The 72,089-nt window shown below is 38.9% G+C and overlaps 3 protein-coding genes across 10 annotated transcripts; 2 read left to right on the top strand and 1 right to left on the bottom strand.

The window, feature by feature from the left end:
- The first annotated feature begins 4,063 nt into the window (after positions 1-4,063).
- LOC142170456 (uncharacterized) lies at positions 4,064-6,719 on the top strand. Its single transcript, XM_075232371.1, has 7 exons — positions 4,064-4,393; positions 4,523-4,900; positions 4,946-5,260; positions 5,375-5,776; positions 5,894-6,122; positions 6,390-6,600; positions 6,713-6,719. The coding sequence occupies exons 1-7, from the start codon at positions 4,064-4,066 to the stop codon at positions 6,717-6,719; spliced, it is 1,872 nt and encodes a 623-aa protein (XP_075088472.1).
- A 14,446-nt stretch (positions 6,720-21,165) lies between these two features.
- Positions 21,166-29,995, top strand: LOC107807001 (uncharacterized). 8 transcript variants are annotated; one of them, XM_075233444.1, is made up of 9 exons: positions 22,370-22,527; positions 22,636-23,048; positions 23,164-23,263; positions 23,359-23,415; positions 25,117-25,231; positions 27,884-27,963; positions 28,779-28,840; positions 28,932-29,028; positions 29,531-29,995. In XM_075233444.1, exons 2-9 carry the CDS (start codon positions 22,693-22,695, stop codon positions 29,585-29,587), a joined length of 924 nt encoding a protein of 307 aa, XP_075089545.1. In that variant the 5' UTR covers positions 22,370-22,527; positions 22,636-22,692; the 3' UTR covers positions 29,588-29,995. The 8 variants fall into 8 exon arrangements, 5 of the variants coding, with proteins under 5 accessions (XP_016486764.1, XP_016486762.1, XP_075089545.1 ...); XM_075233443.1 differs by having other exon boundaries at positions 27,881-27,963; XM_016631275.2 differs by having other exon boundaries at positions 27,881-27,963; positions 29,513-29,995.
- A 3,878-nt stretch (positions 29,996-33,873) lies between these two features.
- On the bottom strand, positions 33,874-49,238 carry LOC107807000 (protein SHORT ROOT IN SALT MEDIUM 1). Its single transcript, XM_075233442.1, has 21 exons — positions 48,913-49,238; positions 47,002-47,202; positions 45,821-46,150; positions 45,138-45,238; positions 44,222-44,941; positions 44,080-44,119; positions 43,406-43,498; positions 43,278-43,333; positions 42,869-42,986; positions 41,776-41,987; positions 41,638-41,701; positions 39,169-39,342; positions 37,536-37,563; positions 36,334-37,427; positions 36,158-36,232; positions 35,919-35,993; positions 35,480-35,827; positions 34,515-34,694; positions 34,393-34,434; positions 34,222-34,284; positions 33,874-34,143 (listed from the first exon to the last, which is right to left on the bottom strand). Exons 1-21 carry the CDS (start codon positions 48,982-48,984, stop codon positions 34,057-34,059), a joined length of 4,173 nt encoding a protein of 1,390 aa, XP_075089543.1. The 5' UTR covers positions 48,985-49,238; the 3' UTR covers positions 33,874-34,056.
- Between the last annotated feature and the right edge of the window lie 22,851 nt (positions 49,239-72,089).

Here is a 72,089-nt window from a genome sequence, read left to right as displayed (position 1 = left end):
CAGGAGGTTTGTTGATGGCCTCACGTACCAGCTTCGGATTCTCATGACTAGGGAGAGGGTGACAGGTGCTACCTTCGAGGAGGTTGTTAATATCGCCCGTGAGATTGAGACGATTCGCCGGTAGGAGCGAGAGGAGAGGGAGGACAAGAGGCCTTGGGGATCTGGTAGCTTTAGCAGTGCTCCTTCGGGGGGTCAGTCCTAGCAGGGCAGAGGCTGTTCTTTCAGGCCGGCCCATTCAGCTCGCCCAGGTTACTGTAAAGCATCATCGGGTCATGGTTTTCATAGTTCTCATTAGGGTCACTCATCACTTAGTGCCCTCCCAGCCCAGAGTTCGTCCCCTGCTCCATCAGTCCAGAGTTCTTCCATGTCAGGTCCTTCTACTGGTCATTCTGGTGCCAGGGGTTCCCTTCAGTCCCCATCTCCACCACCGGGGAGTTGTTATGAGTATGGAGAGTTTGGGCATATGAGGAGGCAGTGTCCTCGTCTTCGTGATGGTCAGTCTCAGCAGAGGGATCAGCCCTCGACTTCTGCTCTAGTTACCTCACCACCCGCCCAACCAACTAGGGGTGGAGGTTAGTCAGCCAGGGGCCGCCTTAGAGGGGGAGGTCGATCAGGTGGTGGTTAGGCCCATTTCTATGCTCTTTCGGGTAGACCCGACGCTATGGCTTCAGATGTTGTCATTATAGGTATTGTTTCAATCTGCCACAGAGATGCCTCTGTATTATTTGATCCTGGTTCCACTTTTTCTTATGTGTCATCATACTTTGCTCGTTATTTGGGTATGCCCCATGAGTTTTTGCCTTACCTATTCATGTATCTACCCCGATGGGCGATTCTATTGTTGTAGACCATATGTACCGGTCGTGTGTAGTGACTATTGGGGGTTTGGAAACCCGAGTGAATCTATTATTATTGAGCATGGTGGATTTTAATGTCATTTTGGGCATGGATTGGTTATTTCCGTGTCGTGCTATTTTGGACTGTCATGCTAAGATAGTCACATTGGCTATACCGGGTGTGCCACGAATCGAGTGGCGAGGTGTGACTGATTATGTTCCTAGTAGAGTGATCTCATTCTTGAAAACCCAGTGTATGGTTGGGAAGGGTTGTATTTCATATCTTTGTGAGGGATGTCGGAGCTGAGACTCCCAGTATTGATTCTGTTCCAGTTGTGAGGGATTTTCTAGATGTGTTTCCTGCAGACCTATCGGGCATGCCACCGGATAGGGATATTGATTTTGGTAATGATATGGTGCCGGGAACTCAACCCATTTCTACTCCGTCGTATCGTATGGCACCAGCGGAGTTGAAAGAATTAAAAGAACAGCTTCAGAAACTTCTTGATAAAGGGTTCATTTGGCCTAGTGTGTCACCTTAGGGTGTGCCGGTTCTGTTTGTGAAGAAGAAGGATGGCACAATGAGAATGTGCATTGATTATAGACAATTGAACAAAGTAACAATTAAGAACAAGTATTCTTTGCCTCGCATTGATGATCTATTCGATCAGCTTCAGGGAGCGAGGGTGTTCTCCAAGATCGATCTCCGTTTAGGTTATCACCAGTTGAAGATCAGTGATTCGGATATTCTTAAGACGGCTTTCAAGACCCGATATGGTCATTATGAGTTCTTAGTGATGTCTTTTGGGCTGACCAATGCCCCAGCAGCGTTCATGCATTTGATGAACAGCGTGTTCCGGCCTTATCTTAATTCATTTGTCATAGTCTTCATTGATGATATTTTGGTGTATTCGCATAGCCAAGAGGAGCACACGGAGCATTTGAGAGTTGTGTTGCAGAGATTGAGAGAGGAGAATCTTTATGCAAAATTCTCCAAGTGTGAGTTTTGGCTTAGTTCAGTGGCTTTGTTGGGGCACGTGGTGTCCAACGAGGGTATCCAGGTTGATCCGAAGAAGATAGGGGCAATTCAGAGTTGGCCCAGACCATCCTCAGCTATAGATATTCGTAGCTTTCTTGGTTTGGCAGGCTATTATCGCCAGTTTGTTCAAGGATTCTCATTTATCGCATCGCCCTTGAACAGGTTGACTCAGACGGGTGCTTTATTTGTATGGTCGGACGAGTGTGAGGAGAGCTTTCGGAAGCTCAAAACAGCTTTGACCACAGCTCCAGTATTGGTTTTTCCATCAGCTTTAGGTTTATACACCGTGTATTGTGATGTTTCGAGAGATGGGATTGGTTGTGTGTTGATGCAGGAGGGTAAAGTTATTGCTTATGCTTCTCGTCAGTTGAAGCCCCATGAAAAGAACTACTCTGTTCATGATTTGGAGTTGGCTGCCATAGTTCTTGCATTGAAGATTTGGAGACATTACTTGTATGGTGTGTCTTGTGAGGTATTTACTTATCATCACAGTCTTCAGTATTTGTTCAAGCAAAAGGATCTTAATTTGAGGCAGCGGAGATGGTTGGAGTTGCTTAAAGATTAAGATATCACTATATTGTATCATTCAGGAAAGGCCAGTGTGGTGGCTGATAATAGGTGAATTTAACTATAATTAGACCCTAAATAACCACCTTCTTGTATAGTTTGGATGATAAAAGTGATAACAAAATGCTCTTATTAGTGTTTTTCATGCTTTGCAGGTTATATATGACCAGAGAAGGCTATGGAGTACTTTTGAGATCAAATATGGAGAAAAAGTGGCCGATCGTAAAATTCCATCAAGTAAACCACGCGAAACAGCTCAAGTCAGAACTGAAAGAGTACTTCCGCGGTTCCACCGCGACCGCGGCAGAACCGCGGTAGAAGATCCCTGCAGACAAAGTGAGAATCAGAGAGCATGTTTGGCCGCGGTTTGACCGCGACCGCGGCAGAACCGCGGCGGAGGCGGAGAACTTCAGGGACTAAAGTGCAAAACACGGGATTTTTAGCCCAAAACTCTATTTTAAACACTAGACTCCGCCCAAGAGAGGCATGTATTGTTTTAGAGAGTACTTTGGCAAGAAGAACAAGTGTGAGAGATCACCCAAAACATCTTGGTTTCTTCTTCTCTTTATTTTTCTTGCAATTTTAATCATGAATATTTTCATAGTTTATTTACCCATAGTTATGAGTAGCTAAATCCTTTGTCTAAGGTTTTGATGGAACCTATTGGGGGATGAACTTCTTGTTTATGTGAATACAAATTGCTAGTTTCAATCTTTATTTGTTCAACTTTGTGCATGTTGTAGTTAATTGACAGGATCCTCAATTAGTTGTGCCTATTTAGTGTGCATAACTCGGGAGAGAGTGAATATTTAGGTTATTGTTGAACAACACAACTCCCAAAGTATAAGAGGTATCTATAACTACGGGTTTAAAGGCGGGATTAGGGATAACGAAGCCTTGAGTGCAATCTAAAGTGAACCGTGTTAATTAGAGCTAGCTAGTGTATCTCGGGAGAGTGCATTGAGTATATTACTGTGATTACTCGGGAGAGATTTATGGTAAGATGAGCATTTATGATTGATAGAGAGGTGTTGGTCAATTTGTATGAAGCATAAACAGAAGGGATTCTATCAATAAGGGAAGTCATTACCTTAGCATTTTCTCATTATTATTTACAACCTTAGCATCCTTAGTTTACAGCTGTTTATTTACTTGCAATTTTAGTTATTGAAGACACCATCAACTGTGATTCAAACGTTTGGGGAAATTGGTTCTCAAGAGTTTAGTGGGTCTAAAGATAGTGATTGATAAGTTAACTCTCTGTGGATTCGACTCTAGGCAGAATACTTAGGTTATATTTGCAACGTCCGCATTGTCCTTTTTATAAGGTATAGTTGGGCGTGATCAAATTTTGGCGTTGTTTCCGGGGACTTAACGAAATTATCAATTACCATTGATAGAAATACAAAAATTCTTAGTGTAGTCAGTTTTCTCTACACCAAATTTTTGATTGAAATTTTTGACGGTTGTTGACGTGGTTGCACAGGTGTATGCCTAGAAACTCTACGAGGACTGGAGAACTACTTGAAGGACTCTGAAACCCTGAGAAACATTCCGGATATCGAACCGTGCCAACAAAAGACGTCAACAACCTCATCAAACACACAAACTCGAAATTGACATGGGTGACGTAGACAACGTCAACGGAAACGTCAGAAATATGGCACCTCCTATGCCTGAGGCTGCACTATATGATTGGGCACAACCTACAGCTGACAATCTGGCTACTGCCATTGTTGTGCCCGCGATACAAGCTGAATCATTCCAGATCACGAACAACATATTGCACTTGCTGCAAAACAAGGGACTATTTTTTGGGACACCAGCCGAAGATCCTCAGCAGCACTTGAAGAACTTCCTGTCGATTTGCAAAACTCAAAGGCAACCCAAAGTAACTCCGGAAGCAATCAGGCTATTATTATTTCCATTCTCGGTGACAGGAGTTGCTCAGGTCTGGCTAAACTCACTCCCCATAAACTCTATAGAAACTTGGGATGAGTTAGTCAAGCAATTTCACATCAAGTTCCACCCGCCCAACAAAATAGCTCAACAAATTGATGAGATCGTGAGCTTTAAACAGAAACCAATGGAGACACTGCATGAGACATGGAGCCGGTTTAAAGGAATGTTGGTTATATGTCCACACCATGGTATTCCAGATCAGATGTTGGGACAACGGTTTTACATGGGACTGTCAGATAGCATGAAGAACATTGTAGATGCCTCAGCTGGTGGGGCATTTTTGAGCAAAACTTGGAGAGAAGGTCAGAGTCTACTTGACAAAATGGCTCAGAATTCGGGGTGGACGACGAGGAATGCACCTATCACTCCAGTGGTGCACTCAGTGCCTTTTAACCCATCAAATTCCATGGCTGAAAATGTGGCGACCCTCTTGACACAGATGAGCATACTCACCAAAAAGGTGGAGGAATCAGGGCAGAAACAGCAAGTGCACATTGTAGATACTACCAATGGAAGCTTGTGCACATCTTGCATTAGTCAGCCAGTTGGTAATCCTTGGAATGCAGAACATGATCATCATCATCAGCACCCTAAAGACATGAACTATGTGTCAAACTATGGAGGCCAGAAACAGGGCAACCAGAACTGGGGTCAGCAAACTCAGCAACCATACAAACCACCTCAGCCACAGTACAACGCTGGAAGCATGGGAGGTATGGGACCTCCCAACAATATGGCACCTTATACAAGGACACAGGGGTACAACAATCAGCAGCAAGGGTATCCCCCACCTCAGCAACAGCATGGTGGAAGTCAAGAAGATGGGTTCACTAGACTTGAAGCAATGATGCAGCAGGTTATTGTGTCCAATGCAAAAATAAATGAAAGAGTAGATGCACATGACGCAGTAATCAAAAATATTGAAGTGCAATTGGGCCAAATTTCAATGTCTCTGAACAATCGCCCTCAGGGGACATTACCTGCAGACACCCAAATTAATCCAAAAGATCAGGGCCCAAAGCAGCTGATGGCGGTGAGTCTCCGTAATGGCAGGGATCTAGATGTAGAACAAGAGAGAGCTCGAGAAAATATACAGGCTGAGACATTCATTCCAATGCCCATTGAGCTGGATGAGTCTACGATACTGACAGAGGTGACAATCCAACCTGCTCAGGAAGAAAAGAACATTCAGCAGGAGACCGAGAAAGTAGCTGAGCCAGTTGAAGAGCCAGTAGTTAAAATAGTAGCTGATAAAGAGAAGTCCCAAGTGATTGGGACGAAGAGACCTCCTGCACCCTTTCTACAGAGGCTGGCCAAGCATCAAAAGGAGGAGCAGTATAAAAGGTTCTTTGAAATGCTCAAACAAATCCAGGTAAATATTCCATTGATTGAAGCTTTAAAGGAGATGCCTGGGTATGCAAAAATGATGAAGGACTTGATGTCCCAAAAATTTGATTTTCAAGACTTGGCTACGATTACACTTACTCAGACCTGTAGTGCAGTGGTGATGAGACCTATTGCTGAAAAGTTGTCTGATCCAGGTAGCTTTACAATTCCATGCACTATTGGGAATTTCGCCTTTGCTAAGGCGCTCTGTGATTTAGGGGCCAGCATTAATCTTATGCCCCTGGCTATCTATAAGAGGTTGGGCATTGGTAGAGCTAGACCCACCTCCATGTTGTTGTACCTGGCCGACAGGACTGTGAAGCGTCCATTCGGTATCCTTGATGATGTGCTTATTCAGGTGGGGAAATTTGTGTTCCCTACAGATTTTGTGATCTTGGATTGCAAAGTGGATGAAGAGATTCCTATAATCTTAGGAAGACCATTCTTGGCCACGGGGAGAGCTCTGATTGACTGTGAGACTGGGGAGCTCAAAATGAGACTCAATGATGAGGAAATAACATTCAATGTGCAGAAATCTATGAGGCGACCAAGCGAGTTCGCCAATTGCTCTCTTATTGATGTCGTGGATGTAATTGTAGAGTCCGATGATGAGGTGTTGACAATTGAGGACCCCTTGGCTGCATGTTTGATGAACTTAGATGAAGTGAATGGTGAGGATTTAGCAAAATGGGTGTTGGCATTGGAAGGTAGAGGGTTCTGGGAGAGAAATCTAGAGTTTGAGCCCTTGCACTTAGAAAAGAGAGAAACTCCTCTAGCTAAGCCATCCATTGAAGAACCACCAAAGCTGGAGTTAAAGCCATTGCCAGCCCACCTCAGGTATGAATTTTTGGGACCTGACTCCACATTACCTGTTATTATCTCATCTAGTTTGTTAGATGTACAGATTCAAAAACTTTTATAGGTACTAAAGGAGTGCAAAACTGCCATAGGGTGGACCATGGCAGACATCAGGGGGATCAGCCCCGCCTACTGCATGCACAAGATTCTGCTGGAAGAGGGGCACAAACCTTCCAGGGAACATCAGAGGAGGCTGAACCCCAACATGAAGGAAGTGGTGAAGAAGGAGGTGATAAAGTGGTTGGATGCGGGAATTATTTTCCCAATCTCTGACAGCAGCTGGGTGAGCCCAGTGCAATGTGTTCCTAAAAAGGGTGGCATGACGGTTGTGACAAATGACAACAATGGATTGATCTCAACAAGAACCATCACAGGCTGGAGAATTTGTATGGACTATCAAAAGTTGAATCTAGCCACCCGGAAAGACCACTTCCCACTTCCCTTCATTGATCAGATGTTGGACAGATTGGCAGGGAGGTCACACTTCTGTTTTCTAGATGGGTACTCAGGGTACAATCAGATCTCCATTGCACCGGAGGACAGAGAGAAGACCTCGTTCACATGCCCGTATGGCATTTATGCCTTTAGACGGATGCCCTTTGGCCTATGCAACGCACCTGCCACATTCCAACGGTGCATGATGGCCATATTCACTAACATGGTTGAGGACATAATGGAGGTGTTCATGGATGACTTCTCAGTGGTGGGGAATTCATTTGATGAGTGCCTGATAAATTTGACGCGTGTGCTGAAACGGTGCATCAAGACTAACTTGGTTCTGAACTGGGAGAAGTGCCATTTCATGGTACAAGAAGGCATAGTCTTGGGGCACCGGGTGCCAAGCAAGGGGATAGAGGTGGATCGCGCGAAAGTTGATGTAATAGCAAAGCTGACTCCACCAACTTCAGTCAAAGCCATCAGAAGCTTCCTTGGACATGTCGGTTTTTACCGGAGGTTCATAAAAGACTTCTCCAAAATTGCCAACCCTCTCTGTAAGTTGTTAGAAAAAGATCACCCATTTTTGTTTTCTGATGATTGCAGAGTAGCATTTGAGGAGTTGAAAAAGAGACTGGTCACAACACCCATCATTGTTGCCCCCAACTGGGAGCAACCATTCGAACTAATGTGTGATGCCAGTGACTATGCTGTGGGAGCAGTGCTGGGCCAGCAGAAAGACAAACTGATGCACCCAATCTACTATGCTAGTAGAACGCTGAGTAGAGCCCAGTTGAACTACACTGTGACTGAAAAGGAGATGTTGGTTGTAGTGTTCGCGTTTGACAAGTTCCGATCCTACCTGATAGGGTCCAAGGTAATTGTATATACTGACCATGCAGCTCTCAGATACTTAATAGAAAAGAAAGAATCTAAGCCACGCCTGATTCGTTGGGTGTTGCTATTGCAAGAGTTCGATCTTGAGATTCGTGACCGTAAGGGCACTGAGAATCAAGTCGTTGATCATCTATCACGACTTGAGGGAGCTGAAAATGTAGTTGAGGTTAAGGAAATACTGGAAACTTTTCCAGACGAGCAGCTGCTCGCCACCACTTATCAGGAAGCACCATGGTATGCAGACTTTGCTAATTACCTGGCCAGTGGTATAGTTCCTCACGACCTTTCATCGGTCCAAAGGAAAATATTTTTTCGTGAAAGCCGCCAGTATTACTGGGATGAACCTTATTTATTTAGAATATGCCTTGATAATATGATCCGGAGATGCGTCCCAGAGATAGAGCAATTTTTTGTTTTGTAGGCTTGTCACGCATCGGCGTATGGTGGACACTTTGGAGGGGTTAGGACAACGGCAAAGGTGCTAGAGGCTGGATTCTTCTGGCCGACAGTGTTTAAAGATGCGCACCTATGGGTGAAGGGCTGCAATGAATGTCAGCGGACCGAGAACATTTCCCGACGCCACGAGATGCCCATGAACCCAATTCAAGAGGTGGAAGTGTTTGACGTCTGGGTGATTGACTTCATGGGTCCCTTCGTCAGCTCCTATGGCAATAAGTACATTATTGTTGCTGTAGACTATGTGTCCAAATGGGTGGAAGCTACGGCGTTACCCACCAATGATGCAAAAGTGGTGGTGGGATTTCTAAAAGAAGAACATATTCACCCGCTTTGGGATACCACGAGCAATTATCAGTGATGAAGGCACTTATTTCTGTAACAGAGCCTTTGAAAAGTTACTTGCTAAGTACGATGTGTGCCACAAGGTGGCTACTCCTTACCACCCGCAAATTAGTGAATAGGTTGAAGTGTTCAACAGATAAATCAAGAGTGTGTTAACCAAAACTGTGAACGCCACAAGAATTGATTGGGCGAGGAAGCTAGATGATGCACTCTGGGATTATAGAACTGCCTTCAAAACTCCAATTGGTATGTCACCATACAAGTTGGTGTTTGGGAAGGCCTGCCACCTGCCGGTGGAACTTGAACATAAAGCGTGGTGGGCATTGAAATAGCTGAACTTAGACATGGAAGCTGCGGGCACGTCAAGAGTCACTGAATTGCATGAGCTCGAGGAGTTCAGATATCTTGCTTTTGAGAGCACAAAATTGTACAAGGAGAGAATGAAGAGGATGCACGACCAGAACATTGTTGAGAGAAATTTCAAACCCGGGGACATGGTATTGCTATACAACTCAAGACTACGTCTGTTCCCAGGTAAACTTAAGTCACTATGGTCTGGACCATTTCGAGTAGTTGAAGTTTTCCCTTTAGGAGCTGTTGAGATTGCCACAGAGAATGACTTTCGTACATTCAGAGTCAATGGTCAAAGATTAAAGCCATATGTGGGCATGAGCGAGAAAAAGGAAGTGTCTGAGCTGCACCTGACTGAACCACAGAGGTCGAGCGAGCCTTAAATGCGCTCATCATGTGTCGTGCCGCGACGTTAAATCAGGCGCTGCGTGGGAGGCAACCCACGAAATTGTTGTAAGTGTAACACATTATATGGAAAAAAAATCAAAAAAATCAAACAACTGCCCAGACCGCGGTTCCACCGCGACCGCGGTCAAACTGCAGTCAGAGACCCCCTCTGAACTTCGTCTACCGCGGTTTGACCGCGACCGCGGCAGAATCGCGGTGGGAACCCCTCTCTGAACTTCATCTACCGCGGTTTGACCGCGACCGCGGCAGAACCACGGCAGACCCCGTCGGGCCCAGGTATGCAGAATTTTTTTTTAATTCACCCCCCCCCCCCCTTCTAATTCACCTAACCCTGCACCCACCCCAAAACAATTATTCCCCCTCCCTATTCAGAAACAGAATGCCCCCCACCCCAAAATAAAACCCAAATCCTCTCTTCTCTTTCTCTCTCAAATCCCTCCCTCACTCCCAAAAATAAAAAAAACCGCCATTGTTATCTTCTCCACACCTCCTCTCACCACTACCCACCCCTTCCAACCTTCATCAAGTAAGTGTTCTCTTCTTTTTTATTCTATTTCTTCCTCTAATTAGTGTAATTTAGTCTAAACTAGTTTAGTTAAACCTTAGGTAGTAATAGTGTAGATTTTCTTTCAATTTTTGCTTCTTCAATGTTTTTATTGTTGTATTTGCTTCTTGTGGATTTGTTTGGTGCTAATATGATTGGGTATTTCTTATACTTCGATTGTGGAGGTTGTTTAGATGATTTGGAGGCCTAGAAATAATTTTTGCGGTGTAGTTTGTTGGAGGGCCCTTTTTGGCCGAAATTTTGGGGCTTGTGATGCTATTTTGAGGCATTTTGTGCATATCCTAGGTTGTTGTGGTGTTGTATTTGATGAATGGTGGTGTTATATTTAACATGAATCACTTGAGGGAGTAAGTGTGGGGTGTTGTATGCCAGAATTTGTAAGAAAGTTGTGGGGCCATTGTGGAGGTTGTAACCTGGAACACCTCACTAGTTGGGGGTTTGGCATAGTGTATGAATGGAATAAATGGGGGATATTATTTGGTGCCATCGGGTGGTGAAGTCTGAGTAACCATCCGGCTGGCACGTGTAGGATATATTTGATGGTTCTCTTGTATTCTTTGCAGGTCATATGGCTCGTAAGAAGCAAAAGAGATTGGCAGGCACGTCCCAACAGCCTACATATGATGCCTCAAGGTTCGAATCAGAATTGGAAGAGGACGACTTTCATGCCAAGGCCTCAAAGAGCTTCATCCCTGAGATTCCGATTGACAGGGCAGCCCTCCGTGCAGAAAAGGAGGAGATGTATGAGGAAATCTGGCGGAGGGAAATGGAGTTCTAATTTGATGAACCTGAAACGGTGAACAGGATGCTTGTAAGAGAGTTCTACGCGAACTGCCCATTACATACGTTGCGGGAGGTGACTGTGCAGGGCAAATGGGTAGATGCCTCAGTTGAAACTATTCAACAGGTGTTGCGGCTGCCCCGGTTTACTGGTGACGTCGACTATTACTAGGACGCACCAGGAGTCACTTGGGATATTATGACTGATGCACTCTGCGCAGGGGGGCAACCAATCTGGATACGTGACCATATCAACCTGCACTCCAATTCATTCACCCATTTGGCTAAGTGTTGGCTCACTATCATTTGCAGCCGGTTCTTGCCCTCAGGCAACATGACTGACGTGAACTTCCAAAGAGCCCTCTTGACGTGGTGCTTCATCACAAAGAAAGATTTTGATGCGGCAAGACTTATTGGTGATGAAATGATCATACGGTCCCCGATGAGGTCAAAGGGATTCTACTTCCCCTCCCTAGTGACTACATTGTGCCTGCTGAAGAATGTCCCCACCAATCCTACTGATGGAGAGTTGCCCCCTAAAGAAGCTTTCAAAGCTTCGGGTATCAGAGTGGGAGGGGTGCATGCACCACCATTCAGATCGATGATGAGGATGATGACCCGGTTCCTATGGCACCATCTAGGAGATCCTATGACAGTGCTAGACCCTCTCGGCACCCCCATGCTGGGGCAGGCTTATCCAGATCACAGTCCACCCAGCCTATGTTGCGTACTATGGAGGAAGAGGTCGGGGATCTTCGCACCTCGGTGGAGGGCCTACACACGCGTATGGATGCCATGTCTCAGCGGCAGGCTAGGTCTGAGAGCCGGTTTATGTCCTGGTTCCGTGCTTTGGGGAGAGCTTGCCATGTGGACCCCAGCACCGTCTCCGACTCTGATTGAGGCTCAGGGAAGTCTTATTACCCTTCTACTCGTTATTTTTGATATGACATGGGGACATGCCATAATTTTTAAGTGTGGGTTGGGAGACTTGCTCGGGTAATGTATTGTAGTGTATATAGACATGGTGTATGTTGTGGTATTTGATTGGTGTTGTTGTGTATAGTTGATTGTACTCACATTAGAAGTAACTGACTTGGCCCAACGACGGACACTTGTCGACAGGTCTCTTGAGGGTCAAAGTCGGATTAAAAAAAATGTAGAGGACTCTTCCTGAGGACGGACCACTTGGACAGTACTCTTGAGGGAAGTAGTCCATGTAGTTTCTTTATTTTATTTTATTTTTTCTTTTTTAGGTAGTGTAGTAATTTTCCCTTGGTTTTCTTTTGACCACGGTTCTTTTCCAAGGGCTTTTCTTGAACCGTGTTAGGTAGATTTTTTGTTTGTAGTTTTAGGACCAAAATGGGTGAAGGCTAGAATGCAACCCTTGATGTACACACCTGAGAATAACAAAAACGAACATGAGGGTGCGACGTCTAGGCTCGTTTGTAGACTCGTAAATCTATGCCTTAATTTTGCACATCCTGTCTTGCTCGAACGCTCGTATGAGTGTGTTGATAAACTGATTCGGAATGAGTTACATGCCAAGTGTGTGTGAGCTATTACTTGTATTATGTGCTTGCATGTGATACCTAGAACTTGCCCTGTGTGTTTGCAAAGCGAAATAGAAGTTGTTTGGTTTTAGAGATGGTTGAGGCATTTCTTTGTGTAGCCTGTATATTTGTGAATCATCCTGTATATATTGCCATAGTTAACCCCTTTGAGCCTGAAGCCTGTTATTTGATAACCCTATAATGACCTATATCCCTGTGTTTGAATAGTTTGATTGTTTGAACCTGTACCTCCTAGAAGCACTTGAATTACTAAAGAACATACAAAAGTCAAAGTGTGGGGTGGTAAGGAAGTAGGAAAAAGGGGAATCAGGAAAGAAATACTTGAATGGTGCAATGGATTTGTAAAGGAAAGAAAAAAAAACAGTTGCACCTAAAGAAAAGTGGGGGTCACCTATGAACTAAAATGTGGAAGAACGAGTGGGCTGAACATGGAAATTGAAATAAAAAGAAGTGTGTATTAAAAGTACTTAGGGAGGCTAGTCACTATATCTAAATATATCCTACCCGTCCCTTAGCCTACATTACAACCAAATAAAGACCTCTTGATCTTTGACTGAATAGTTCGATTAGTAGAGTACTACACTAGAGGCAAGCTTATGGTGAGTCTGTGTGGCATGTGAATGTTCTTTGCTGAGAGTGAGTGAATTCTGCCTATCTTTGGTTCCTTGTTGCTTGAATTTAATGTGTGTGGAACTTCTCTCAGAATTATGATGTGAGGGTATGCGACTCAGGAAGAAAAAGTGAGTTTTCACCTCTATTAAAGTAACTAGAGTGAGTATGAGTGTGTCATGGTGTTAGAGTCTTCATCTGAGGCGTGACTGTTGCACTGCTTAGGTTGTTCCTTCATAATGGCGGGTGTGGCATAAAAAAATTGGGTAATGCATCGAACGATTAGGCCTAGAAGTGTGGTTTAACTTGCTCGAGGACGAGCAAAGGTTTAAGTGTGGGGTGTTGATAATAGGTGAATTTAACTATAATTAGGCCCTAAATAACCACCTTCTTGTATAGTTTGGATGATAAAAGTGATAACAAAATGCTCTTATTAGTGTTTTTCATGCTTTGCAGGTTATATATGACCAGAGAAGGCTATGGAGTACTTTTGGGATCAAATATGGAGAAAAAGAGGCCGATCGTAAAATTCCGTCAAGTAAACCACGCGAAACAGCTCAAGTCAGAACTGAAAGAGTACTATCGCGGTTCCACCGCAACCGCGGCAGAACCGCGGTAGAAGATCCGTGCAGACAAAGTGAGAATCAGAGAGCATGTTTGGTCGCGGCAGAACCGCGGCGGAGGCGGAGAACTTCAGGGACTAAAGTGCAAAATATGGGATTTTTAGCCCAAAACCCTATTTTAAACACTAGACTCCGCCCAAGAGAGGCATGTATTATTTTAGAGAGTACTTTGGCAAGAAGAACAAGTGTGAGAGATCACCCAAAACATCTTGGTTTCTTCTTCTCTTTATTTTTCTTGCAATTTTAATCATGAATATTTTCATAGTTTATTTACCCATAGTTATGAGTAGCTAAATCCTTTGTCTAAGGTTTTGATGGAACCTATTGGGGGATGAACTTCTTGTTTATGTGAATACAAATTGCTAATTTCAATCTTTATTTGTTCAACTTTGTGCATGTTGTAGTTAATTGACAGGATCCTCAATTAGTTGTGCCTATTTAGTGTGCATAACTCAGGAGAGAGTGCATATTTAGGTTATTGTTGAACAACAACACTCCCAAAGTATAAGAGGGATCTATAACTACGGGTTTAAAGGCGGGATTAGGGATAACGAAGTCTTGAGTGCAATCTAAAGTGAACCGTGTTAATTAGAGCTAGCTAGTGTATCTCGGGAGAGTGCATTGAGTATATTAATGTGATTACTCGGGAGAGATTTACGGTAAGATGAGCATTCATGGTTGATAGAGAGGTGTTGGTCAATTTGTATGAAGCATAAACAGAAGGGATTTCATCAATAGGGGAAGTCATTACCTTAGCATTTTCTCATTATTGTTTACAACCTTAGCATCCTTAGTTTACAGCTGTTTATTTACTTGCAATTTTAGTTATTGAAGACACCATCAACTGTGATTCAAACGTTTGGGGAAATTGGTTCTCAAGAGTTTAGTGGGTCTAAAGATAGTGATTGATAGGTTAACTCTCTGTGGATTCGACTCTAGGCAGAATACTCAAGTTATATTTGCATCGTCCGCATTATCCTTTTTATAAGGCATAGTTGGGCGTGATCAGTGGCCGATGCATTGAGCCGAAAGGCAGTGAGTATGGGGAGTTTGGCATATATTCCAGTTGGGGAGAGACCTCTTGCAGTTGATGTTCTAGCCTTGGCCAATCAGTTCGTGAGATTAGATATTTTGGAGCCCAGTCGGGTATTGGCTTGTGTGGTTTTTCGGTCTTCCTTATATGATCGCATCAGAGAGCACCAGTATGATGATCCGCATTTGCTCATCCTTAAGGACAGAGTTCAACATGATGATGCCAGAGATGCGACCATCAGTGATGATGGGGTGTTAAGGATGTAGGGCTGGATTTGTATGCCCAATGTGGATGGGCTTCGGGAGTTGATTCTGGAGGAGGCCCATAGCTCGTGGTATTCCATTCATCCGGGTGCCACGAAGATGAATCAGGATTTGAGACAACACTATTGGTGGAGACGAATGAAGAAAGACATTGTGGGATTTGTAGCTCGGTGTCTCAATTGTCAGCAGGTGAAATATAAGCATTAGAGACCGAGTGGCTTGCTTCAGCAGATGGTTATTCCCGAATGGAAGTGGGAGAGGATCACTATGGACTTTGTTGTTAGACTTCCACGGACTTTGAAGAAGTTCGATGCTATTTGGGTGATTGTGGATCGGCTGACCAAGTCCGCGCACTTCATTCCGGTGTGTACCACCTATTCTTCAGAGCGGTTGGCAGGGATCTATATCCGGGAGATTATTCGTTTGCATGGTGTCCCAATTTCCATTATTTCAGATAGGGGTACTCAGTTTACTTCGCAGTTTTGGAGGTCTGTGTAGCGAGAGTTGGGTACTTAGGTTGAGTTGAGCACAGCTTTTCACCCTCAGACGGACGGGCAGTCCGAGCGCACTATTCAGATATTGGAGGACATGTTGTGTGCCTGTGTCATTGATTTTGGAGGGTCATGGGATCAGTTTCTACCGCTTGCAGAGTTTGCCTATAACAACAGCTACCAGTCGAGTATTCAGATAGCTCCATATGAGGCTTTGTATAAGAGGCGGTGTAGATCTCCGGTTGGTTAGTTTGAGCCCGGTGAGGCTAGGCTATTGGGGACTGATTTGGTGCAGGATTCTTTCGAGAAAATGAAGGTGATTCAGGAGAGGCTTCGTACAGCGAAGTCGAGGCAAAAGAGTTATGCTGATAGGAAGGTTCGAGAGGTGTCCTACATGGTTGGCGAGAAGGTTCTGTTAAAGGTTTCACCCATGAAGGGTGTTATGAGATTCGGGAATAAAGGGAAATTGAGTCCTCGGTTCATTGGGTCTTTTGAGGTGCTTCGGAGGATTGGGGAGGTGACTTATGAGCTTGCTTTGCCACCCAGCTTGTCGAGTGTGCACCCGGTATTTCATATTTTGCTCCGGAAGTAAATTGGGGATCCGTCTCATGTTCTGGATTTCAGCACGGTTCAGTTGGATGATGATTTGACCTATGATGTGGAGCCAGTAGCTATTTTGGGTCAGCAGGTTCGAAAGTTGAGGTCAAAGGATATAGTTTCAATGAAAGTGCAGTGGAGAGGTCAGCCCATGGAGACTGAGCGGGAGATGCGGAGCAGATATCCTCACCTATTTGGGGCTTCAGTTATGTCTCTTGACTCGTTCGAGGATGAACGTTTGTTTAAGTTGGGGAGGATGTGATGACCCGGTCAGTCGTCTCATGAGTTACCGCTCCGTTTTTCCCATTTCTACTTCTTTATGCTTCGTTATCCGTGTTTTGTGGTATCGAGTTGGTCGGATCGAATCCGGAAGGATTTTGGTAAGGTATGAGATACTTAGTCTCTTTTAAGGAAGTTTGAGTTGGAAAAGTCAACCGGATGTTGGCTCGTGTGTTAGAGGGCCCGGATGCGAGTTTCGATGGTTCGGTTAGCTTCGGGGGGTGATTTGTGTCTTAGGAGCGCGATCGAAATGAATTTTGGAGGTCCCTAGTAGATTTAGGCTTGAATTGGCGAAGTTGATAATTTGGTGATTTTCGGTTGGTAGGAGAGATTTTTATATAGGGGTCGGAATGGAATTCCGAGAGTTGCAGTAGTCCAGTTGTGTCATTTGAGATGTGTGTGCAAAATTTCAGGTCATTCGGACGTGGTTTGGTTGGGTTTTTTATCGAAAACGTCATTTGGAAGATTTTAGAAAGTTTGGCTTGAATCCGATGTATTTTGGATGATTTAATATTGTTGAAGGTGTTTTGATGATTGGAACAAGTTTGAATAAGGTATTGGAATATGTTTGTGCTTTTGGTTGAGGTCTTGTGGGCCTCGGGATGATTTCGGGTGGTTAACAGGGAAGTTGAGATATATTGCAGCTACTGAACTTTGCTGCTTCTGGTGTTTTCGTACCTGCTGTTTGGGGACCGCAGGTGCGGCGCCACACATGCGGAAGGGGAGCCGCAGAAGCAGATTTGAGAGGAAGAGGCAGGAACCGCAGATGCGGTAATTGAACCGCACTTGCGGAGTCGCAGGTGCGTAGATTGGATCGCAGATGCGGAATTGGTCCGCTAAGTGATTTCCGCAGAAGCGGAGGATAGACCGCATATACGGTACCGTAGAAGCGAGCTTTTGACCGCAGATGCGGGTATCCCTGGGCAGAATGTATATATGTCTTCCTTCGCGATTTTTGAAGGGTTTCACCATTTTTAAACACGGATTCGGGAGCTTTGGGCGATTTTGAAGAGAGAAATCAAGGAGACTTCGTTAAGGTAAGGATTTTGGACCTAAAACACATTTCTATGGTAGTATTTTATGGATTAAGGTTGTAATTAAAGGAATTAAAGGGCTAAAAATGGAGGATTAGGGCTTGAGTTTAAGAGGCCTTTGAAGGAGGATTTGAGGGGTCATTTGGACTCTGATTTTAGTGTTCTTGATATGCATAGACTCGTGGGGACGAGGAATCTATTGATGTAAAAATTTCTGAATTTAGAGACGTGGACCCGGGGATCGGGTTTTGGTAATTTCGGGATTTTTGGTATTTTTCGATTGTTTTCGCTTGGGCTTCGTTCCCTTAGCATATTATGACGTCGTGATTCTAATTTTGGATAGATTCGACGCGCGTGGAGTCCAATTCTAGGGGCAAAGGCATCGTGGAGTCGTATTTTCACCGGTTTGAGGTAAGTAACCATTGTAAATCTGGAACTGAGGGTACAAAACCTCGGTATTCGACTTGTTTTGATAAACGCGGTGACACATATTCAAGGTGACGAGCGTATGGGCGTGCATCGATAGGGATTGTAACTTGGTCCGTCCCGTTGTGACTATTAAGTTGCGTATTTGATTTGGAAATATTATGTTATCCCATATCTTGGATATTTATATTGTATTATGGGTTGTATGCCATGTTTGTGGCCTTGTGCCGACCTGTAGCAACCCTTAGGGACATTTTGACTATTTTCACTTTACTTGCTAGAAGTATATCCTCAATCTTGTTTTACCCGTTTAAATGATTAAAACTGATTTTATCACTCTACTCCTAATTGTGAGGACTGTTTGGGCTGAGTTCCCTAATCTCTATTGATAAGCCCGAGAAGCTGTGAGGTTAATGACTGAGAGAGGTTGAGAACCTGATTGTGAGGATATTTGTATATATGTGAGTTATGGATTGGGCTGCACTCCGCAGCAATACTTATATGGATCGGGTTGCACGCCGTAACGATATACATATTGGATCGGGCTGCGTGCCGCAATGATATGACGATTGGGCTGTAGGAGCCCCTCCGGAGTCTGCACACCCCCAGTGAGCGTAGTCGACTATTATATGTGGAACGGGCTGCACGCCACAACGGTTACTATGATTTCTACTATTTTGAGATACTAATGAGCCGAATGCTGAAAGTGAGTACTGTGATGAGAGTTAAGTCACGAGTGACTGAGAGGCTGCCCGAGGGTCCATATTCTGAGTGATTCCCTCCCCGAGAGGCCTTGTTGTGATGTTTTCACTGATTTCACTCTGCTTTTAAATAAGCCTCTGTTTGATAAGCCGCTAAGTATTTGATTTCAAATGCTTAAACTGGAAACGTGATTTTATAACGAAAATGGATATTAAACGGTAAAGATGACCTGATATTCTGTTGATTATTCAGCTAAACTGCCCGTCACTACTTTCAGTCCTTATTTACTCTAGTTACTTACTGATTTGGCGTACTCACGTTACTCCCTGCACCTTGTATGAAGATCCAGGTGCCCGAGCGGCCGAGTGAGGGTTTTCAGCTGTTCAGTAATTGACGGAGACTTCGAGGTAGCTGCATGGCATCCGCAGCCCTGTTCTCTCCCTCTTATCTTATTATTTTTCCGCATTTCCTAGACTATTGATGTATTAGGTATTCAGACTTATATTAGAGGCTCTAGACTCGTGACACCAGATTGTTGGGGCTGTGTAGTTTATTGTTATTTTGACTTTCTGCATATCGTTGTTGCCTTAACGCTTATAATGAATTTGATATCTAAAACTTGCGTTAGAAAATGGCTTAATGTTATTAGAAAGAGGGTTGTGGTTATTGATTAGTTGGCTTGCCTAGTAATGTGATAGGCGCCATCACGACCGGTATTTGGGGTCGTGACATCCGTATAGCAAGAGTGAATCACGTATTATACAACTAAAGCTGAAATCCTTAATAATATGTGCTAACCGCGTAGTTTTATGATGATAAGCATTTTTTATCATGATTGTGTATGTTTTGTGATAAATGGACAAAAGTGTATGATTTTGAGTGTATTTTCATCTCATTTGTCGTAGGAGTTGCGGGAAATTACATGATATTTAAAGTGAATTATCATCATTACTTGCTTCTTATTTGTAGGCATGAGCTTGAATGATAATGGAGCAAAAGATATCAAATTATTGCAAAAAGGAGAAAATTAAAGACTGGGAGCTCGTTTATTCTCGTGTGTGGCACGAAAACGGACACGAAAAGGGAGAAAAGTGAAGGCACAAAAACAGCGAAGCGAAGCAAAGGCACGGATTGCTTCGCGGAACGGAAGAATTTCAAAAGCTAAATTCGCATTGGGATAAAATCATAATATAATTAATCCTGAAATTAATTATTCCGAATTTCAATTCCGACCATGCGTACAAGTCATAATACCTGAAGTGAAGCTACTTATGGCCTCGAACCGTTGAATGACGCACTAGAGCTCAAAATGACCGGTCGAGTCATTAGAATTATTGCCTGTAATAACAAATTTTTGAGATTATTTATTTACTTATAATATTAACTATTAAGTAAATTTGTTCATGTCCTTATTCATAATTTGATGCTTAAAGCTCTTTCTAAAAAGCTTGGTCAAATACAAATTATTGCTCAAAAGTACTTTTCAGAGTGATTAGCCAAACGCAAACTGCTTCTCTTCAAAAGTATTTTTTTCAAAAGCACTTCTCAAAATAAGCTGATTTCTTGAGCTTGGCCAAACAGGCTAATAGTTTGATTCTGTGTTGTTTATCACCCCATCATTAGGGAATCAACAAATTTACCCCTAGTATTCCATAAGCCCATTATGTTAAAGCATAATTGTCATCGTCGCTATTGGATATACAATTCTCTTTCTTCTTGTATCACTGAATTGATTTATTGATAATGATTTAACTGCATTGCGACTGCATATAAACCGTGAAGTTAATTTCCTATGAGTTTTAATTTATTTATTGAAATTGTGTAAGAAACATACAAGTTTTGTGTTTTGTACTTGGCTCAATCAGAACCTAATTGTGACATGTGATGACAGACTGTGTTTAAGAGTGAAATGAAGGATATTTTTGGGGAGGATGATCCGTATAGCAAGAGGTGAATCACGTATTATAAATCTGAAATTGAAATCCTTAATAATATGTGTTAACCGCGCCACATATTTAAGGTAGTTTGACAATGATAAGCATTTGTTGTCGTGATTGTATATGTTTTGTTAGAAAGTTATTAATAATTTTTGAAATACTAGTTCTATTGCTATTTTTTTACATGACTAGGAAATTTTTTTAATATCTAATTAAGGACGAAGAGATTTTAACTATTTCACCGCATGATGATTCATCATTTGAGGTACAAATTTATAGCACTTATTTCACTTGCCTAAATAACCTAAGTGCTAATCTAAGTCATTTTCATATTAAACATGTTAGTCCTATTACATTATAGTATAAAATTACTACTAAGGGCTCATTTGGTACAAGGGATAATTAATTTGAAGATCAAATTTAAAATAAGTGTATCTCATATTTGGTTGGGATAAAATCATAATATAACTAATCATGAAATTAATTATTCCGAAATTGTAATAATTCTTCGCTATAGGAGGATAATCATGAGTCCGCACAACAAAGTGAAATAGGGAAAAGTCACAAAAAAGAAATTGTCAACAATTATTGCATCACCTGCTTATTGGGACTCGCACTTTCTGCTGCTGTTATTCAAGATCTGTGGCCACAATAGAACAAAACCAAAAAAGTATCATCCAATTATTTATTTTGCACACTTCCCATTGCTCATCTTATTCTTATACCTTATTGGTGGAGAGCCAGCTACAAACAGTAGAAGCATAGTAGTAAGCAACCGAGGTTTATGTCTACACCACTTTGCTTATTTTACTACTAGGTGGTTGATATTAAATTAAAAAACTAAGGTAAAAAAGCATTGTTTCAAAAGTATGGAGATTATTGAGGGAGAGCATATAGTTTATTAGAGTTTACCTACATTAGTTTCCGTTGGTGAAGTTTTATTGGCTTATGAGTTATGATTTTTATACCAGATTGTGTCAAACTTACGAAAAATGAGTCTTGACGTAACTGGTAAAGTTGTTGTCATGTGATCAGAAGATCACATGTACGAGTCGTGGAAACAATTCTTGCTAAAATGCAGGGTAAGACTGCATACAATAGACTCTTGTACACCACGCAGAGCGGAAGCTTAATACACCGAACTACTCTTATGTATGTATAGTTAAATGAGAAAAATTTATGTGTAATTAAATACATGTAATTATATCTATTGGTTTGACGTTAATACTGAATGATAATAAGTAAATACATTATACATTTAGATCATTTATTAGGTAATTACAAATAAGTAGTAATAATTGGTAATAAATAAAAATGGTAAATAACCTATCTCAAGTTTAAAATTCTCATATAGTGTAATTTTTTTTTTAAAATATTAGTGTATATAATTAGTAGAGTCGTAAATATTCCTTAATCAGGAGTTTTAATTTGAACCATGTAAAATTATAATTTCGTAAGGACCGCTTTACCCTCTAAGTGTTATTTAACGGTGTAGATCTAGAGCCCGTTTGGACATACAATTTTTTTCCCTTTTTTTCAAAAAAAATTCACCCTTTTCCGAAATCAGCGTTTGTTCATAAAATTTCAAAATTTCACTTGAAGATGTATTTTGAAATTTTTTAAAATTTTGAAAAACTCCAAAAGGCTGTTTTTCAAAATTTTCAATCAAATCACTCATAAAACTTAAAAAACAATCCAAACTGAAATTTATGTCCAAACACAACTCTATATTTCAAATATCATTTTAACTTATCTTAAAATCCATGAGTAAAACCAGTGGTCTTGATCTTATTTTTAATTTTTTTTTTAAAAGAAAAGCTAGACTAGATAAATAAAAACTTCAACAAGGTATCTTCTTTTTCCTTTCTGTCTGTTCTCTTACTGTGTACATATATACCATTTCTTGATTCTTTGAGGTTGGGGTTTTATGCTTCAGCAAGTGGCTGAGCTCAGTAATGGGTAAACTTGTGAAGCAATGTAATTTAATCAACAAAGATACAAATTCCCAAGTGGGGTCCATTTCTTGAAGTTGATTTTTCACCTTAGTGAAGGAATCTTGGTCAAATGATTCATCTTGGTACTGTATAATCTTGTTTATTGCAACCCTTTTACTGTATTGGAATAAAGTTTGGATTTTTATTTGGGATTTTGAAGCTCTGATTTTAGTTTTGCTTTTCTTTAGTAGCTTTGTGTGGATTCAAGGAGTTTAGATAAATATCTTGGAAATATCTTTATTCAAGAAATGGCTGCAGATGATTATCACCAGCAGCAAGCTTTATCATTTCAATCAGGGGCAATTAGCAACACATCATCCCAAATGATTTTGATGAGTGATTATTATAGTCAGTTTGGGATGAATAATTTTAGTGTAAATAATAGTGGTGTAGGACATGTAGGTGGAGGGATGTTATTTTCAGGGAATCCAACAATGGTAACCAGCAACAATAACACTAGCATCAATAGTCCAAGAATTAGTCAGTATGGAGGTTGTTCAGGTTCTTTTCTTATAGATTCAGTGCCGGGGCTTAAGCACGACTCGGGGCTAGCAGCTGAGTGGACGGTCGAGGAACAGTACAAGCTCGATAAAGGACTTATCAAGTAGGTAGTTTATTCCCGGTCTCTGAATGAATATAGATGCTTTGATGTTTGTGTCTATCTGATGTTTGTGACAAAATTATATATATTAACCTTAAAAAGTTTTTCTTGATGATAGGTTTGCTAACGAACCCCGGATACTGAAATATATTAAGATTGCAGCCACACTCCGGGATAAAACTGTACGTGATGTTGCAATGAGATGTAGGTGGATAACGGTGAGGTTCTGAATCTGTTATTATTTGTGATGAATTCTTCTCTTTTCATTTGTCTTAAATATTTCTTACTTATGTTTTTAGTGATTGTTTGTCAGAGAAAGCGAAGGAAACAGGAAAACTATAGTTTGGGAAAGAAATTGAAAGATAGGAAGGTATGCCATCCTCTACTTTACTTCTTTTCATCCTTTTCGTCCCTTCCCTTTATCTTGTATGGTATTATGAATTACATTGATTTGCTTATGATCAGACATAGTGAGTGGAGTATTTTGTTTATCCAGTTTCTTGAATATGGGAGTTTTTAAAAACTGTTGATTGTAACTTTTATGTTTGCAGTTTTTTAGTCATGGTAGTTTGAAGAAACATTCATGCCGTCACATGTAATTTTACTGTTCTGACCAAGTACTACAGCTTATTACCTACGTGCCATCTTTATTTCCAGCTAAGGGAGAAAGGAAGTTTGACAACATTAGGAGAGAATTTTATATGAAGGAGATAAAAAGGATAAATACTTTTCATAGCAACGAAATGGAGCAAAGTAGCGAAGATAGGGGGTTTAGGGATAAAAGTTTGATAGTGCGTACAAGGGTTTGTTATATTACTTGTTGTGGAAATATTGCTGGTTCCGTTGACCTTTACAAACAGGTGATCCCGGTTAAATATGCAAAAGCTGATCCTTGGTGCACTAACCAGTAATATTCACACGGAGTTGTATTGTGACACATTCGTTTCAAGCACTTGTGTTACAGTAAGTTTTGGAAGAAGCTAAAGTTGTGGCATTGTACATGGATATAATAGTATCATCTTAAATGTGAATTTACACAATTGTTTAGTTTCTCCAGGAATACTAATGCTGCCATTGCACAGTACAAAACAGATGGTGGCTGGCGCGGTGGCGGAGCCAGGACTTTTACCAAGGGGATTCAAAATACAAAAAAATTAATATTCCGAAAAGTCAAGGGGATTCAATCTCTACTATATATACATAAAAAATATTTTGACCTTGTATATATAATTGCGAACCCACAAACATCAAATCCTGGCTTCGCCTCTGGGACCACTCACTGCAAGATAGGGCATAAAGTTCTTTCTTCATCAAACATCTCCTAGATTCGTTGGCCTTGGAAGATTATCTGGAGGAAGAAAACACCTCTTAAAGTGGTTAGGTTTGTTGGATTGTCACATTTGATGCTTGTTTGACAATCAAATCTGCAAAAGAGGAGATTTTAGCGTGTAATAGGTGTAATATATGAGTTGTATAGTGAAGATACAACCCATCTGTTGCTACACAGTGTAGTGGCAAGGCAGCTATGGAGTTGTTCCAGCTTGCCCTTTTTTTGGTGATTTCCCAGTATGGAAACCAGAGGTGTTTGAAGACAAAGCTGAATTAGTTGATAAACTTTAATACAAATGCTTGTGCTTTTTTGGCGTTTTGGTGTAACTTGTTAAATGCACATGAATTGAGTATTCTTATAGGTTTTCATCTCCTCTGGATGTTAACGGGGAGCAACTCTTTGCAACTATACAGTTTCACGACCTACTCTCTGCTGGCTTTTAATGAATAATTTTGTTTAAGATGTAATCCACTAGATATGTATCTTTTTGAAATGTTGCATCTGCTGCAGGAAAATTTCTGAACAGCGATATTTCAGATCACTAATGAACTCTATCTTTAAAAAACACTTTCTGAAGGTTCATGTAATCTTCCCTAGTTTCAGTATGTCATGGCATTTAATCATTGATCATCTCTTTATGCATGTCTATTGGTATGTTTCTATCTGCATGCGTGTTTCTTTACTCATTTTTTTATCACATTGATTGAGAGAAAACACATTACACATTTAATGCTTCTTCAGGATAAATCAGCGGAAATGTCCTCAAAGAGTAGTGCATCTGCTTCACTTTTGAGCTTGACGCCATATTCTCTCCCCATAAATCATCATAACCATGCTGATGTTTTGTCAACTGGAGGTTAGTCTCATATGTTCATCAATAGGAACCTATTCTTTTTTGCCAAAAGAACAAAGTTGTAATATGATACTCATTTTCTGATTATGTCTTAAGTAAACGAACTTGCATCCATTATCTCATAACAGATGATTTCTTACCTAATGCAAGCAAGTAATGTTTCTGGTTGACGGTATATGTCTTATTCATTCTGGTATTGGATGAACAGCATTCTGCAACCGTGAGAGTTTATGAGTATCATTTTAATATGCTTCTTTTCTATTGTGTGATGAAATCCAAGAACAGTTTATTTAGTTAGTTGCTTAGCTTTAACTAAGGAAAGACAATCAAACGAATACCAATTGTACCCTGTAGGAAAGTGATTAGGACGTTATTTTTTGTTAATATGTTGGAGATCGGCAGCAAGAGAAAATATTAACTCTTAATACAATATGCCTGTTGCGTACTTGATAAACATCACTTTTATGTGTAATTACAAATAAACAAAAAAATTCCATTGTGTTTTTTTGGCCCCTTTATTTGAATACAAGAAGCGCCCAAGTACCATAAGCTTATGGCTATGACCCCTTTGGTGCCTTTTGTTAAAAATAACATTAAATAAATTCCATTGTGTTTCTTTGGCCCCTTTATTTTCAGATTTTTATACTCCAGACATCCCATACATCAACTCAGAAGTCCCAAGTCCCACCCATACCCCATCGTGCAACCATATAAATCAACTTTTTTTTTTGATAACCCATATACATCAACTTAACACCGGAATAATATTAAATACGGATCAAGTGGATCTTTGAGCTCTTTCTTCCATCCATCATACTTCCCTGGGGTTGACACCATGCTCAAGTCTACTGCTCAATTTCTTGCTTTGATTTCTTTATGCTTCGATGCTGTGATCTTCTTTTGTGTCCACTATCAATAGTGTCACTCCGTGTCCAGCTGTCCAACAAATCTTGAGTTCTTCCTGCTGGTTTATTGCCTCTCGTGCCTTTTTGCGATCTTATTTTGTGTCCCTTATCCACTGTATCTTAAAGCTTTTGCGGCTGAGATCATCTTTTGTGGACTCAGCTGTCCCACAAATCTTCAGTACACCAGGCTGGTTTATTGTATACATCCCTTGTTTCAAGTTAATTGTTATCACATCTTTCTTAATCACGTTAGCGTTTATTTGTGAGAACTTTTCGTTTCGAATAAGTTCTCTTAAGGAAGTCTTTTTTCAAGATTTCTTTTCCCTTGTGCACTTTCTTTGATGTCTTCTATAAGAAGATATGCCACGAGCTTTGCACTATTGAAGGTTCTGTATGAAAGCTGCTTGCGTAGCTTTTTCACAGGTCCTTTTCGTCTTTTGGAGGTTCTAGAAAAATCCTTTTTACCTTCTTTTTTTTTTGTTTTGAAAAATTGTATGGGATGCTGAAATTTGCTTAGTTGCTAGAAGGTTCTTGTCATGATCAAGGCCCAACTGGCAAGGTATTTTCCGCTTTGGCCGACTGCTCTAGGAGTCTAGGTCACCTCAAGGCTTTCGGGACTCCTTAAAATGTCCTCTTGGGCTTTAACCCGAAAGACACCTCGACAGTTGATCCTGAACTCGCTCTTATATGATGCGTAACTTTCTCTCCCATTCTAATGTGGGATTTTCTAAGGTAAGTTACATAGGAAGTTCAATGGCCAACAGTCCTTTGGCTGTTACACTCACTCCACCCCTTTAGGGACTCAACGTCCTTGTTAGTTCGCCCCACCACCGTACTCAGGAAGCTGTCAACTCGGATACCTGTCACGACCCAGACCCAATTGTCAAGGTATTGTCTGCTTTGGCCTACTCTAGGCCACCTCAAGGGTTTTGGGCCTCACGGGTTTGTCTTTTTGAGTTAAACATCGACAGTTGAATCCTAAACTCACCCTTATATGGCCTCTAACTTTCCCCTCTCATTCCAATGTGGTTTGCCTAAAGTAAGTTTCACAACGAACTCCCTTTTGTTCAACCGCCAGTGGTCCATGGGTTGTTACACTCCTCAAATACGCTGTTCGCTATTGCCTAATTTTCTTGCATAATTCATTCATCACTTTCTTGATGAAGTGAAGGAGATGACAAAAGGTTTTCTTGTCTGTTTTCATTTGAATTGGGAAGGAAGGTTTTAAATAAGAAAAATTGGGATCTCACAAGTTGACTTAACAAGTGTTTAAGTGTGGGCTGCACAACTTCCCTTGTAACCTAACTTAGCGAAACATGGTTTTATAAAAGGATATATAGAGGAGTGGAAGTGTGATATTTTACTTGTTTTGGAGAAAGGAGCCCTATGTTTATAAGTTTCATAAGGTTTTAATTGACAGGATTTCGCAATTAATCCGGAGCTATTTGACAAATTTATGTACATAAGCACCTAAAGATGCAGAGTAGTGCAATGCCTTAAGGTTCTTCCCAGATTACCAACGCATGTTGCTTGACCAATTTATATGCAAGCACTACAAGATGTCATTTATTATGATTTGGTAGAAGTCTTGCTAAAACTACCAATTAATCTTTTTCTCTGCTAATTTATCAAAAACAATGATTATCTACTGTGCTACTCTCTATATCCTTCTGTGCTTTTGGTTTTGCATCTTGCATTGTTTAGTGCGGCATTGGCTCTAATTGTATAAATGGTTTTTTGGTTTTAGCAGCACTACTTGGAACGAGGCGTCTATTGGAAGAAAATAATCAGGCCCTCAATAAAATTTCAGCTAACTTCTCAACGTTCAAGGTATTAATCTCAACCTCTTGTTTATAGAGAACTTATCATAAAGGTTTTATACACTTACGAAATAGCCTCTTTTCCCCTATTTCCTTTGGATGCACTGACGAGGTTCCTATTGGTATAGAAGATTGGGTATCTTTGATAAAAAAATCATGTCCTTTTGTAAGGTTTTCTACTTTTTGGTATACTTCTTGTATATGGGCGCACATTTGCTCTTCTTTTAATGAAATTTATTATTTTTTCTAAAAAAACAGTTCAACATAACAGATAATTGGAGGAGAAACAGAATAACCAAATATGAATTTGCTGTTGAAGGACTTCGGATAGGTTTCTCGGAATGTCAGTGACTTTCTGATATTTTACTAGAGGTGATATTAATAGTGATAGTCCATCAAGGAAAAAAAGAAAAGTTGGGCTCCTTAATACTGGCAAGAAAAGAGCTCGGACAGACACTGAATGACACATTTATTGGCTGAATGTTATTACCATATCCTATGTTTGTCAGTATCCATTGTTCTGAAATTCTAGATCTGAATGATACTGGTCATAAAAAGAACAGGTGCCATTGCCATCTTTAGGCCTTTCCTTTGTTAGCTTTGATAGTCCTAGTGTTAGTTCAAACAGAATGGTGATACCATTGAAATAATAGACCTAAGTAGAAAACTAATGTGGGAATTGGATGAGGTGTCTATAATCCCGTAAAAGTAAAAATAAAGAAACTGGAATCATTTGTTACCTTTTCATGTTTTTTCTTTTTTGTTTCTGTTGTGACTTTGGAAATTTTCTATACTGATATCTGATGTCAATATGTAAATGAGCAGTTGCAGGACAACATTGATCTCTTTTTCCAGACGAAGAACAATTTAAGTGCGATTTTAAATGAGTAATCCAACTATCCTTTCTATTAATCGCCATGCTGAATTTTAGTTGTCCTGCAATTTTCATATAATATTACCATTGTTATGCCATTTCAGCATGGGAAATATGCCCGGGATTATGAGCCAAATGCTACCACTTCCGGTCTTCTTGAATGAGGAGCTTGCTAGTAGTCTTTTGCCCAGTCCAGCTCAGGTAATCTCACTTCTTGCACGCTCTTTAGGCGCAAGGTTCTATTCTTATGCCATATAACTATAGTTAACTCCAGAGCTTGATTGAATCGCTTTTTCTGCAAATTCCACCATATTATTAGAATTGCCCCGTTATAAATATAACTAAAAAGAACTTCTGTACGATCATATCATAATTCCACCATATTAGAATTACCCCGTTATAAATATAACTAAAAAGAACTTCTGTACGATCATATCATATTTGCCAGGCGTTCAGCTACAGTGGGGGAGCTAGAGAGCAAGGTGTGGGTTCGGCTGAGCCCTGTAACCAAGCTCTGTATTTTCCTTAAGAAATTCATTTAAAATATAAAACTTATTAATTTAGAAACCAGTAACTTAAAAAGGTTCGAATCCTCCACCCATAAGCTTCAATTCGTAGCTCCGCCTCTGATCATTTACGTTACTCCTGAAACAAAATTTATTCCAACGTGTCATGATTCTGACAGATTCCTCTGTTTTCCCAGCCCATGATGTTTGGCTGCAGAAGTGGAATCAAGTTGAAACAGGAGCCAGCGTGTTGATAGAGGATGCTCGGTGCTCAGTTTGGGTTATTGGCGTAAAGTACAGAATTTTAGTGTAAATGTATAAAAGGCTGGCTGTACTTACAGGACCTGGCCGATGATAAGAACGTTCATCAAAATTCTTTTTTCGGAAGCTGAATATCTGAACAAAAAGCACCAGGAAATAATAGCCTCGCTATCATTCCATATCAAGGCGAAGTCTGTATCAGATAATGCAGTTAGAAGCTTAAGATCATGTTTCAACTTTCCGCGTTGTAAATTCAATGGACAAATATAATTTTTGGAATCATCCTTTAGTTTTGTAATGTGTTAACTGTCTCTTGCCTTGTTTTTTTTAATTTGTTGTAAAAGACAAATTATTGAGTATTGGATTGAAATGAACTCAAGTATAGCAGAATGGAACCACAAGACTCTTTCAATAGATAGCAAAGTTGTGTTCAGAAATTCCTCAACTTGTACAACAAAACTCCCTGCCTTTCGTTTTTTGTACAAATTATCCTCTAGTTTCTGTCTTTTTGGTTGGGTTTGTCTTTGTCTGTTAAATTGTGAGTTGTGTTTATCCTTTTTCCCTTGCCCCTTCAATTATACAGGTCATGAGCTGTACATAGATGAAAAACAAAAACCATAAAAATATTCTTGATGATAATTCTATTTCATACTCCCTCCATCCGAATTTATATGGCACTCTTTTCTTTTTACAACAACGACCCAGTGTATTCCCACAAGTGAGATCTGGGGAGGGTGAGATGTACTCAGCCTTACCCCTACCCTGGACGGGCAGAGAAGTTGTTTCCAAAAAGAATTTTCACATTTTATTTATAAAATAGTTTATCATTAGAATTCCTATTTTATCCCAAATGAATTGAGTTATAACCACACAAATATCTATGGTTTGTCTTGGACCACAAGTTTTAGAAGTCTTTCTTTCTTAAACTCGATACCTAATCAAACACCGTCACATAAATTGGGACGGAGAAAGTATACAGGTCATGAGCTGTACATAGATGAAAAACAAAGACCATAAAATTTTTCTCGAAGATAATACTATTTCATAGTAAAATAAGTACTTGTGGTGTAGAAGGTAAACAACCACAATTCTTTTCCTCACCACACAAATCATTTATAGTTACCATTCTCCAAAAACTGCTGTCTATATAAACTCTCATCAACTCTCAGTCTTCATTCACCAAAACTCAAAATACCACTTAGAACTGTTCTAAATCAACAATGGCTCATCACTCCCTTTACCTTCTCTTCCTCGTCGCCTTAGCATCAATCAGCAGTCTTGCAGTTCAAGCAGAGGCTCGCCGTCTTCTGGATGCACCTTTGCCTGATCTCCCCATTGGCCTCCCGAAACCCGAGCTACCAGCATTGCCACAGCCTGGATTGCCTACATTGCCTACATTGCCTATGCCAAAGCTGCCATTGCCACAACTTCCAATGCCTCAGCTGCCAACTTTGCCAAAGCCGGATTTGCCAGTACCTATGCCAAAGCTGCCACTCCCAGAGTTGCCAGTGCCATTACCACCTCTGCCTAGCCCTTAAGTGGCTAAAGTTCCCTCAGTGCAAGAATTTATGCTGCATGCTTATCCAGAATGACTCGTTTGTATTGACTGTTATTGCTTGTATTTGTTGACTTCTTGTTATTTTAATGTCGTTTAAACTTTTGTTTGTAATTCTCCAGTTGGTCGATTATTTGTGGCAGTTAACATTCTAAATTCCTTCCCTTAACGATTGCTCAACTCCATACTAAATATTATTATTTCTTTCTGGTGGCCACCATTGGCGTGGCGGCCGCTGATTGTTGGTGCTAATATCTGTAATTTATTACTAACTGATTGCCCCATCAGCTGCTAGCACGACCGTAAAGTTAAAATTTGTATTTAACATACAAAATGTATGTATATAAAAAAAAAATTATACATATTTCCGACTATTATTTTGAGAGCGGCTATACGGTATCATTTTCCCTAAAGTTAAAAGTAAGAGAAGTTTTTTTACAAACGACAACGGAATTTCCCTGACGTGACAAATTTATTAGAAACTCTGTATATAGGTGATTTATATAGTTGCTCCTAACTAGTCTGGACTTGAAGCATGGTTGTTTTCTAACTCGATTCATAGGGAGAGAGATAAAACATCTTACGAATTTGTCGACTGAGAATAGCTAATGACCCTAAGTTATCTTCTCTATTTTTTATTTTTTTTGTAGCCTCCAGAGACAACTGGACCTGGGTGTCAATGGTTCGGTTCGACCTATTATTTTATAAATTTGTACCATAATAATTTTTCGGTTATTCCATTTTGTATGACTAAAATTAGACTTTTCAAAACCGTCCCAACCATCTCGGTTTCTCTTCGGTATCGGTACGGTTCGGTTAGTTTTTCTGTATTTTTTAAAAACGTTATGCAAGAGTTGCTAGTCGAAGTTTCGTAGCGTAAAACAAATTAAGCAAAGACTAGAGAAATATAAATCATACGAGTGGAAAGATACTAATCAAGTTGGGACTCAAGAACAAAGCTTATTAGAAGATTAGTATCTAATAAGAGAAATCTAAATCATATGGGAGGAAAGATATCTAATACCTTGTGGCTTGCTACTGAAGTGAAGACCATTGGAATACCTAGTGGTTTGCTACTCAAGATGTTTTAACTAATTTTGTTTTTATATGAATAGTAGAATAGATTTGAAAGTTGAGACTTTGGATATTAATTATTTGGTCAGTTGTAGTCGTTTCATAATCCAAGACCCAAGAAAAAAAAATTCATATATAAATTTATTGAGTATGGTTCGGTATTTTTTCAGTTTATTTTTATAAAACTAAAAATCCACCCTATTATTCGGTACGGTTATAAGTTTATATAAAAATTTGTAATTTTGTTTTAAAAACCCAATAATCGGTACGGTTCCGTTCGGTCGGTTTACCTCCACCCACGACCGTTAGGTCCTGGGTTCGAGTTACACTAGAGGTGTGGAAACACTATAGATCCTCCTAAATAGGGAGGGAATAAAAAATAAATAAAAAATAAAATAAAAGATCCATCGACACCCTTACCTCAAGCCTATTTTCACCGTGATACAAACTCCAAGTTAAAATGTACACCCGGATTTTAGTAATAGTCATGATAATTATATAATCAACGTGCCTAAAGCATGACTTCAAAGTTACTGCTACTATCAGCACCTATCCCATACTATCATCTTTCGCAAAGCTCTCCTTTCCTTAGAGTGAGTTGGTTTTGAACGAAAGCAGGCTTCATCCTGACTTTCATCGGGGACAGGTACGGAATCTGGGTCGGTCGATACGATGAACGGGAAATCAAAAAATCACATATCCCATCAACTAGCAGTGGCAAAATGGAATAAAAAACAATTATTCATATTATTCACTAAAAAATGGATTGGATAATTTATTTTTTTTAAATGAATCAAATATAAATAAAATCCATATTATCCCCAAAAAAAGGATAATCAATTAATGACCAATGGTTCTAACTTTTACATTTGCAAAGATTCAAATTGTGAGTTCCCTAAATTTGAAAAGCTAGGAATTCTCTCTAATGTAATCATATTCAAAAAGCAATGAATAATATGACTATTCATATTATCCACCATTTAACCCATTTTCTATCCATATTAAATATAACTCGAGTTTGATAATTTATCCGTTTTTGCATTATCCATTGTCAACCGGCCTGTTTACAAGCCGTACCATCAACCAAATGTGTAATCTATCTCAACCTAGTAAGGATTAGGGCCAAACAAGCATAGGAAGCACCAGTTTTAGCTCTGTACGACTTAAACGACATGTACTCCTCCATTGGGAAGCAATAACTTTGAAGTCATACTCTCCTGCAGTTGGGCTCCTCCGCTGTATGATTGGAACCTGGAACTTCTTGGGATTTGAATGCCTCATTCCCACTTGTCCTAAACTTCGATCATGAAACGAAAGAGTTCTACGGTTTCCCCAACTACGTGCCTGCGTACACCCTCGTAGAACCAAAAAATCATTTCGAAGACCAAGAGAATGAACCCTCGGAATAGGGAAAGAAGAGTGATGTCCTCGTGGAGGAATACTATCACATACAGATTCTACTGCTACTATCTGCCCTGTGCAGCAACTGATGGCTGCACACCTTTTGGCAAGAACCAGTGACCTGTAAATACTTAAAGCTTGAGAATAACATAGCACATTGTCTGGCGTACACTACCAGATACGTAGTTGTCATATCGGAGAGTCAAATCGTCACACTAATTGAGGACCATAGGCCCCTAAGAAAAATACTCCCACAAGATTTAAATATTTTATAACTGGTCTGCTTCCAAAAAATTTAACTCAACATCCACTGCGCTTAATGCAAGTCTATATTAAGGCAGAGTTTGTTCACCATAAAAGAATTCATTTAAAAGGCAGACTAAATATAACAAATGAAGGATAATAACCCACTAGCTAATCCTGCGATAAACTTCACAAGTCCATGTTGATCAACTTGGGGTAGAGAATACGGTCATCTCTCCCAGTGTTGCTCTCCAAAAGTGCACTTTGCACGAGTTCCTGGGCAACATGTGTTATTGTCAGCAAATATGCAAAGTAGCCACGGAAAGGTACTATGAATATACAAAATAAACCAACCTTGACATCCCTGTGAGAAAGGAATTTCCCCAAGTTGTGGATGATTAATCTCAAATCTTCAACCTAAGAAAGGCATACTTGATTGAGTTTCCTACGCAACGAGAGAGAGAGAGAGAGAGAGAGAGAGGGGGGGGGAGGGAGGGGGGGGCAAGGACAAGCTAGTTGGCTTACCCTAACATATCCTGCCCGGTTACGGTCAAAAAACCTGAAAGCCTGTTCCAGAGCAAGAAAACATCATTAAGAGAACATAAAAACAGTGAAAAGAAATTACCAGAAAGTAACCAGTAACTTACTTGCAACAGTTCTTTGTTAACCTCACCCTGAGTAGTTCTAGTAATTTTCTCTTCTTTTGTTGTCTCTGCTTTGCTGCCTGATTTAAGATTTGGCTTTTTCTCACAAGCTCCTTCATCCTTGCCACTGCCATGCAGTTCATCTCTGGTATCAGCTTCACTTCGCGTTTCCTCGGCATTTTCCTACAATCAGAAACATCCAAGATTACAGTAATGTACATGACATTTAGTCTCCTCATCTGCACACCTGTGCTGCAAACCCAACTTCCCAATCCATCAGTTCAAAATTTCAAATTATTGTCATCCACCTCGAAACAATCCCCAAGTGAACAAACATATTGTTGCCTACTCACAAATTTGGCTCTACAATTTCAAATAACATAATCGATGTTCACCAATAAGCTTACTAAAAAAAGTTAATATTCACCAAAGATCAACAGTACTCCATGTCTAAATAGTTACACTTTGTCCCAATAAGTGGATATTTAACACTACGTGAGAATGATCGCCGTGAGAACTTAGAATCTATTTGCTTGTTCAAGCATTGATTTCAAATGTCACTCCAAATGGAGCATTAAGGTATTATACCTAACATAAGTTTTCTATTAGAAAGCATAAAGGTCATTATGCCCAAGATAACTTGCTTAAACAAAATACATATCTTATGTTGGCTAAAAAACTTCTACATAAATTACACTACCCCAATCCTCTGTTAAGTCTTAGTCGTACCAGAAGATCCAAATTTAGTTGAAAATAGATGCAGGGCAGTGTTTCTTGGTATTTCCAATGTAGTCAATGACATGAGATTTTGATTGAAATATATAAGAAACTAATATACCTACTGCAACTGTTATTTACTGACAATATTCCTGCTAATGAGATCAACAGACAGCAGATTCTATACATATCAAGTACACAGAGAACAAAACATAAAAGCAATTGTGAAGTGGTAGCAAGCTAAGACAGACCTTTGCCGCCTCAGCCTGGCAATACTGAGGGCTTGTGTCTGGCATTTCTGATTCTTCCTCTGGATCTTCCTCTGGATCTTCATCCATCTCAGAGCCATCATTCGCTTCTTCACCTGAAATCATAGCCTCTTCAGCATTGTTTAGGGAGGTCGCCTCTTCCTTGACAAGTGATTTCTCATCCTCTTGATCATGTTTGCCATGTGATTCACTTTTAGTAGACTTATCATCCTCTATGGACTCATCTATCTTTGCACGCTTGGCTGATTTTTCCTCACTTTTCTTCTTGGATGATTCTTCTCTCCGTCTTTTCTGCTGGTTTTGCTTGATCAAAAACTTAGAGCGCAATTTCTATCATAAGAGTAACATAAAGGATAAGGGTTAGATAACAACCTAGCAATAGATCTCAGGGCACTAACTGAATTATATGACTGGCACAAACCTGAAGAAAGGGTAAGAGACGAGAAGCCATTTCATAATAAAACATTTCATACAGGGATTCTGCGACGAGTGAAAGCTGCAAAAGGAATCAACAAAGGTGAACGCAATAACATCCAACTGAACCAAAAGTACAGTAATCAATTCATGGATGATAATTTAGTATTCACCAAATCATATGACAAGTTTGTGATTTCCAGCAAAATGTACAGACATGATCACTATACGCAAAGAAGGGTATACCTCAAATCTTGACTCGGCAATATCCTTATCACTATAATCCAACAAAGAGTCCAACGAAAGAGACAGTGATCGCAACTGTAGCCAATGATACACAACAATATAGTTATTTCCATACAAACAATAGGATAAAGCATTTCTTCTAACAGGAAGAGTTAAGTGATTCTGATTCAACCTACCTTCATATCCTTGCTCCCTTTTGTTTGAAGAAAAAATCCAGGGTGCCGAGGAGGATCTTCACTTCTCTTTTCTTTGATCTCTTTTGACGATTTGCTCTTCGAAAGGTTTTTTCCATCCTGATCCTTCTTTTCTGTTCGTTCTTTGGAGTCTACCTTTCCTTTTAGCTTTGGATGGTCATCATTCTGAGAACTTTTATTCTTGTCTGCCTCCGATTCTTTCTTGGACCCAGCAAGATTTAACTCCGCAGTCCTTTTTCCTTCTTTTGTTTCTTGCTTCACCTCAGCTACTTTTGATTTTGTTTTAGGGCTAACCTTCTGTTCTTGTTTGACCACAATCATATTCTCTGTATTTTCTACATTATTATCACCCACATTTTGCACCTCACTTTCAGCTTGAACTGACTTCTCCTCTTTCACATCATCTTTGATACTATCAACACCACTGACCCCATTGTTGGACTCTGTAGATGCTGCTTTTCGTTTGGGAACCCTCTTAATTATTTTCCTCTTAACTGTTTTCTTCACAACACCATCCTGCTTGACAGCACTACTATTACCATCAGTTTTACTATTCCCCTTATCTTCGGAAGATTCTGCCTCCTTGACAGTTTTCACATCGGGAGGGTTCGATCCATCATCTTTTGGAGTTTTCCCCACGGGAACCTTCTTAATAATCTTCTTCCTTATAAAAGTTTTAACTGGAGGATTAGCAGATGCTCCAACCTGGGTAGAAGCAATCTCTATGCTCGAACTTCCATCCCCAGTTTCTTTACCATCCACCTTATCATTCACTTTCTGTGTGGTCTCCAAGTCATCTTTCTTATTGGAGGTCTTCTGTTTAACAATTTTTTTTATAACTTTCTTCTTAACTGACTTTGCACTACCATCGGTCCCAGTAACGGCACTTACTGCTGTAAGTTCAGGAATACCATCCCCCTCCTTTTCAAGAGCTTGTTTACTCTCTCCACCTTTTTTCTTACACCCATCTTTATCAGCTGTATTCTCTTTTAGTTTGCCATCATTCTCCTTCTTGCTTGCTTCTGCAGACTGTCCAGATGCAGAGTTTTTTCCCGACTTGGGACCACGCTTAGCATCTGCAAAATGCTGAGGCTCATCAGTTGTTGAGTTCCAAAAAGGATAAATGAACCAGAATAGATTCTCAGGTAAAAAGAATTGATGCACCAAAAGTTCAGATATCTTACCTTTCTGGCTTTCCTTCTCTCCAGATTTCTAGATCAAACAAATAATTTAACCGGTCAGCAAGCAAAACTATCAATGTACCACCTGAGTCTAAAGTAAATGAAAAGGAACAAAAAGATAAAAGTAAACTAGAAACTAAATGCTACTCTCTGTCAAAAAATTGGTTATTGCTATATTAGGAATCAAACAATTTTTCCTTACATTATGATTGTTTCAGCACGTATATATGTGTGAGTGTTTTGTTTTTTTTTTTGCCCCCAAGGGCTAGCTCAATTGGCAAAGGTAGAGGGACTTGTGTCTTAGGTCACAGGTTCGAGCCCAGGACCAAGCAAACTCACTCTGGTATTTAAGCGGAGAAGGGTAGAGTGGTGGGCCCATCATCCCCAAGTTTTGAAGCCTATGTGGAGACAGGTAACAAAAAAGCAATTGGCATTCTGGAATATAAACCTCCAGCATGCTCTTATAGTGTGGGAAACTGGAAGAAGCAAATAAGAAACCCATGGAGCATGTACTCTAAATACATCAGCATCGGCACTCGGAGAGGCAGAACAACACTTTTTGGCAGGACACTTGGCTGGGACAGAAACCTCTGAGAGATAAGTTCCCCAGATTATATATTTCTTCTAGCAATCAAAATGTAGTTGTGGTTGATAGCTGGAATAACTTTTTTATAAGGTAAACATTCTATTAACGTTGGGGAAACATGTAGAGCAGTATACCAAAAAGTTGAGACCCTACACCAAAATATGGTTCTCTACGAAAGCAACCCAATCATCTATACAGTGATTGCCGGAAACACAAGGCTGCAATCCCCTATTAAGAAGCCACAATGACTGGTAGTTGGAAAATATTAGTAATTTCCTACAGCTGCTATATACATAACCAAAGGCTACAACCACAACAAGACACTATAATATGGAAAGCTCGGAGCAAGTGTGTGTTTACTATGAGGTCTTATACGGCTTTAGCTGGGAGCAGCAGACTGAAGACAGTTGCATTGGAAGCGGATTTGAGAACATAAAGCATCTCAATAAGTGCAATGTTTGGTCAATGGCACAAAAAGTGTATCACTACGCACAGACGCCATAAATAGTCATGTCTCTACTTCTTTGTTTTTTCTAAATTTATAAGAAATGACATCTCGTCATCCACTGCAAAGTCCCCTTCCAGTTATTGCGCGCGTACTTAAACCTATGGGAGATGGGCAGTGCATGCCAGAAACTACAAAAAATTTACTCTTCCACTGGCACAGAGGACTCAACAAAGAGCCCTCTGGTATACCATTCTGCAGCAATTTGGTGGGTGGTTTCAAAGTAGAGAAACCAAAAGATCATTGAAGGAAGGAAGGAGTGTAATGAGGATCAAGTTATTTAATGTCTAGTTTATGGTGCAAGTTATTTGATGCAAATGACAGAGATAACTGATAGATCTAACTCAATTCGTTACATGTGCAGTAAAAGAAATAACTTCTTCCTTTTTGCAAGGCAAACACGACTGCACCAGCTTGGTGTCAGTTTATAAAGCAATAACTTACCTTCTTAATAAGAGAAAAAAGATAGAAGAGATTTGTCAAACATAAAAAAGAGACAAATTTTGTTGAAGATACAAGAGATGTACTAGTCTAAGAAAGCAGACCTCTTTCCTCAAAGCAAGTTCTTTCTCTCTCTCAGCAATAGCCTTTTTTTGAGTAAACCAGAGCTCACGCCATGATTCTAATGAAGGGAGGCATTCAGATAAGTCTGGAACGAAGTAAACAGTGACTTCTTTATGACTGAACAACCCATCCTTTCCAACTCTTTCATAGTGTATCTGCCAAACATCATAAAATAAATTATCTTCAAAATCATGTAAATATTATTCTGAACAGTTTCTAAGATTCTGTGATGGTCCAGATCATAAAACTATTTATCAGATTGAGTTCACTAACTATGATTTTTTGGCAAAGAAGCTAACGAGCCTTTTAAACATTTTTTATAATACGATCCATCTCAGTAACATGGACTGCAGAAGGGGAAAAGGGATGCTGATTAACAAAAAATACAAAAAAAAAACTTAAAAGTTGACAAGCAGCTGAAAAAGACTTTCAGGCCTTGAACATCCTTGAAAAAATACCCAGAATTACTGTAGCTTTCATTAGAAAACAGCATTTCCTTGGTAAGCAGGTAGGTAAGATGGTGGGCAAATATCTTTAAGAAGTAAAAATATACATGTTTGAGGACCTGTGCTTCATTCAACTCCAAGGAAAATGACAACCCTCACTCTCATTATTATTCTGCAAACAAAACCTCTTCAACTAGCTAAAAAGCTCCTAACAAGTTAACATGAATGCTGCCAATGTGAGCCATTCTGATTCATTGCATTACCGTCCTCAAGGGATACATCTTCAACATGACGAATGATTTGAGGTTCCAAAAATGTAAATCTATTCAGGAACGGGACCACGTGGGCAGACTTTCAAGGAGTTCAAGTAATGAGATCCAGATTAGATTCAGTCCCGCAGGCCAATTTTGTTAGTGTCATTGAAAGGATAGGGGGTGAGACTGTTATGGACAAACTGGACATGAAACAATTGGTTATTTTCAGTTGTCTTTTTTGACTATCTGGAAGCCAAGTATCCTAGAACCTCCTGGGGGTTATTAGCAAGGCATCTCTACAAGAATTTTGCTAGGTAGGAGTTCTTGAAGCCTCCTCATCCAAGAGGAGTAAGACAATTTCCAAATAAAATGCTCGGCAAGTTGGTGATACATGAAGGAAAGGAGCAATATGCCAACCAATGTGATAGACATTAATAAAGTTAACATTTAAGAGAAAAATGTGAGAATGCACGGCATAAAAATCTATTTATTAACAATGATACATAAGCCCTATATATAATACATATTCTACTCCTACAACATGTGGAACTAGGACACATTGTACTCCTACATACGGGACTAGGACTATTTACACATAACTATCTAACACTCCCCTCAAGCTGGTGCATACAAACTATATGTACCGAGCTTGTTACAAATGTAACTAACACGAGGACCAGTGAGGGACTTGGTTAAAAAACCTACAAGCTAATCATACAAGGCCACTAGACTCCCCCTAAGCAACAAAATCAGATGGTTGTTGATCAACAAAAGTTGGCCAAAATGCCGCCGGAAAAATTTGAAAATAGTGAGACTAAGCCCAATTCCACACTACAAAATAGGTTCTAAAACACCACTAGAAATCAGAAACATTCTGGAAATCACTGTTCACACGGGGGAATCACTGTTCACACGGGAAAAAATAGAAGTCCGAATTTGATGTAATTTATATGGGTAGGCTCGGAATCACTGGACAAGTTGTCCTGAAGAAGTTTCGTCAAAAAGTGGCATGAATGGCTCACACGCGCTGGGAAAGCTACTGTAGCTCGCCAGAAAATTCCAACATTCTCGAAATCTGTAGGAAATTGTACTGGTGGACTCAGAATCACCACATGAAACAATTGTCCTACAGAATTTTTTCCAAATTCTGCAGGAAAGTGCTCCATGTACTGACGCGCGTGTCAGAGGGACTTTTTGCCGGAGCGATTGACTGGGGTTTTGTCGCCTGACTTTTCCGAACAAGATGTAGTGTTGATTTTCGCACAACACTTACCGATGAGGAGATAACGCAAATCAATCTAGAGTCGTCAATCGAAAAGACACACGGTGACCGACTTTTTTGTTCCGATGGGACTAGGATTTGTGGGGTTTGGTCGCACAAGGGTTTCGGATCTGATGGTGGCACTGGTATATGCACAGTACCACTGTAGCAGTGATGAACCCTGGGAACAAGACGAAGTTGCCGGAAAACTGCACGACGATGAGATCTTTCTTCCCGGATGGCGCTGGAATCGCACAGCGATAATTTTCTCACTGAAGCTCTGATACCATGTGAGAATGCACGGAAGAAAAATCTATTTATTAACAATGATACAATGAGCCCTATATATAATACATATTCTACTCCTACTACATATGGGACTAGGACTATTTATATATAACTATCTAACAAAAGCAAAAGGAGAATCTGCTTTAGACATTTAAAGTAGAATAAACAAAGGACAGAGAGACCCACACAGGCGGATATTACCTCAAGGAAACGGTTCCACTGCTGGCAGTTCTTCAAATCAAGATGAGTTATGTCCTTTGCATGTCTAATAGCAAGAGCTATATCAGTAGGGTTCAAAATAAACTGTAAAACAATATTAGAGGAATGTAATTGACAAACCTAAGAGCTGTCTGAATCAAAGAGGAGTCATCAAGTGATGGATCCCCACCATCAACACTATCCCACTGGCCCCCTATAGCCATTAAAGAGTTTTCCAGTTTAAGAATGGCAAACCTAAGCATGTTGCAAATATGAGGTATCCGGTCATCATAGTTTCGATCGGATGACAACTCTTCCAGAGAATTTTTGCTGAGTCCACTCATCAAAATCATCTATATATCAGAAAACAAAAATGGCAGCTTTCAGAAATATATTAGCACATCAACAGAGTGTAGAGAGAGTGAATTGGGATAACAAGGTACATGTCATTAACAGGACAAATGACATCGTTGCATAAATACTGTGCTTCCTCAACAACAACAACAACAACCCAATATAATCTCACAAGTGGGGCTAGGAGAGGGTAGTGTGTATGCAGCCTTACCCTTACCATGAAGGTAGAGATGTTGTTTCGATAAATCCAAATATTGTGCTTCCTCTATAACACTGAAAATTATATAACTAGCTAGCTTGTCATCTTTGAACAAATAGCATATAGAACATAGAAGGCAGCGGTAGAGAAGAAAATCAGGGCAGAGGTTTCTTTTTGTGAGGTCTATTGCACTTTTCAATCTAGTCAAGTTGAACAAACCGGGTACAGATGCATCAATACTGGCAACAAAAAGGAGCTAGTATGTAACTAGTGCAATCATCGCCTATATAAAAAATTATAAGGACCTTAAGCAATTATCACATTTTCCCCCAATTAAAATCCATCATTAAGCCTCCAATTTACACTCAAAGATGCCACAAAACTAAGGAGTACAGACAGCTAATTGACATATAACCATCATCAACTAGAAATGATCACCACTCCATCATGATTCTCATCAGCAAAGTTCTAAAATAAATGCAAGAAAAAGAGGGCACATCTGCTTTGACGACAAACTTTTGAAACACCAAAAGAATTCCGCACCATTATTCTACTCGTTCTTATATCTGACTACCGCTTAAAATATCATGATAACGTCTCGAGCAAATGCTAACTTAAGAATTCTCAGAGCACAGTTAGACAGGAAAGTTTCTAAAACGATTTATATTCCTTCAAAGAAACCTTTGCATTCCATATAGTCCTCCCATGTTCTGATTTTTCAGGTTCACCAGCAAACGGTTTCGAGGACAGCCGCTTCAGCGCAGTTGCAGCATCTCCTTCAACAAAATCATGCTCAAAACTGTTCCATCATGAAAAAGATGATAGTGTCATACCAACCATCAACTTACAGATTTCAAAGAAAAAAACTACACATCAACCTAAAAATTAACTACACTAGATTGAGCGCGCGGGGATTTGGGGGTAGAGAAAACATCTGTTAGAGCTGCGGCTCATAAGGAAAGATCATTTCAAAAACCACTGAGAGACTTGGTAAATGTTTGCAAACCGGGTATTCCACTATCGTGCAAAATAATAGAAATAAAATATAAAAAAATGAACATCAAAAAGGAAGGGTATCATGACTAATCACCTGACAGGAGTATGCAGAGAAAGCTTAAGATTCCCTTTTGGCCAATTCACAACCACCTACAACAAAAGAAAATGCAATGTCATATAAGATATCTCACATATATTAGCGGAATGAAAGAAAAGGCAAACCTTTGAGCATTCTGGAGATATGAAAAGCCTTGGATACCGCCTATCCAGCGACAGATAATCCCTCTCAATTTCAACCAAATTGGTTGAATAAACCTGCAAAAACAACAATAAATGCATAAGAATTGACATCATTAGATGCGCTTGCTGAAAAATTGAAGCATTCTTTAAAGTCTACAAACATCAAGAATTCAAATGAAGGCAGCAAACTTATCAAAAGGCGAGACCACTATTCTCCCGAAAAGGATACCCATCGAAAGTTCTGATGATACAGAAAAGGAAGAGTAAACAAACGAAGGAACAGAAAGAGTGCCACATTCCTTGTAGAAACTACATGTCTTGAGCATCACGAACAGCAACATCCAGAGGGAAAGATGAAAGAGAGCATAGGGGACTGGCAAGAAGACAAAGGAAAAGGAGGGACAAATTTATCTGACACTGGCAATGGTTCAAAATAAAAGAATATTGCAAGACAAGATAATTGGGAAAGCCAATAGTGTTAGGCAGGAAATAAGGATGAGTTTAGAAATGAGTAGCTTGATAAGTCTTTGTCCGTGAAATAAGGTGATCTAGAAGTTTAAAGTACTTAGAGGTCCTCATTACAATTCATTCCCAAATGGAAAGCAGAACCACTTAAGGAGGATAATAATGATTCAAGCGCTAAGCTCTTGTTTTACCTTGCAGAAATACTCTCTCCTTTTAATCGGTGAATGACGCCTTCAGCATGATAGAACACCAAGTTAGTTATGAATGCTGCAATATATAGCGGCTGCTAAACACACACAACCATAGAAGGACAAAACCAAATAAAAAATCCACCTATGCAAAGCTTCAGGACGTGGAGATTCTCGTCGTGAAGATCTACTTTCCTTGGCCAAAGAGGGTCCTCGTCGATCCCTAGAAGAAGTCCTGGGAGGAGTTAGGTCATGCTTTATTTCAGCTCCACGTTTACGCTCATGATCTTTTTCCTTTTCTTTACGTTCCAAAGCACGTTCACGATCACGCTCTCTTTGTCGTTGCCGTTCTCGTTCCTTTTCCCGTTCTCGTTCCCGCTCTCGATCTCGTTCCCTCTCTCGATCTCGTTCGCGTTCTCTTTCTCGATCTTTCGCCCTTTCTCTATCTTTCTCTCGCTCGCGCGAAGAGTGTCGATCTTTCTCCCTTCGCTCAAGCTCCCGAGAGTAGACAATCCTGTCATCCTTATAATCATCTAACCTTGAGAGGCCAGAACGTGCCAATGTGCTGCCAGGATAGTCAGACTCGATGGAAGTTGCATGCAGCCCCTTCCCTATCCCATAGTCTCTACCTGGAGGCAAGCTCACTCCATAACCAGGATTTGTAGAACTCTGAACATACATGACATCTTCAACAGCTCTTTGTGGTGCCGCCCCTAGGATTGAAGGAGCATGTTGCCCAGGAAGTAATGATCCAGGTAACGTTGAAAAGGATTGAGGATCTGAGTCCATTCTGCCACTATAAGATATAGGATCTTGGGCTGCATGACGAACAGCAGCACTCCTTGCTGCAAGATATTCGACTTGTCTGCCAGAAATTTGTTGCTACTCAGTTCAATAGAACATATAGCTCCATGAAAGAAGCTAACAGGATGTGCACACATATGTAGACACTGATAATGTAAGGGAAAATGCAAGTGCAATTAAACAAAAGCATCAGATGGTTCAAAAGAGCATTTTGCAACTACGTCGCACAATTTTGAGATAAGAACTAGAGTACATACCTAGATCCTCCGTCAATTGAAGCAGATTGCAATGCCTGAGACTTCAATATTTGCTCTTGTCTTATTATAGATGCTTGATCCACGTGCTCGTATCTTTCAGCCTAACAGTGGGGAGAAAAATAGAAGACATAAAAGAAAGTAAAGAAGGTTACAAAAAGTAGTAAATTATGCAACTGGGACATGGACAAGTGCATTGTACCTAAACAATGACAACAAGCAATATTACTCACAAGTTTTCCTTTTGACCTCCCCAAAAAATCAACCTCGTTTACAAAAAAGGGAAGTTTTACTGAAAGATTCAAACCAACCCAAATTTTATTACATTCTACTACTTCTCCTACATTTACCATCCTTAAAATAAACTACCCACTTTTATACATTCCAATTACTACACATATTTTTACCCTCAAACCCTTTTTTATTCTATGCTAAAGGGGATTATCTTGTGCAGGATTGACTATAAACTTCTACTGATCCAGCTCCTTCGTATTCTGTTTTAGTCAAAGTAACAAGAGTTTGGGTAACTCAAACTTTCCAACTCCTATTCAAAAGTTTCACAATCATAATTACTACCATCATGAGCATTGAGCTCTCATGTGCATGTGTGCATGGTGTGTCCAGGGTGGTGGTAATGGTCCAAAGAATTCCTAGTACATATACTAGGCATACTCCAAATACAGCACCTGATGCTTATGAGCAAAAGAAATTGAATCGGGATATCGACTGGCTTGCTCGCTTGTCAGATCTCTCCCAGCATAAGAGCTATGTCGTTCAGCATATTGGTGTCTATCAAGGGTTGGATAATCAGAAACTCTATCGGAATATTGTAGTTCAGCTTTATGACCATATTGTTGTTCAGCTTTATGACCATATTGTTGTTCAGCCTTATGACCATATCCATGGCTGGATAATGAAACGTAGTCACCTGCCGTGAACTTAGGTGAATCCACACTAAAGCCGCTGCGACTTTCCAAAGCTGATGATCCAGAAACTTTTCCACCAACTGTGGACATCTGCACATGAAAGATTTGGCGATAGTTAAGTTTTTACACCCATGTCAGAAAATTATACAATTGACAATACAAAAGGCTAACTGAAACACTGAAAAAAGACGCACACAAAAACATAGAACGCAAAGCCGTGACAAATGAATCAGACAGCGGTGGAAGCATTATAAACCCACAATCCTTAAAATTGGTGGAAAATGAAGAAAGCTAACTCTACAAAATCTTGTCAATATTATCCCACTTGTGAAATAAGTCCATGAGACAGTCAAGTCTATGGACTTTACAGCTAAGGCTATCCCAAAAGCAATATGCACATGCACCAATTTGTTTTGCAACAATCAGGCAACGAAAGCTGACATTATTTGCAACAGGGCAATAACGTAGAACAAAATATCTCATTTTTTGGCATGATAACCAACTGATATATCTATACAACAAAATCCAATTTTGTGAAAAGGACAGAAAATTAAACTACTTCACCACTACTGTATGTCTGCCAATATACCATCTATGCAATTACATTATCGGAAGTTAAAACAGCAGCAACCGACATATTACACCTGTTCAAACAATTTAACAAGAAACTACATAAAATTTACACTTGAAGGCAGGTTAGAGTTGTATAAATACAATACACAAGAACAGGTCTTTCTTCTCTCGTGATGATAGAAGAATTAGTCTCACACCAAGTCCACATCACAGGAAACAAAATGTCACCAGCATTCAAATATAACACCTGGAGCATTATTTAGTATTTGCACCGCTTATGGAAATATTTCATTCTTCAGACGTCTTGGGCAATAGATAGCATACAATTGACATGCAAATAGAATATATACAGTGAGAGATCTGCTGACCTGCTGAGCAGTGGAACCATACACAGAGCTATATTGCCCACCATAATTAGGCACTGTTGATGGATGATGACTGTGATCTCTGTAAGCACTCATTTCTGCATCTTGAGGGGTTCCTAACATTGACGAATGTCGTGAACCTGTGGGTAGTTGAGAGGACCTCTCAGGCCCTCCAGCAGAACTCCCGGAGTAACCATGTCCCAACTAGATGAACAGAGAAAATGAACAATTTTATAAGCATGAATGTAGTACAGAAAACTATAGAATTGAATAGTTTTGACAATCATAAATGTTTAGTAAGAGCTACTTTACAACAAATTTATGCACCATTGGTTTATGGAAAAAGCTGCCCATGAATATAAGCTGGTTCATGACACAACATACTACAGCTGAGAATCTTTAAAATTGCATGTGACCTGAGTTTGCAAGTCGTTACATTGCCTAACTACAATGTGACTCACATTCAGTATTTGCATGCTTAATACTACTTCGTCTAACTCATTTTTCTCATTTTATGAGACACTATTATTATTTCAAGAGTTAAAGAGTTTTTACTGTTAAAATCTCATCTAAAACACAATCACGGAGCAGCCCTTTTTACTTCTTTTGCATTGGTGCTTCAGAGTTTGGCCAATGCGATGAACGATTGCTCCATTACAGAGTAGTCAAAAGCGAAAAGCGCATAAAAAGTGCTAAAATCAGTTGGAAGTTTAAGCGCAATTAAAAATTAGGCTTAGCAAAGAAAAGCGCCAATAAAGGGAAACAAATAGAAATGTAATGCAAGAAAATGTAACTATAACACAAAAAAATAAATTTTTGGACACAAGAACAATAAAACTATAATTAAGCTATATGTATATTGTTGCGCCCTTAAAGACATAACCTATTGTGAAGGCGCACACCTTAGCACCTTGACGCCTACACTAGAGGCGAAGCACATGACTTGGACTTCACCGAGCTTCCGAGCTTAAGCAATTTAGGTGAGCCTTTAACAACACCGCTCCAGCATTCGTGTTTCACAAGTACAATCTCAATGTTGATATAGCTAAGACGTAGCACAACAAAATGAAAGGATCCATATTGGCGACAGCAACTAGCTGGGATTAACGTATAACTATTGTTGTTACACTCACATTAAGATTATGCGACGAGTCCTTTTAGTCTAGTTAGGGACTTGTATGGTATGGACAAGTGTGACATTTAGACAACATATACTATCTTCTTCTTCTTTTTGATTGGTAATATATCAAGAATGGTTAATTTAGATAGGATAGTATATCCTAAGGGGTCATTTAGATTGAATACGGCTTATGCCGGGATAAGTTATACTGGTATAAGTTATGCTAGAATTAGTTATGCTGGGATTATTTTTTATCCGTTTGGTATGTTGTATTAAATATGACAATTGCATAATTTGTAAGAAGAATGTATAAGTTATACCGGTGCTAATTACACCACCCTCTATAAGGTATAAGTTATCCCGGTGTTAATTTTAATCCTGGGATAACTTATACCTGGTTTGCTAACCAAACAAAGTATTAAGGTGGTATTAAATTTTTATACCAGCACTATACCTTCTTGTAGCTCATACCAAACGACCCCTGAGAGTTTAACAAATATGTAAGGTCACCTTTACCTTTTGTAACAGGTAACTTGCCTCATTTTCAAGATTACATATCCCATTTTTTTTATGGAGGGTTAGCAGTAGATATCTTTAATTTGGTTAGGTGTACTCACCATGCACGGGTAAGAATTTACCTACATAAGATTACTTACATTTTAATTTAGACAAACTCCAATTGGCCTTTTAAATTAAAGTACAGTTGGAATAAGTTGCATAACAGATTGATTGAATTTCAATTACATAAAAAAAAAGTACCAAATAACAAAACAAAGAGAAAGGAAGATACTCACACTTTGGCCGTAGCTTGATTGAGAAGAGTACGTCTGTTGACCATAGGCATTAGTTCCTCGAGAAGGATACATCTTTGGACTAATACACACACCAAAACCCTAACAACAAAATGAAACAAACTAACACACTATCGAACGACTCCAAACATTATATAACTGAGCTATTCTTGAAAAGAGAACGCCGCGGCGTTGCGGCGGAGAGCGGTGGAATTAGAAGGTTTCTTTACTGTGAAAAGTTTGGGGAAGAGAGAATTATAGGAGCCACGGCAAGCAAAGCCCTAATGCTATTTATTTTTGGGATGAAAATTTAGAAGATAATATTTTGCAATTTGCTGCTCGGCTGTGTCGGGAAAATTTTGTATCGGCATGATTTTGACGATATTGACCTCACATGATCCAACGGTTTTTTTTTAATCTTAGAATCAGTAGTCTAATAAAAATTATTACTACTTTTTTATCGGATGTCCCCAAGGGACAGACTAATAAAAATTATTTTATTAATATCTAAAATAAAATGGGACCTTAATCAAAAGTCTAGAATAATGGTGAAATACTTAATAGGTAACACATACTCATAGAATGCGAATTTAATTTAGTCGGAGTAATGTGTTTCAAATATCAGTTGATTATACATAGAAAAATACTTAGGGGTCGTTTGGTAGGATGTATTAGTTAAAATAATGCATGCATTAGCTTTGTATATTAGTAATACTTGAGCACAGTAATACTTTGTATGGTACACTTTTTGAATCTATGCATTAGTTATGCAGACATTAGTTATACACCGTATTTAGTATTATTCTATGCATAATTAATGCATAAGAAACCATGGAATTAACAATGCAATAAGTTTTTAATGCATGCATTAACTTAGTTAAAGACAAAAATGTCCTTCAAAATTTATACTTGATTAAAATATGCTATTATGTAATGCAAGTTTGAAATAATCCAAGAAAGTGGGAAATAAAGTTATATCCCTAGTAAACAAATAAATACTTAGCATATTTTCTTTTTTATAAATAAATATTAAGTTTTATACTACAATATAGGTAAACAAATCAAATAATTTTTTAAGACCTTTTTCAGATAAAAACATTCCTCAATTATATGTTTCTTTTAAAAAGATAAAGTGATGGACTAGTTATGAGGGTATTTTTGTAAACAAATAATTCTTTTAGAAATTATTTAATGCTTTAATACATCAAACCAAATAATGGATGAGAAATATATCAGTATAACTAATATTAGCATTACTAATACACCTTATTCATCACTATTCTTATACACTCGTCCAAATGACCCCATAAAAATAGATTGCATCCCGATCACGTAATCAAATCCTTATTACATATTATTTCTTTTGGAAAGACCTTTTACGCGTCAAATGTTTATCCAAGTGTATCTAATAATACACTACTTCCGTACTTGATCAATGAACGGGTATAAATGCAACAATAAAATTATGACACATATCATTATCATTTTAAATTAAAACTTAAATTAATAGATAAAAAAGCTGACAGGAAAGAAAGTTCACTATCTTGACATTTCACCTAGATCCCAATTTTAATTTTTCCTACCGCTTAAATCACGGGAGCGAACCCGCTCCAGTAAAGGAAGCTCCAATATTTTTCAATGATTTATCGGATTAAAGCCACGTGGCAAATAACAAGTTTACTTATCATATTGAGCACACGCCTAAGAATGCCTTCACCACTTTCTCCCCCAAGTCCTCCCTTCCAGCAAATGTAGAATAGTTGAGACAACGATATCCCTATGGCGTTATTTCTCATTTTTTTTACTGAGATTGAGTAGGTCTTTAGCTTCAAATCTCACAGAATTCTTCACCCCATCGAGAAACCACAATTTTAGTGTTTGAGTTTATTATTTAAAAAGGTTTCAACAGAAGAAAAAAAATACATGTATAACTCGTATATACCAATCTATAAGATGAAGTAAAACAAGTGAAACGAAATTAAACATTTATACAAAACGTAAATTAATAGACTTGCTTAAAAACCATTTCAGAAGAGGAAGGAGAACGAAAAGTGTTTATGGGTCATGACCATTAAATTTATTATATCCCACGTGGCTTTAATCCAATAAACCATTGAGAAATATTGGAGCTTCCCTTACTAGAGCGGTTCCCGTTCCCTTAAAATCATCTATGTTAATGCATCATCCCGTATAATAATAATCCAAATTCTACTATAAAATCATCATTCATTTTTAGCTGTTAAATACCACTCTTTACCTTGAAATAATCTGCATAACTATATACGTTTCAATGGAGGGGCTTTATCTCCCAACGAGATTAGTATTCTTCCACCTATAATGGGCCGACCCACAATTCATAATATTATAAAATGAGTATGTGCAACATAATTCCTTTTTAATCCTAAATTTTCCGATCTTGATCTAGTTAAAACATAAAATTTGTATTTTTTAGAATTCGACACATTTTTTAAGATAATCATAATTGATTAATTAGTTTTGCTCAAAACGCGTGGATAATAGATTAGCCAACTCAATTTGCACAAGAATTTAATAAAAATTAAATCTGGAGATCAATATGTGATAATATAATCTTAAATCTTTAAAAATTCAATTGTTCATAAATAATAAGAAAGAAAATTATGAGTTGAACATGAAATAATGCAATAAAAATACGGAATTACACATTAAAACCCATAAAACCATATGCCTTATATTTTAATGTATTGCAAATCCTTTGCAACTACGACTTAAATTACATGTGGTTGCGAATCCTCAGAAAACGAATGAACTCATTTGTTTTTATAGCCTAGCTATCCTCTTCTAGAATGCATATAGTTTCTCTCTTTTAAAACTCTATCGGCCATATTTTAATAAAAAATAAGTGGGCCCCATCCAATAGTAATATTCTAACACAACATCTATCACCTGGTGCTGGAAATACCTTGGTGGTTGTTTTCCTAATATCTATTAGATATTAATCCTTTTGATATATAGTTTTGATCTACTCCTGAATATGCTAGTGATACTACTTGTAATATAAATTTATTATCTATAGTTATTTTTCTATTTCCGATATTCCATTTTAAAGATAGTGTATGCCTTCATGTTCTGAATATTTGTTTGAATCTTCTACTATCTTTGAAGTTTTACCTATTTTTAATTATTTTATTTCGTTTAATGTTATAAAATAGCAAATAATTAGATAATATAATAAGAGAAAGCTTGGTTGAAGCGGATAAGTTTTATATAAAGAATAGTGTAATATAATTCTTTTTAGGAAAAATATATAGGACGTATTATGTACTAGTTCGGAGAAATCAGTTTCACACTTAATCGTTGTGGTCATCCTATTACCTCCTGATACTTGTTCAAAGTGAATTTAATATCAACCCAAAAGCCGATATGACAAAAATATAAAATAAAAATTAAAAAGAGCGTATTATTGGAATTAAATTTTTAAAAAATCAATTTTTTTGCATGAATAGACTTTCTTGGACCTTCTCCCCCTTTCTTTTCCATCAAAACACTCACTCCCTTCTTCTCCAATTTCTCATCCTCCTTTCTTAATAACCAATTTTATTGTCTTCCTCTTTCTTTCTTTATCAACAATTTTTTAAAATTTTTGTTGTATATTAAATTGATTTCTAGAATATAATTTTTCTTCAAACCAATTAATGTCCTCCATTAAAAAGCACCTAAGGTTTTAAATTTGAACCGATAAATTTAAAATTAGTTTGGATGGTGAATAGACTGTTTGGCTAAGCTTCTAAAATCAGCTTATTTTGAAAAGTGTTTTTCTCAAAAGTACTATTGAAAAAAGTGCTTTTGGTGATAAGCAATTTGTATTTGGCTAATTAATTTGAAAAATACTTTTGAGCAGCAATTAGTGTTTGACCAAGCTTTTAAAAACTGATTCTAAGTGTATATTTCTCATAACTGCTTTTCAGAAAAGTGTTTCTAGAGAGAAGCTATATTTTTCTTCTTCTCAAAAATTATTTATGTTTTCCTTTAAAAGCACTTTTTTCCTTCTAAAAGTTTGGTCAAACACCTTAATTTTGGGGAAAAAAACACTTTTGACCGGAAAAAAAACTTTTGGCCCAAAAAAAAAACTTGGCCAAATATGCTATAAATTCATGAATTGACGAGAGGTTTTCTTTTAATTTTAGATGGAACCAATTTGAATGCCATAAATATTAGCTATAACAGAGCTTTGGTAATGAGTATGGAATAAAAATTAAAAAAATGTGTAAATGACAAGAAAGAAGAAAAAACTAGTAAAAAACATAAATATATTATATTTACGACTGATGCTGACATGGCGCTGACGGGATACGTGTGTATGAAGCACCTCATACCATGAAAGTGGTATTATGCTTCACATGGTGGTATTAAATTCACTTTGGACAAGTGTATGAGAAGGTAATGAGAGGTCCGTAAAAGGTCATACCAAGTATAGCTACTTGTAAGACACTTAGCCAATGAAATTTGTCACTTATATAATACTTGACTAAAGAAGCTCAACACATATCCATAGTCTTTAACATTGCTAGACACTCGTAATTGCCTTGCCCTTTCAAAGAATTTATATGAACATCCACATGAATATTTTACAATACTTAGTCTCTTTTAAAAGCCTATTCGTTAGTAAACCTCGCTCAAATCTATTAACTTTTGTATTTAATTTCTTAACTTTTTATTTATTTCAGCTTATAGGTCATGTATAGTTATTTATGATTTTATTCAAATTTTTCTAATACTCTTTCAATGCTAAATGATTCTGAAAAATAAGAATAATATAAAAGAAAATAACTTGAGGGTATCAGAGCCAACAAGTAAGTAGATCAATTTATGATAACTTAACTTGTCAACATGCTAGGTTAGAGTAAATTTTTTAGATGGTCACTCAAGTTGTAGAGATATCCTGTCAAAGTTACTTTTGTTTTATTTAGGCCAACAAAATCATCCACCAATTACCTTTTGACTCAAAAAAATAAAACCACATATTTAATATACCATATCATATTTAAAATCTATTTTTAATAATAAAATCTATTTAACTCGTGGCCCAAGTACCCATCTACCCACCCAATAAATAAATGGGCCTATCTTAAAAGTTCTTAGTCTATTCACATTCCCTCATATTCCATCGAGAAATTACAGGTGATGAAACATGAAATTTTAAGGTTCTAAAATAGAGTCCAAATATAAACTTTTTAAAGAAAAAAATGTACTTTTTCAAATTTTCAAGAAGTAATTTAATAGATTTGTAGGGAGAATTATATACTTATGCGCTATATACTTTTGATGTCGACCAAATAGACCACCACGAGGTAAAATTCAAAGGTCTTTTAGTTTTGTTGGTTTTTTAAGTGTTGAAGATAGATAATTTCAAATACCCAACGAGATATTGAAGTAATTTTCTTAAAAGTTGAGTTTTTTATGATTTGAATAAGGTTTTTCTATTTGTGTTTATGACTTATGTAATTGTTAAGATAATTTAATCTCTTCGTGCATGTTGTATTTTTTGTATATCTTCTTCTATTTATTTTGCCGATCAAAAGCTTTGTTGTGGTATCTCTTTTAGTCAAAAAAATTCAATACAAATTGCATGGAGAAAAGCTCTCTGGAATATGTTTTTAGATATTTTGGATCACAAAATATGAGAAATTGGGCAAACATACTGAAATAATCCGATTTACAAAATTGAAAATCAAACTACTATACCAAAAAACTAGAAAAATTGAATCAGACTAGTCAATGCCCACCCAAAATATTGTACTGAGAAACTTAAAATTGAACCAATCTAACCAATGCAACATTTCTTCCTATGTCACTTCCCTCTTTTTCTATTTCTTTTTCCTTTTATTTACTCCAAAAAGAGCAAAAATTATCTTATCGGCCAGTACATTTTAGTGTCAACCCCTTATCCTTAAACCTTAGAAAGCATTTCTCAAACCATTAAACCATGAAATTCTTCTTTATTTTCAAGTGTGGGAGACATCCAAGTAATATTTTTTTATAGATATCATCTGTCTATTGTAGGAATATTCAAATTGAGCAATGTTGCAATTTGATCTCTTCGCGCATGTATGTGCTTTCTGTATATTTTCTTCTATTTATTTTGCCGATCAAACGCTTCGTTGTGGTAACTCTTTTTATTCAAAGAATTTCAGTACAAATTGAATCGAGAAAAGCTCTTTGGAATACTTTTTTAGATATTTGGGATCACAAAATATAAGATATTAGGACAACATACTGAAACGACCTGATTTGCAAAATTGAAAATCAAATACTATACCGAGAAACTAAAAAATTAGATCAAACCAGTGGCGAAACCAGGAATTTCATTTAGGGTATTCAAACTTGAAATAAATAAAGAAAATCCCCGATAAAGGGTGTTCAATATACATTATACACCATTAAAATCTATATATTTTACCTATATATATATAATATTTTTCGGCGAAGGTGTTCAACTAACCACCCTTAGGTGGGGAACTACTAGCAGATGTAGTGGATCCGAACAAGTTCGTAGTGGTACCAGAATCAGACGAAGATCCGAATAAGTTTGAAGTGGTACATGAACCGGAAAAAGATCCGAATAAGCCGGGTGTGGGACTGGAACCAAAAGAAAAGCCAAACGACATTGTAGAAGCACCGGTAGAAGAAGAGCCGAAATCGGTGAAAGAAAAGGAAGGACTGAAAGAGGCTGAAGAAGCAGAAGAGCCAAATCCAAAAGGAGCAGACGTGACGGGACTAGGGTTAGGGTTTGAGAAGGAAAATGGGGAAGAACCGGTAGAAACAGTGGTGGTAGGCGTGGAGGAAAAAGACGGGTTTGAAGGGAAGGAGAAGGGCAAAGAAGAGGAGGAGAATGAAAAGCCTGTTGACATTGTTATCGGAGCTACGGTGGCGCATGTATCCTACTTCTTCCCAGTTCAAAATGTGAGGGAACTAGCATAAATTTAACATTAACAATATAGTGTTTTGATACCCGAGCATAAAATTCAATGCAATATTAGGTTATTTTCCCACATGAAAATCATACAACAAAGTAAAAATCTAAAACGACGATGTACCTTCGCCCCAGAATCAAAAGTTTGGTCAAACATCTCAATTTTAAAAAAAGCACTTTTGACCGAAAAAATACTTCTGGCCCAAAAAGAACTTGGCCAAACATGTTCTAAATTCATGAATTGACGAGAGGTTTTCTTTAATTTTAGATGGAACTAATTTGAAGGTGTCACGACTCGGATTTCCCACCTTCGGGAGTCATGATGGCACTACTCGTGAAAGCTAGGCAAGTCGCGTATTATAGGATCATTAAATCATTTACTAACCCCTTTTCAACAATTTAACTAACATGTGATTAACAGCGAAATATTAACGATAAATAGATACAAACGGAAGACTTAATCTGATAATTTAACCTTAAATAGTACGACAATGCCAACATACATCTCTACCCGGAATCCAGTGTCACAATATCACGGACTGTCTATGAATACTACATACAAATATCTGAAAAGAAAAGTACAATCTGTCTCGGAAGTAATGAAAATAGAATACATATAAAGATAGAAGAGAACGCCGGGTTTGCGGACGCCTGCAGGACTACCTCGGGATCTCTAACTGGACTGAAGGCAGCCACCCAATGCTACGGTCCAAAAGCTGTCGCTCTGGGATTTGCACATAGTGCCGACTGTAGTATCAGCACAACCGACCGCATGTGCTGGTAAGTGCCTAGCCTAACCTCAGCGAAGTAGTGACGAGGCTAGGACCAAACTACTAAATAAACATGTGCAGTTATATAATATGCATCAAAAAATAAAATAGGAAAATAACAAGTAAAGATAGGAGGTGGTACATGCTGTACGGGAATATTAGTACCAACAGTGAATTAAGAGAAAAGCAGAAGAACAATTTAGAATTTACAGCAAAACAATAAGGAACTCGTAACCAATCTATGAACACTTTGTATTATCAATTGTTGCGGCGCGCAACCCGATCCCAAAACATAACAACTCTGTTGCAGCGCGCAATACAATCCATATCATTTATTACTGTTGCGGCGTGCAACCCGATCCAAATATATTATTGTTGCAGCGTGCAACCCGATCCAAATATAATATTGTTGCGGCGTGCAACCTGATCCAAATATAATATTGTTGCGGCATGCAACCTAATCCAAATAGAATATTATTGCGGTGTGCAACCCGATCCGAATATAATATTGTTGCGGCGTGCAACCCGATCCAAATATAATATTGTTGCGGCGTGTAACCCGATCCAAATATAATATTGTTGCAGCGTGCAACCCGATCCACATATACAGTTCAACACCAATCACAACAAGAGTCCCGGCAAAGGATCAATAAAGAAATAAAACTATCCCGGCAAGGGAATCGACGGTATAAGTAAGTATGTCCCAGCAAGGAAAAATCATCTATAATCAAACTTGTTCCAACATCTAACTACCTCAATTAGTACCAATACTCAATCATAAGTAATTCCCACGAGAATAATCATAATCTTTGCTCAACACAAAGAATCAACAACTTAGGCATTCATAGGATTTATCAAAAACACAACAATTTCAATTTAAGACTCACGGTCATGCTTGACACCAACATATAGATACTCGTCACCATGCCTATACGTCGTACTCAACAAATAACATGTAGCAAGTATGACACAACTCTTAATCCCTCAAGCTAATGTTTGACCAAACACTTACCTCGATGCTACGAACACAATTCAAGTCTCTACTATCGCTTTACCTTTTGATTCCACCACCAATTCACTCGTATCTAGCCACAAGTTACTTAATTACATCAATAATTGCTAAATGAATCAATTCTAATGCATGAAAATAAGTTTCCTAAAGTTTTACCCAAAAAGTCAAAAATTGCCCCGGACCCACATGGTCAAAACCCGAGGTTCGAACCAAAACCCGATTATCCATTCCCACACAAACCCAAATATATAATTTATTTTGAAATCGGACTTCAATTTGAGGTCCAAATCCACAATTTTCGAAAAAACTAGGTTTTACCCAAAACACCCAATTTCCCCCATGAAAATCATTGATTTTAAATCAAAATCATGTGAAAAGATGTTAATGATTGAAGGAAACGAGTTAAGATTGACTTACAATCGATTTGGAAGAAGAGTTGTCTTTGAAAAATCGTTCTAGAGTGTTTTGGTTTTGAAAGAGTGTGAAAAATGAGAGATTTTCGGCTAAGTTATAAAATTACAGGTTGCAGATGTCGCAATTGCGACCAGGGTTCGCAATTGCGAACCTAGATTTCTACTAAGTTCGCATTTGCAAAGGGACCTCGCATTTGCGAGGTCGGAATTGCGAACACACTATCGCATTTGCGATAATAGGACCAGATTGGGGAGTTTCGCATTTGCGAAGGAACATCTCGCATTTGCAAGGAAGGGAAGGCCTGGGCTGTTTCGCATTTGCGACTCAGCCTTCGCATTTGCGAGCCAGGCTTCGCAAATGCGAAGCCTGCAGGTCTGTTTACACCAACTGAAAACCTGCAATTCTCCAAGTCGAAAATCCACCTCGTGCCCTATCCAAAACTCACCCGAGCCTTCGAGGCTCCAAACTAAACATGCACACCAACCCAAGAACATCATACGGACTCGCTCGTGCATTCAAATCACTAAAATAACATCAACAACTATGAATTTAGCATCAAAATCATGAAATTTCTTAAGAACTTCAAATTTTTCAATTTTCTCAAAAACGATCCGATTCACATCATTTCAAGTCCGTTTCTTACCAAAATTCACATACTTATCTTAAATCACATATAAGACATGTACTGGGCGCCGGAACCAAAATACGGTCCCGATACCATCAAATTTTAAACACATTTACTTTCCAAAACTCATAAATAATTTCAGAAAATAATTTTCGTTAAAAATTCATTTTTCGGGATTGGGACCTCGGAATTTGATTCCGGGCATACGCCCAAGTCCCATATTTTCCTACGGACCCTCGGGGACCGTCAAATCATGGGTCCGAGTCCGTTACCCAAAATATTGACCGAAGTCAAATTAATTCATTTTAAAGTCAAAATTCATCATTTTTCACAGATTTTCACATATTGGCTTTCCGTCTACGCACCCGGACTGTGCACGCAAATCGAGGTGATGCTAAAAGAGGTTTTTAAGGTCTCGGAACACATAATTCATTTCTAAAACAAGTGATGACCCAAGGTCATCACATTCTCTACCTCTAAAACAACCGTTCGTCCTCGAACAGATATAAGAAGGAAGTACCTGAGTCGGGGAAAAGATGGGGATAACGGCTCCGCATATCGGACTCGGACTCCCAGGTCGATGCCTCAGCAGGCTGACCTCTCCATTGAATACGAACGGAAGGAAGACTCTTCGATCTCAATTGACGAACCTGTCGGTCTAGAATAACTACCGGTTCTTCCTCATAAGACAAGTCCTTGTCCAACTGGACAGTGCTGAATTCTAACACGTGGGATGGATCGCCGTGATATTTCTGAAGTATGGACACATGAAACAATGGATGCATGGCTGATAATCTTGGCGGCAACGCAGTTCTGTAAGCCACCTCCCCCACTCGATCAAGAATCTCAAACGGGCCAATGAACCTAGGGCTAACTTGCCCTTCTTCCCAAATCTCATCACGCCCTTCATAGGCGACACTCGAAACAATACCCGTTTACCGACCATGAATGCCAAATCTCGAACCTTGCGGTCGACATAACTCTTTTGCCTGGACTGAGCTGTACGAAGCCTATCTTGAATAATCCTGACCTTGTCCAAGGCATCTTGTACTAGATCCGTACCCAACAACCGAGCCTCTCCCGGCTCAAACCATCCAACTGGCGACCGACACCGCCTACCATACAAAACCTCATACGGAGCCATTTGGATATTCAATTGGTAGCTGTTGTTGCAGGCAAACTTTGCTAAAGGTAAAAATTGATCCCACGAGCCTCCAAAGTTAATGACACAAGCTCGGAGCATATCCTCCAAAATCTAAATAGTCTGCTCGGACTGCCCGTCCGTCTGAGGATGAAACAATGTGCTCACTCAACCCGTGTGCCCAACTCTCGCTGAACTGCTCTCCAGAAATGTGAGGTAAACTGCGTACCTCAATCCGAAATGATAGACACGGGCACACCATAAAGATGAACAATCTCCCGGATATAGATCTCAGCTAACCTCTCAGAAGAATAGGAAACTGCCACAAGAATGAAACGTGCTGACTTGGTCAGCCTATCTACAATAACCCACACTGCATCGAAATTCCTCTGAGTCCGTAGGAGTCCAACAACGAAGTCCATAGTGATCCGCTCCCACTTTCACTCAGGAATCTGAATCTTCTGGAACAAACCACTAGGCCTTTGATGCTCGTACTTAACCATCTAACAATTCAAACATCGAGCCACATACATAATGATATCCTTCTTCATTCTACCAATAATGTTGCCGCAAATCCTGATACATCTTCGCGGCGCCCGTATGAATAGAGTATCGGGAACTATGGGCCTCCTCTAAAATCAACTCTCGAAGTCCATCCACATTAGGCACACAAACTCAACCTTGCAATCTCAAAACCCCATCATCACCTAAGGTAACCTACTTGGCACCTCCGTGCTGCACCGTGTCTCTAAGGAGACACATATGGGGATCATCATACTGCCGATCACAGATACGCTCCAATAAAGAAGAATGAGCGACCATGCAAGCTAACACACGACTGGGCTGAGAAACATCCAACCTCACGAACTGATTGGCCAAAACCTGAACATCTAAGGCAAACGGTCTCTCACCGACCGAAATATAAGCAAGACTACCCATACTGGCTGACTTCTCACTCAAAGCATCGACCACCACATTGGCCTTTCCCGGATGATATAAGATGGTGATATCATAGTCCTTTAACAACTCCAACCACCTTCTCTGCCTCAAATTTAGCTCATTCTGCTTGAACAAGTACTGCAGACTCTTATGATCCGTGAACACCTCACATGCCACGCCATGCCACGCCATACAGATAATGCCTCCAAATCTTCAACGCGTGAACAATGGCTGCCAACTCCAAATCATGAACGAGATAGTTCTTCTCATGAATCTTCAACTGCTGCGAAGCATAGGCAATGACCTTGCCATCCTGCATCAATACCGCACCAAGTCCAATACGAGAAGCATCACAATAAACTGTATAAGGCCCTGAACCTGTGGGCAAAATCAACACCGGGGCCGTAGTCAAAGCTGTTTTGAGCTTCTGAAAGCTCGCCTCACACTCATCCGACCACCTGAATTAGGCACCCTTCTAGGTCAACCTGGTCATCGGGGTTGCGATAGATGAAAAACCCTCCACAAACCAATGATAGTAGCCTGCCAATCCTAAGAAACTCCGGATCTCTGTAGCTAATGCTGGTCTAGGCCATTTCTCGACTGCCTCAATCTTCTTAGGATCAACCTGAATACCCTCTGCTGATACAACATGACCCAGGAATGCAACTGAAGTCAACCAAAACTCACACTTCGAAAACTTGGCATACAACTGACTATCCCTTAGAGTTTGAAGAACCACTCTAAAATGTTGCTCGTGCTCTTCCCAGTTGCGGGAATAAATTAAAATATCATCAATGAAGACTATCACGACGAATCCAAGTAAGGCCTGAACACTCGGTTCATCAGATCCATAAAAGTTGTTGGGGCATTTGTCAACCTGAATGACATCACCAAGAACTCATAATGCCCGTACCGAGTGCGGAAAGCTGTCTTAGGGACATTGGATGCCCTAATCCTCAACTAATGGTAGCCAAATCTCAAGTCAATCTTCGAAAATACCTTGGCACCATAAAGCTGATCAAAGAAATCATCAATCCTCGGCAATGGATACTTATTCTTGATTGTAACCTTGTTCAACTGCCGGTAATCAATACACATTCTCATCGATCCGTCCTTCTTCTTAACAAACAACACCAGCGCACCCCAAGGCGAAACACTAGGTCTAATGAACCTTTTTTCAAGCAAGTCCTACAAGTTCTCCTTCAACTCTTTCAACTCAGGTGGGGTCGTACGATACGGCTGGATAGAAATGGGTTGAGTGCCCAGATCCAAATCAATGCAAAAGTCAATATCCCTATCGGGTGGCATACCTGGCAGGTCTGAAGGAAATACCTCAGGGAACTCATGAGCAACCGGCACAGAATCAATAGGAGGAACCTTGGCACTAGAATCACGAACATATGCCAAATAGGCCAAACACCCCTTCTCGACCATACGCCGAGCCTTCACATAAGAAATGACACTACGAGTAGAATGACCAGGAGTCCCTCTCCACTCCAAACGAGGTAAACTCGGCAAGGCTAAGGTCACAGTCTTGGCATGACAGTCCAAGATATCGTGGTAAGGTGATAACCAGTCCATCTCAGTATGACATCAAAATCAACCATGTCCAGAAGTAACAAATCTACATGAGTCTCAAGACCCTCAATCACAACTATACAAGAACGATGGACTCGATCTACCACAGTAGAATCACCCACCGGTGTAAACACATATAGGAGCACTCAAAGAACCACTAGGCATGACCAGATACAGTGCAAAATAATATGACACATAGGAATCGTGATGGCGCCTACTCATGAAAGTTAGGCAAGCCACATATTATAGGATCACAAAATCATTTACTAACCCTTTTTCAACAATTTAACTAACATGTGATTAACAAAGAAAAAGTAATGATAAATAGATACAAGCAGAAGACTTAATCTGCTAATTTAACCTTAAACAATACGACAATGCCAACACACATCTCTACCCGGAATCTGGTGTCACAGTGTCACGGACTGTCTATGAATACTTCATACAAATGTCTGAAAAGAAAAGTACAATCTGTCTCGGAAGTAATGAAAACAGAATACATATAAAGATAGAAGAGAACGTCGGGCTTGCTGACGCCTGCAGGACTACCTCGGGATCTCTAACTAGACTAAAGGCAGCCACCCAATGTTACGATCCAAAAGCTGCCACTCCAAGATCTGCACATAGTGCAGAGTGTAGTATCAGCATAACCGACCCCATGTGCTGGTAAGTGTCTGGCCTAACCCCGGCGAAGTAGTGACGAGGCAGGACCAGACTACCAAATAAACCTGTGTAATTATATAATATGCAGCGGAAAATAAAACATGAATAAACAAGTAAAGATGGGAGGGGGTACATGCTGTGGAGGAATCTTAGTACCAATAGTAAATTAAGAGAAAAATATAAGAACAATTTAGAATTTACGGCAAAACAATAAGGAACTTGTAACCAATCTTTGAACACTTCGTATTATCAATTGTTGCGGTGTGCAACCTGATCCATATTATTTATCACTGTTGCGACGTGCAACCTGATCCAATTATATTATTGTTGTGGCGTGCAACCCCATCCGAATATAATATTATTGCGACGTGTAACCCGATCCAAATAGAATATTGTTGCGGCGTGCAACCCAATCCAAATATAATATTATTGCAGCGTGCAATCCGATCCACATATACAGTTCAACACCAATCACAAGAAGAGTCCTGGCAAGTAATCAACAAAGAAACAATACTATCCCGGCAAGGGAATCGACGGTATAAGTAAAACATGAGGCATATTGTTCTAGCCCTGGCTTACCCAAGTGGACAGCTTGAGCCGAAGTGGGGGCAACGTACCGGGAGTACGAAAGTCTACCCGGCCTAGTTACTTGTCCCAACTTCGTTTTATTTGGTATGACTTCTAACAGAAAGGTGGGCCACGCGCACGTGTACACCATAAATTCAGAAGACTCAGAAAGAAGAAGGGTTTCGTAGCAGTTTTATATACACAATTCAAATAATATTAAAGCGGTAAAAGCATCATTCAGCACATTAAGCATATATCATGTAAAAATCAAATAATAAATAAAGCCAACTATAGCAGTTATTTTAAGCTTGAATTCTTGAACCCTGAACCAGTGGTTCTGGGTTTTTACTAACCCCCGGCAGAGTCGCCAGAGCTGTCACACCTCCTTCTTCCGCCCCCGCGGGGGCGCAAGGGAGTTTTCTCCAATTAAAGGACAGTCGAAACGGGATTTGTTTATTTATTTCAGAGTCGCCACTTGGGAGATTTAGGGTGTCCCAAGTCACCGGTTTTAATCCCGAATCGAGGAGAATATGACTCTGTTTGTCATTCTGCGAACCAGAAATCCGAGTAAGGAATTCTGTTAATTCGGGAGAAGGTGTTAGGCATTCCCGAATTCCGTGGTTCTAGCACGGTCGCTTAACCGTTATTATACTTGGCTTAATTATCTCGTTTTGCTAAATACATTTTTATTTTGCATGATTTTGTTACCGCTTCTGTTTAGATTGTTTTCAATTAAAGATTTTCTTGAAATGAATCACGCGTACGTATATACGTATTATATATTTTTATAAACGTAAAGAATCGTGTCACGCATACGTGTACACAATAAGATTGATAATATTATTTTTTGTTTATTTTTATTATAAAAATAGACTTAAGTTCGAAATTGTGCTTAAAATAAAATTAAGAATGTCCGTCGCTCTTGTATGATTAAATAGTGAACTGCACATCTCGGGTTATATGAAATTAATTTGATATTCTCCGAAGAACCCCCTTTTTTATTAAATGTTTGCTCGAAGTTGCGCGAACGCATAATCCGAATTGCCTTTAGAAATATAATCAGGTCACGCGAACGTATTCCTAATCACACAAGATATTCTTGATGGTAGTATAAATTTTCCACAAATTATTTATTACATCCATACATTTTTATGTGAAAGTCATGAGAAATCACTATTTGAGATGCCTCTAAATTCCTTGAAAAGAATTCACAATTCATTAAGTGTTGACCGCAAATTATATTTTTTGCGTGTGAATTATATTCCTCAGAAACCATTTGAATTTAAAGAGTAAAAAAAAAAATAAACAACGTGTGATTAATACTACCATTTTTATCGTAAATACAATATTCATTTACCCAAAAAGCGAATTGCGTATAAAACTTAGGAAAATAATTAATTTAATAAACGAAGTAATATTTTTTGAAGAATTTTCATTGTTATATTTGGAGCAAACGCTATTTACACATTTTTGACTTAAAATGTTACAATTTATAAATCTCATCCTTCTTTTACACCACTTGTTTTTAGTTCGAGGTTATAATTATTTAGTTAATTTTGCGTACGAAGATTGAGTTTGAGATAAATAAACCAATTCTTATTCTCTGCCTATGCGAATATTTGCAAACACTAACTCTATATTTTGTAAAAAAAATCATCGACATTATTTCATACATTAAAAGAAATGAGTTGATCGCGTTCCTAAAATAACTAAGCCATTTGTTATTAAGAAAGAGAACTAATCTACCAATTGATTTAATAAGACGACATCACATATAACGTAAACATACATCATGACCTGTTCGCAATATTCCAACATTGTAATAGTAATGGATTATATTAATTCACCTTTCCACTATAGGTTATACACATAACCGTTATTACGCCATATACGAACAAAGTACGACTGACATCATCTAGCCTTAAACAAAATTGGATATTTGACAAAATAAGCTAGTAATGTAATTTCGTACTATTCTTTACTTAGCTAACAATATCACAAGATTTAATTAATGGCCAACTTTCTGCCATGTTCCCTATCTCAACAATTCAAACAGTAAATGTCATCACTAGTCCTCAAAACATATAAGATTATCGTGGAATTTACTACTCCAGAAGGTTAATTAATTAACAGTTTATCATGTCAAGTATACTACTATATTAACCAACTAAAACAAAACTGAAACTTAAACTAATAAAATTTAAATGAGTAGAAGACATCCTTATAATTCCAAACTTCATTTACTTGCCATGTTGAAGCTTTTCATGACATGAGTTTACAGATATGTACCTGATATTGGAAGCAAAAGAAAATGAAGATGAGAATCAGCAGCAGTAATAACAATACAGCCCAGCAACAACATCCCAGCAACAGTAACAACCCAGGAAAAGAGTTTGCAAACCAGTAGAGCAGTAATCCCAAAAACAAAAGCTTCCAGCTTTGAATGAAACAACAACAATTAATACTGATTTCAAACAAAGAAAGAAAGCAGAAGATTTTTTTTTAGTTTCTTTTTTTATTTGAAAGCTTAAATATTTTTCGGAATTTTTCTTACTTAAATATTCAGCTCTTTTTTCTCTCCCCTTGTGTTTTTCTGTGCTGTCTCTTTTTTTTCTCTTACTTCAGATTCGTTCTTCTTATCTGTGTCTTCTCTTCTTTTCTGTGTGTCCTCTTTGTTTTGTGTTCAAGACTTCCTATATATAATCCCAACCCTTTAATCAATTAAAATCAATCTCTTTCCCCTACTAAACCCATTATCTTCCCACTCATCTCCATTACATTAAATAAATATATCATCACCACCCCATTATATTTTGTCCCCCATGTTTCATTAAACAAATACAAGATTCCTCCCCACTAAATTTTGTCTTGTCCCCCCTTTATATTAAACAACTATATCACAACCCACCCCATTACATTTTGTCCCCCATGCTTCACATAAAAAATTACAAAATGTACAATTCCTAAACTACCCCTCCGACCTTATTGCAATTACTAAACTACCCCTGCACGTACTGCAAATTACCAAACTATCCCATCAGCTATAACAAATCAATTAATCACACTCAACCAAAATATAGCCAATATGACCAATTTCTACACAAATTTAAACAACAAATCACATGAACATGATTTCTTCAACATTTCAACAACAAATCACATGAACACAAATTGAACAACAAAGAACAACTAAAATTTGATTGAACAATATTTTAGCAACAAACAATCCTATTTTCGGATTCAACAACAACAACAAACAAGTATATTTAGATTTCTAAATTCACTCATATTGAACTTAAAATTAACTCTAACAACATTACAACCAACAATTCCTATATTAAACTTAAACAGGATTATGAGAAATAATCATAAATGATAAACAAGAAATCAAACTATACAAATTTCGGATTCAAGATCAACCAAACAAAGTATGAACATGAATGAATCTATTTTTTTTTTTTAAAAAAACAACAAACATGACGGATTAAATGACTCAAACAACATTAATAATTTCTGGAAAATATATAACAACATGAAACAAATTGAAGAAATAATCAATTAAATTTCAATTTGAATCTAACAAACATCAAACTAACAAATTCTTACCTAAACAATAAAACAAACATGAAATAAACATGAAAAACCACTAATTAACTTTCCATTTGAAATCTGAAAATTAATTCAAATAAAACACATGAACACACTAGAAAATTATTTCAACGATGAACAACGTACAAAACAAGAATCAAATATTTAATGATTTTAACTTCGAGAAATATAAAAACGAAATATGGAAAAAAAACAAAACTCAAAAACAACTAACCGGACATGAAACGACAACAACGATCGATCGACGATGAACTTGTATGGACTGCTTTTATAACCCCATCCGAAACTCGAACAAACGAGATGGTTTGAATCTCGTTTTTGGACTGGATTGAAGCAGCTGCAATGGGGTTTGTTTGGATGACGAAGAAGAAAGCAGAAGCAGCTGGCCATGGCGAGCTATAGTATCGCGGCACAGCAGCATCAGTAGCGGCATCGATGGAGAAGTAGTGACAGCTGCCATGGCGTCGTCTGCGGGAAGAAGAAGCATCGTGAAGCAGAAGCGTGCAGCCATGGTGATGAGGCAGAAGTGGTCGCGGGCAGCAGGTGAAGAAAATGTAGCAGCGTCCATGGATATCGAGCTTGCGACCTTCAACACCACTTTGAACCATATTTGCTGATGCTTTGCAGTTCCACTGTATTGAGTGGGTTCATGTAGACGATGAAGCAGCAGCTGTAGTATGTTGAACTCAAACTAGATGAAGTCGATGAAACTCGATGAAGACGCAGCTGGGTGTGTGTGTGTTTGTGCTGTGGTCGGATTTGTTGTTGTTTAACAATGGTGAAGAAGGGGTAGCCAGGGTCGTTGGGACGAAGCTGTTTGTTAATGGCGTTTGGACGTGAGGGAGTCGGGTCGAGGGCAGCCATGGTTGTGTGCTTGAGGAAGCTTGAGGAAGAAGAAGAAGATAGGAGGGGGGGGGGAGATGGTTTAGGTCTTTTAGGGTTTTTGGGTTTTGTTTTTGTTTTGTTTTTTGTAAAATGTAAGATAATAGGATGTTGGGTTATGGACTGGGTCGACCCAATTCGAAATGGACTGGGTCGGTTGGGAAGATTGGGTATTTTTTGGGCTTGTAGCTTGAATTTGAAGAAGAGGCCCAATTCCGATTTTCTTTATATTTTCGCTCTCTTTTCTTCTTTTATTTCTCTAAAACTAAATTATTATTAAGAACTAAATTAAGTTATAAAAGCGCAAATTAACTCCCAATAACAATTAACGCACAATTAAGTAATAATTAAGCATAAAATTGTATATTTGGACATTAAATGCTAAAAATGCAAACGATGCCTATTTTTGTAATTTTTAATCTTTGTAAAACAAATTTAATTACTAACAATTGTATAATTAAATCCTATATGCAAAATGCGACATATTTTTGTATTTTTGACAATTTAACAAATAAACATGCACAGACAAACATACAAATAGTTACACAAAATATCACAAAAATATCACAAAAATTGCACACCAAGGAAAATTATTTTATTTTTGAATTTTTTGGGAGTAATTCTCATATAGGGCAAAAATCATGTGCTTACAACTGCCTCTCTTGTCCCGAAGACACGAAGGGTTTTCGTGCAAAGATAAAGCGAGCGATTTTTGCCCATCCGAGTACTCCGTGTGAAGCATTTTTTGAAAAAGATTTGACCGAACCTTTGCTTCACAAGTTTCCTACATATCCTGGGCTAAATAGGAATTAGGTCAATGCAGTTCGGGAAGTTTTGGTAGCTGGGACTACCGTGGGACTGCAATGTTACTGTTGTTGCATGCTATTACTACTGCTTACCGATCTTCTTGTTACACCGTGCTTAAAAGAAAACAAGAAGCTAGGCTAGACTGCAATTTGTTCTTGTTGCCTTGCTTTCTTGTCTGCTTGCATTTCTTTCGGTACTTTTCTTCCTTTTTACACATGTACTTGAGTTTGTACTGAGACCTCTTGTTGCAACCTTCTGTTTCCCGGTGCTGGAGATTTTTATTGTTTCCTGCTGGGGATTCCTGTTGTAACCCTCTATTTTATTATCTTCTGACTTGATCTTGAAATGTATTCCTCTGTTATATGGGCGGGCTCCCAACTTCAATGCTCGAAATCTAAAGACTGAAATGTATTCCTCTGTTATATGGGCGGGCTCCCAACTTCAACGCTTGAAATATAAAGACTGAAATGTATGCCTCTGTTATCTGGGCGGGCTCCCAACTTCAACGCTTGAAATGTAAAGACTGAAATGTATGCCTCTATTATCTGGGCGGGCTCCCAACTTCAACGCTTGAAATGTAAAGACTGAAATGTATGTCTCTGTTATCTGGGCGGGCTCCCAACTTCAACGCTTGAAATGTAAAAACTGAAATGTATGCCTCTGTTATCTGGGCGGGCTCCCAACTTCAATGCTTGAAATGTAAAGACTGAAATGTATGCCTCTGTTATCTGGGCGGGCTCCCAACTTCAACGCTTGAAATATAAAGACTGAAATGTATGCCTCTGTTATCTGGGCGGGCTCCCAACTTCAACGCTTGAAATGTAAAGACTGAAATGTATGCCTCTGTTATCTGGGCGGGCTCCCAACTTCAACGCTTGAAATGTAAAGACTGAAATGTATGCCTCTGTTATCTGGGCGGGCTCCCAACTTCAACACTTGAAAAAATGCCATTCCTTTCTTTGGTTGGCGAGATTTTAACAACTTTTAAAAATAAAACGCCTTTCCTTTCTTCAGGCGGGCTCCTGACTTCAACCAATAAATCGCCATTCTATTCTTCAGGGGGGCTCCTGACTTCAACCAATAAATCGTCATTCTGTTCTTCAGGGGGGCTCCTAACTTCAACCACTTTTCAAAAATGTCATTCCCTTCTTTGGCTAGCAAGATTTTAACAACTTTTAAAAATAAAACGCCTTTCCTTTCTTCAGGCGGGCTCCTCACTTCAACCAATAAATCGCCATTCTATTCTTCAGGGGGGCTCCTGACTTCAACCAATAAATCGCCATTCTGTTCTTCAGGGGGCTCCTGACTTCAACCAATAAATCGCCATTCTGTTCTTCAGGGGGCTCCTGACTTCAACAACTTTTCAAAAATGCCATTCCTTTCTTTGGTTGGCAAGATTTTCAACAACCCTTTTTTAAAAACGCCTTTCCTTTCTTCAGGCGGGCTCCTAATTTCAACCAATAAATCGCCATTCTGTTCTTCAGGGGGCTCCTGATTTCAACCAATAAATCGCCATTCTGTTCTTCAGGGGGCTCCTGACTTCAACCAATAAATCGCCATTCTATTCTTCAGGGGGCTCCTGACTTCAACCAATAAATCGCCATTCTATTCTTCAGGGGGCTCCTGACTTCAACCAATAAATCGCCATTCTATTCTTCAGGGGGGCTCCTGACTTCAACCATTTTTCAAAAATGCCATTCCTTTCTTTGGCTGACAAGATTTTAACAACTTTTAAAAATAAAACGCCTTTCCTTTCTTCAGGCGGGCTCCTGACTTCAATCAATAAATCGCCATTCTGTTCTTCAGGGGGGGCTCCTGACTTCAACCAATAAATCGTCATTCTATTCTTCAGGGGGCTCCTGACTTCAACCAATAAATCGCCATTCTATTCTTCAGGGGGCTCCTGACTTCAACCAATAAATCGTCATTCTGTTCTTCAGGGGGGCTCCTGACTTCAATCAATAAATCGTCATTCTGTTCTTCAGGGGGGGCTCCTGACTTCAACAACTTTTCAAAAATGCCTTTCCTTTCTTCAGGCGGGCTCCTGATTTCAACCAATAAATCGCCATTCTGTTCTTCAGGGGGTTCCTGACTTCAACCAATAAATCGTCATTCTATTCTTCAGGGGGGCTCCTGACTTCAACCAATAAATCGCCATTCTGTTCTTCAGGGGGGCTCCTGACTTCAACAATTTTTTAAAAAATGCCATTCCTTTCTTTGGCTGACACGATTTTAACAACCTTTTTTAAAAATGCCTTTTCTTTCTTCAGGCGGGCTCCTGATTTCAACCAATAAATTGCCATTCTGTTCTTCAGGGGGGCTCCTGACTTCAACCAATAAATCACCATTCTATTCTTCAGGGGGGCTCCTGACTTCAACCAATAAATCGCCATTCTGTTCTTCAGGGGGGCTCCTGACTTCAACCATTTTTTCAAAAATGCCATTCCTTTCTTTGGCTGGCAAGATTTTAACAACTTTTAAAAATAAAATGCCTTTCCTTTCTTCAGGCGGGCTCCTGACTTCAACCAATAAATCGCCATTCTGTTCTTCAGGGGGGCTCCTGACTTCAACCAATAAATCGCCATTCTGTTCTTCAGGGGGCTCCTGACTTCAACCAATAAATCGTCATTCTGTTCTTCAGGGGGTCTCCTGACTTCAACAACTTTTCAAAAATGCCATTCCTTTCTTTGGCTGGCAAGATTTTAACAACTTCTTTTTTTTTTAAAATAAAATAAAACGCCTTTCCTTTCTTCAGGCGGGCTCCTGACTTCAACCAATAAATCGCCATTCTGTTCTTCAGGGGGGCTCCTGACTTCAACCAATAAATCGCCATTCTGTTCTTCAGGGGGGCTCCTGACTTCAACCAATAAATCGCCATTCTGTTCTTCAGGGAGGCTCCTGACTTCAACAACTTTTCAAAAATGCCATTCCTTTCTTTGGCTGGCAAGATTTTAACAACTTTTAAAGATAAAACGCCTTTCCTTTCTTCAGGCGGGCTCCTGACTTCAACCAATAAATCGCCATTCTGTTCTTCAGGGGGGCTCCTGATTGCTGATACTTCAATTGTATTTCCTTGTTCTCCAGGTGGACGCCTGATTGTTGGGGATAATACCACTGGGGGAGTATCATTTTTTCCCCTCCTTCAAATTCATTTTTTTTTCAACACTGTTGGGGATAAAAGTGTTATCTTCTTGGGATAACGTTGTTGAGGATAACGCTGC

This window comes from Nicotiana tabacum, chromosome 16 (assembly GCF_000715075.1).
Source record: "Nicotiana tabacum cultivar K326 chromosome 16, ASM71507v2, whole genome shotgun sequence".
NCBI lineage: Eukaryota > Viridiplantae > Streptophyta > Magnoliopsida > Solanales > Solanaceae > Nicotiana > Nicotiana tabacum.
This window is presented reverse-complemented; position numbering and strand designations above follow the sequence as displayed.

Bases quoted from the DNA above. Each gene is read 5' to 3' on its own strand.
- LOC142170456 (XM_075232371.1), top strand. From the start codon at position 4,064: ATGGGTGACGTAGACAACGTCAACGGAAACGTCAGAAATATGGCACCT. The intron at 5,777-5,893 runs GTAAATATTCCA...ACACTTACTCAG, and splicing joins AAATGCTCAAACAAATCCAG to ACCTGTAGTGCAGTGGTGAT. The intron at 6,123-6,389 runs GTATCCTTGATG...ATGTAATTGTAG, and splicing joins GACTGTGAAGCGTCCATTCG to AGTCCGATGATGAGGTGTTG.
- LOC107807001 (XM_016631275.2), top strand. From the start codon at position 22,693: ATGGCTGCAGATGATTATCACCAGCAGCAAGCTTTATCATTTCAATCA. The intron at 23,049-23,163 runs GTAGGTAGTTTA...TCTTGATGATAG, and splicing joins CTCGATAAAGGACTTATCAA to GTTTGCTAACGAACCCCGGA. The intron at 23,264-23,358 runs GTGAGGTTCTGA...ATTGTTTGTCAG, and splicing joins TGAGATGTAGGTGGATAACG to AGAAAGCGAAGGAAACAGGA.
- LOC107807000 (XM_075233442.1), bottom strand. From the start codon at position 48,984: ATGTATCCTTCTCGAGGAACTAATGCCTATGGTCAACAGACGTACTCT. The intron at 45,239-45,820 runs GTGCTGTATTTG...CCCCACTGTTAG, and splicing joins CTTTTGCTCATAAGCATCAG to GCTGAAAGATACGAGCACGT. The intron at 43,499-44,079 runs GTAAAACAAGAG...TTGTTTTTGCAG, and splicing joins GGAGAGAGTATTTCTGCAAG to GTTTATTCAACCAATTTGGT.